The sequence below is a fragment of the Papio anubis genome, chromosome 17 (assembly GCF_008728515.1).
Source record: "Papio anubis isolate 15944 chromosome 17, Panubis1.0, whole genome shotgun sequence".
NCBI lineage: Eukaryota > Metazoa > Chordata > Mammalia > Primates > Cercopithecidae > Papio > Papio anubis.
In genome coordinates this window covers 34,546,609-34,617,589 of record NC_044992.1, presented here as the reverse complement: position 1 = coordinate 34,617,589, position 70,981 = coordinate 34,546,609, and the positions used below count along the sequence as shown (strand labels likewise).

Here is a 70,981-nt window from a genome sequence, read left to right as displayed (position 1 = left end):
CAAGCCTGTAATCCCAGCACTTTGGGAGGCCGAGACGGGCGGATCACGAGGTTAGGAGATCGAGACCATCCTGGCTAACACGGTGAAACCCCGTCTCTATTAAGAAATACAAAAAAAAAACTAGCCGGGCGAGGTGGCGGGCGCCTGTAGTCCCAGCTACTCGGGAGGCTGAGGCCGGAGAATGGCGTGAACCCGGGAGGCGGAGCTTGCAGTGAGCTGAGATCCGGCCACTGCACTCCAGCCTGGGCGACAGAGCAAGACTCCGTCTCAAAAAAAAAAAAAAAAAAAAACTAAAAACAAAAACAAACAAACAAAAAAACCAGAAATGAAGAGGGGAAAGTAACTTTAGAGTAAAGAAAACTGATAAACTCCATTAAGCCAGGCAATCAAGGTTAACATTAACAATGATAAGTCATATTGATAACATGTAACCTTGGTATGGCATGATTAAAATGGCACTTTACTTCTGTGATCTTCCTCTTCAAAAATGTTACCCCTTTCTAGTTACAAGAACATCAGACAAATCCTGATTGAGAGTCTTTCTATAAAATACCTGACCAGTAATCCTCAAATCCTTCAACGTTATAAAAACAAAGAGAGTCTGGGAAACTATTATAACCAAGAGGAGTCTACAGAGACATGACAACTAAATGTAACAAAGTATCATGCTTGGGATCTTGGAATAGAAAAAGGACATTAGGGAAACACTGAGGAAATCTGAATGAAGTATTAACTTTAGTTAATAACAATGTATCATTAGTGTTTCTTAATTGTGACAGAGATACCCATTAAGGTAATATGAGAAACTGGGTGTGGGGTATATGGGATCTCTCTGTTTTATCTTCTCAACAACTCTGTGAACTAAAACTATTCTCAAATTTTGAAAGTTTATTTTTAACAATGAGGCAATGTTGATTCTAAGAGAACCAAATAGGTTTACAAAAAATGAAGAAAAATCGTAGTAAAATATTGGCTCAACCTTGAGCAATATTTATATAATCATCATAATTAAAATGTAAAACATGGACTGGGCACAGTAGCTCATACCTGTATCCCAGCACTTTGGAAAGCTGAGGCAGGTGGATCATGAGGTCAAGAGATCAAGACCATCTGGCCAACATGGTGAAACCCCGTCTCTACTGAAAATACAACAATTAGCCAGGTGTGGTGGCGCGTGCCTGTAGTACCTACAGCTACTCGGGAGGCTGAGCTCCTCAGCTACTCAGAAGGCTGAGGCAGGAGAATTGCTTGAACTTGGGAGGTGGAGGTTGCAGTGAGCCAAGATCACGCCACTGCACTCCAGCCTGGCGACAGAACGAGACTCCATTAAAAAAAAAAAAAAAAAAAAGTAAAACATGAATCCAAGCAAAATTGTGATATAAGTATATTTGGAAATTGGATGGGGGCTATAAGAGAGTTAAACATTCTCATCTACCATAATAGGAAGTCATAGATGTTGTTTGCAATTGATGAAATGAAAGAGAGCAATATGCTATAGAAATATAGAAGTAGTTACTAGAGGAACTAAAAGGTTGGAAATGCATGCTACTGGGAACTGATGGGGAACTATGGTTTTTGTTGTTGTTGTTGTTAAGGCTTAAATTATTATTTCATTTTAAATTTTTTATTTTTGAGACAGTCTCACTCTGTTGCACAGGCTAGAGTGCAGTGGTGTCATCTCAACTCACTACAACCTCCCTGCCTCAAGCCATTCTCCCACCTAAGCCTCCCAAGTAGCTGGGACTACAGACACGTGCCACCACACCCGGCTTATTTTGTTGTTGATGTTGTTTGTTTTGTTTTGTACAGATGGGGTTTCACCATGTTGCGCAGGCTGGTCTTGAACTCTGAGTCTGCACGCCTCAGCCTCTCAAAGTGTTGGGATTACAGGCATGAGCCACTACACCCAGCTCATTTCACTATTTTTTTTTTCTTGAGAGGGAGTCTTGCTCAGTCCCCCAGGCTAGAGTGCGGTGGTACGATCTCGGCTCACTGCAAGCTCTGCCATTCTCCTGCCTCAGCCTCCCGAGTAGCTGGGACTACAGGCATTTCGCCACCATGCTTAGCTAGTTTTTGTATTTTTAGTAGAGGCGGGGTTTCCCGCGTGTTAGCCAGGATGATCTCGATCCTCCTGACCTCGTGATCCGCCTGTCTCGGCCTCCCCAAAGTGCTGGGATTACAGGCGTGAGCCACTCGTGACCTCATTCCACTTTTTTTTTTTTTTTTTTTTTTTTTTTTTTTTTTTTGAGTTGGGGGAGTCACCGGCTCTGCCGCCCAGGCTGGAGTGCAGTGGCCAGATCTCCAGCTCACTGCAACCTCGCGCACTCCCGGGTTCCGCGTATTCTCCTGCCTCCAGCCTCATTGCTTCTGGGACTACAGAAGCCTGCCACCTGCGCCCGGCTAGTTTTTTGTATTTTTAGTAGAGCCGGGGTTTCACCGTGTTAGCCAGGATGGTCTCGATCTCGACCTCCTGATCCGCCTGCGTTGGCCTCCCAAAGTGCTGGGATTACAGGCTTGAGCCACTGCGCCCGGCCCCCTCATTTCACTTTTTAAGTTATCTTTAAAAACATATTTACAGCCAGGCACAGTGGCTCATGCCTGTAATCCCAGCACTTTGGGAGGCCAACGCGGGCGGATCACGGGGTCAGGAGATCGAGACCATCCTGGCTAACATGGTGAAACTCTATCTCTACTAAAAATACTAAAAATTAGCCAACAGTGGTGGCACGTGCCTATAGTCCCAGCTACTCAGGAGGCTGAGGCAGGAGAATCGTTTGAACCTGGGAGGCAGAAGTTGCAGTGAGCTGAGAGCGTGGCACTGCACTCCAGCCTGGGTGACAGAGTGAGACTCCATCTCAAACGAACAAACAAAAATATTTACATCCCTAAGCATAGAGAACTTTGATTAAGGTTTTTAAAATGTCAGCCACCTGTGGTAGCTCACACCTGTAATCCTAGAATTTTGGGAGGCCAAGGCAAGCAGATCACTTGAGGCCAGGAGTTCAAGACCAGCCTGGGCAACATGGCAAAACCCTGTCTCCATAAAAAGTGCAAAAAAGTTAGATGGGTGTGCTGGCATGTCCCTGTTGTCCCAGCTACTCGGGAGCCTGAGGTGGGAGGATCACTTGAGCCCAGGAGGTGTCAAGGCTACAGTGAGCCGTGATTGTGCCACTGCACTCCAGCCTGAGTGATAGAGTGAGACCCTGTCTCAAAAAAAAAAAAAAAAAAAATTAAAAATATCATGCCTAAAGACATTAAACATTTCAAATTGAAATAACAAATTTTATATAATAAATTATCTAACATTTTAGAGAATTTAAATTTTCTAAGACATTTCAAACATCTACCTCTCTACCTTCATGAGATAAAGTCCCTTATCCAAGAGAAGCCAACCAACTAGGCTTATTTAGTCGAAGGCTGGGTACCACAATATAGTTATAGATTTGAGTTACAGTAAGATATTCTGTACTAAAATATTGGTTCTTAGCTCTGTTTCCAAGATGATTCTACCTAAACCCCAGGTTTTCATGCCAATTCCTTCTAACAGTCTTGGAAATACCACCTTTAGATGCAGGCAAGAGCGACCCCTGCACTGGGTTCAATGCTTTATAGGTCTTTGTATCACAAGCACACATTTATTTTAAAAAACAACATATGCCTTTGTCATTCTGAATTCTATGCTCGGCATGGAACCAACATGACCTATCATCCTAAACATCCATTCTCATGATGAATGCTCTTCAGGCCCCAGGGCAATGCTTTTTCACTGCCTGTGCCCAGTATCCATGAAACAAAATGGTTTATGGCTGCTGCCTGTGCTGGTGACAGAACGCTTTGGATTTGAGCATCAGGGGGATTAGGTAAGAGAAAAGACAAATTAACTTGTCAAATCCTTTCTCTTAGATAACATGAATGCAATAGATTCTTGCATAATGAAGCACTGTTTCCCAGGAGTACCACACATCTATTTTCTTGCTTCTCTTTTTGTTCCATTTGTGGCTCATGCTAATTAATGTGGTATTTGCAAAAGTTTCACATTGTGACTGAGGAATATTTTGCAATATTGAACAATTCATATTAGTCTTAAATGTGCCTAAAGTGTAGGTAACATGATTTGTGATGCATGAGACAGGTTCTTTATTTTGGTCACTAGATGAACATTGTATACTAGAATTGTGCAATGGTCTGAATGTTTGTGTCTCCAGCCTTGGTCTGTTTTGTTTTGCTATAAAGGAATACCTGTGGCTGGGTAATGTGTAAAGAAAAGCGGCTTACTTAGCTTATGATTATGCAGACTCTACAAGAAGCATTGCACTGGCATCTGCTTGGCTTCTGGTAAGGACCTTGGTTGCTTACACTCTTGGTGGAAGGGGAAGGGAATTCAGCATGCGTAGAGATTGCGTGGCAAGAGAGGAAGCAAGAGAGATGGGAGGTGCCAGTCTCTTTGTACCAACCCCTTCTCCAGGGACCTAATAGAATGAGAACTCACCCTCAAGGAAGGGCGTTAATCTATTCATGAGGCATCTGCCCCCATCATCCAAACACCTTCCATTAGGACTTACTTTCAACACTGGGGATCAAATTTCAACATGAGGTTTGGAGGGGACAAACATCCAAACTACAGCACCACCTAAAATTCATATGTTGAAACCAAACCCCCAAGAGCATAATAGTATTAAGTATAATAGTACTAAGTAATAGTATTAAGAGGTAGGGCTTTTAGGAAGTAACTGGGTCATGAGGGTAGAGCTCTCATGAATGGGATTAGTTCCCTTCTAAAAGAGGCCCAAGGGAACTCACTCACTCCTTCCACCTACCATGTGAGAACACAGCTAGAAGGTGCCATCTACAAGGAAGTGGGTCTTCATCAGACATAAAATGTGCCGACATCTTGATATTGGACCTCTGAGCCTCCAGAACAGTAGGCAAGAAATTTCTGTTGTTTCTAAGGTACTCAGTCTAAGATGTTTTGTTATAGCAGTCTTAAGGGACTAAGACAAATGGAGATTAGTTTTATTTTAATAAAAATATTAAGATTTAATTAAAATGTCCAAAAATAAATTAAAGAGTCAATTTTGTTTAATTAATTAATTATTTATTTGAAACAGTCTTGCTCTGTCACCCAGGCTGGAGTGCAGTGGCACCATCTTGGCTCACTGCAACCTCTGTCTCCTGGGTTCAAGCGATTCTCCTGCCTCAGCCTCCCAAGTATCTGGGACTACAGACACACACCACCATGCCCAGTTCATTTTTGTATTTTTAGTAGAGACAGGGTTTCACCATGTTGGCCAGGGTAGTCTAGAATTTCTGACCTCAAATGATTTGCTGGCCTTGGCATCCCAAAGTGTTGGGATTACAGGTGTGAGCCACCATACACAGCCTTAAATTATTTTGATTTAAAATGCTGATATTTATTTGTTGATAGCTTGAATTTTGTCTTATTTATTTATTTATTTATTTATTTTGAGATGAAGTCTCACTCTGTCACCAAGGCTGGAGTGCAATGGTGTGATCTCAGTTCACGCCAACCTCCACCTCCCGGGTTCAAGTGATTCTCCTGCCTCAGCTTCCTAAGTAGCTTGGATTATGGGTGCACACCACCATGCCCAGCTAATTTATGTATTTTTATTAGAGATGGAGTTTTACCACGTTGGCCAGGCAGGTCTCAAACTCCTAACCTCAGGTGATCCACCAACCTTGGCCTCACAAAGTGCTGGGATTACAGGCGTAAGCCACCATGCCTGGTCTGAATTTTGTCTTAATTTTAATAGGCAATTTAAGATTTAATAACAGAAATATAATTTCAATTTTTCAATATTTGACACTGACCTTAATGTACTTTTTTTCTTTTTGAGACAGTATCACTCTGTTACCCAGACCAGAGTGCAGTGAGGCGATCTTGGCTCACTGCAGCCTCTGCCTCCCAGGTTCAAGTGATTCTCCTGTCTCAGCCTCCTAAGTAGCTGGGATTACAGGTGCGTGCCACCACATTTAGCTAACTTTTGTATTACTATTATTATTTTTTTATTGAGATGGAGTCTTGCTCTGTCGCCCAGGCTGGAGTGCAGTGGCGCGATCTTGGCTCACTGCAAGCTCCGCCTCCCGGGTTCAAGCCATTCTCTGCCTCAGCCTCCCGAGTAGCTGGGACTACAGGTGCCCACCACCACGCCGGGCTAATTTTTTGTATTTTTAGTAGAGACGGGGTTTCACCGTGTTAGCCAGGATGGTCTCGATCTTCTGACCTTGTGATCTGCCCGCCTTGGCCTCCCAAAGTGCTGGGATTACAGGCGTGAGCCACTGCACCCAGTCTGTATTTTTAGTAGAAACAGGGTTTCACCATGTCAGCCAGTCTGGTCTCAAACCCCTGACCTAAAGTGATCCACCCATCTCAGCCTTCCAAAGTGCTGGGATTACAGGCATGAGCCAGTGCGCCCAGCCCTTTAATGTACATTTTTGATGAAATATATTTAAATTGTATACCTTTTGAACAAAATTACATTTTATTTTTTAATCCTTTAGATCAGGGCTTGGTGAACCTTTTCTGTAAAGAGCTTGATAGTAATAATAAGTAATAAGAGCCAGATAATAAGTATTTTAGGCTTACCATGCCTAATAAGTATTTTAGGCATGTGATCTCTGTCACAGCTATTCAGTTCTGTGGTTATAGGTGATTACTGCAATAAATAAATGAATGAGTGTAACTATGTGCCAATAAATCTTTACAAAAACATGTGGTGGGCTGAATTTATCCAGTGGGTCATAGTTTGCTGACCCCTTAGATCAATAGAATGTAAATTATGTGAAGAATCTAGATTATAGCAACATAGTTGGTGATATTGCTGAAATAAAGACAAGAAAATAAATCTTATGGAATAAAATATAATTTCTTAATTAAACATCGTTATTTTATAATTCACCCAAAATTGCTGCACACTAACAAAATGCCTGGAGAGGCAAATAATGATATGCATTACTTTGGATCAGGCAATGGTGTTTCAGATATGACACTGAAAGCAGAAGTGACGAAAGAAAAAATAGACAAAGTGCACTTCATCAAAAGTAAAACCATCACAGGCTTCAAAGGACACCATCAAGAGAGTGAAAATACAACCCAGAATAGGAGAAAAGATTTGCAAACCATCTCTCTGATGGCAGTCTAGTATCCAGATTATATAAAGAACACTTACAACTCAATGATAAAAGGACAGGGCCGGGTGTGGTGGCTCATGCCTGTAATCCCAGCACTTTGGGAGGCCAAGCTGGGAGGACTGCTTGAGCCTGGGAGTTTGAGGCCATCCTGGGTGAGATGGTGAGGACCCATCTCTGTAAAAAATTTAAAAATTAGCGGGGCATGATGGTGAACACTTGTCATCCCAGCTACTCAGGAAGCTAGGGTGAGAGGATCGCTTGAGCCCAGGAACTGGAGGCAGCAGTCAGCTGAGACTGCACAATTGCACGCCAGCCTGGGCAACAGAACAAGACCCTTCTCTAAATATGTGTGTGTATATATATGTGTGTGTGTGTGTGTGTATGTATATATATAAAATAAAAGGACAAACAACTCAATTTTAAAATGGGCAAAGAGGCCGGGCGCGGTGGCTCAAGCCTGTAATCCCTGCACTTTGGGAGGCCGAGACGGGTGGTCACGAGGTCAGGAGATCGAGACCATCCTGGCTAACACGGTGAAACGCCGTCTCTACTAAAAAATACAAAAAACTAGCCGGGCGAGGTGGCGGGCGCCTGTAGTCCCAGCTACTCGGGAGGCTGAGGCAGGAGAATGGCGTGAACCCGGGAGGTGGAGCTTGCAGTGAGCCGAGATAGCGCCGCTGCACTCCAGCCTGGGCGACAAAGCGAGACTCCGTCAAAAAAAAAAAAAAAAAAAAGGCAAAAGATCTGAATAGATATTTCTCCAAAGGAGATATACAAATGGCCAATAAGCACTTGAAAAGATGCTAGACATTATTAGCCATCAGGGAAACCTAACGAAAACCACAATGAGATACCACTTCACAGCCACTAGGATGGGTATAATAGAAGTTAGATAGTAGCAAGTTGGTGAGGATGTGAAGAAATGGGAACCCTCGTACCCTGCTGGTAGGAGTATAAAAGGTGCAGCCACTTTGGAAAATAATCTGGCTGCTCGTCACATGAACAGAGTTACCACATAATCTGACATTTCCACTCAAATAAATGAAAATGCATGGCCACACAAAAACTTGTATGTGAATGTTTATAGAGGCATTATTTACAGCAGTCAAAAGGTGGAAACAGCCTGTTTCTATCAACTGATGAGTAGATAAGCACAATGTGTATACCCACGCAACCAAATATTCTCTCACAATGAAAAGAAACAAAGTACTGACACATGCTACAACATGAATGAACTTTGAAGACATTATGCTAAGGGAAATAAGCTAATTAGACAAATCCATAGAGACAAAGTAGATTAGTGGTTGCCTAGAGTGTGAATTGGGAGAAAATCGGGGGTGACTGCCAGTGGGTATAGAGTTTTTGGGGTGTTAATGAAAATGGTTTAGATTTATTAGGCAATAAATCTAAATGGCAATTATAATGGCAATTAATGGCAAAAACTAATACCAGTTTCTTCACAGCTTCCTAAAACTTGACTTAGCGCTACTTCCCTGGGTCTGCCATTTACCAAGATCTCCCTGAATTAGTCTTACCATTGATTCACTATTACTCTATGGATTTTCCTTTGCTTACTATAAAGAGAGAATTCAAGGGTGAATGGAGTCCAGGCCCTGCCCTAGTTCTTACATTTTACCTTCACCTTCTCTTAAGCTTTTTTTAAATTCTCATTTTTGAGATGGAGTCTCACTCTGTCATCCGGTTGGAGTGCAGTGGGACAATCTCAACTCACTGCAACCTCCGCCTCCCGGGTTCAAGCGATTCTCCTGCCTCAGCCTCCCAAATAGCTGGGATTACAGGCACCCGCCACCACACCTGGCTAATTTTTTCTATTTTTAGTAGAGATAGAGTTTCACCATGTTGGCCAGGCTGGTCTCGAACTCCCGGGCACAAGTGATCTGCCTGCCTTGGCCTCCCAAAGTGCTGGGATTACAGGCGTGAGCCACCATGGCTGGCCCTCTTAAGCCTTTTTTTTTTTTTCATTTATTTTTATTTTTATTTATTTTTATTATTATTATACTTTAAGTTCTAGGGTACATGTGCACAACGTGCAGGTTTGTTACATATATATACATGTGCCATGTTGGTGTGCTGCACCCATTAACTTGTCATTTACATTAGGTATATCTCCTAATGCTATCCCTCCCCGCCTCCCCCTCCCCACAACAGGCCCCAGTGTGTGATGTTCCCCTTCCTGTGTCCAAATGATCTCATTGTTCAATTCCCACCTATGAGTGAGAACATGCGGTGTTTGGTTTTCTGTTCTTGCGATAGTTTGCTGAGAATGATGGTTTCCAGCTGCATCCATGTCCCTACAAAGGACACAAACTCATCCTTTTTTATGGCTGCATAGTATTCCATGGTGTATATGTGCCACATTTTCTTAATCCAGTCTGTCACTGATAGACATCTGGGTTGATTCCAAGTCTTTGCTATTGTGAATAGTGCTGCAATAAACATACGTGTGCATGTGTCTTTACAGCAGCGTGATTTATAATCCTTTGGGTATATACCCAGTAATGGGATGGCTGGGTCAAATGGTATTTCTAGTTCTAGGTCCTTGAGGAATTGCCACACTGTTTTCCACAATGGTTGAACTAGTTTACAGTCCCACCACCAACATTGTAAAAGTGTTCCTATTTCTCCACATCCTCTCCAGCACCTGTTGTTTCCTGATTTTTTGATGATTGCCATTCTAACTGGTGTGAGATGGTATCTCATTGTGGTTTTGATTTGCATTTCTCTGATGGTGAGTGATGTGAGCATTTTTTTGTGTGTCTGTCGGCTGTATGAATGTCTTCTTTTGAGAAGTGTCTGTTCATATCCTTTGCCCACTTTTTGATGGGGTTTTTTGTTTTTACTTTCTTGTAAATTTGTTTGTGTTCTTTGTAGGTTCTGGATATTAGCCCTTTGTCAGATGAGTAGATTGCAAAAATTTTCTCCCATTCTGTAGGTTGCCTGTTCACTATGATGGTAGTTTCTTTTGCTGTGCAGAAGCTCTTTAGTTTAATTAGATCCCATTTGTCAATTTGGGCTTTTATTGCAATTGCTTTTGGTGTTTTAGACATGAAGTCCTTGCCCATGCCTATGTCCTGCTAAGGGTCACTCATCATACTGCTTGCCGCCTGCATGTTACTTCCTATTTTTGTAGCATGGTGCTGAAGGGTAGGTAGGTGGAGGGATACTTTGGAACTCATGTCAAAGGCAAGGAGATGAGGAGAACAAGGATTAGACCCTGGACCCTTGCATTCTCTGTGTTCTCTCATTATCAAACCTCACTCTCAGGAGCACAAAGCTGAGTGACTGTGAGCACTTAGTGTGGTTATATATACCTTATTATACTATGAATCACCTTTGCCAAGCATTGTGCTAAGGGCTTCACATGCATTATTTTATTTAATCCTCATGATAATCCTATTGTTATTTTTCATTTTATAGGTAATAAACTGAGGCACAGAGAGGTTTAGACTCTAGCCCATGGTCATCCAACTAATAGAACAGTTGTCTAGGATTGGTATCCAGGGATCCCAGTCCTTAATGCAAATGTTTTGCATTTTTGATGCTCCTATGTCCATCTAAATGGGTTTCTCAAATGGACTTAGGATTGAAAAGGAGGGTAGGCACTGTGATCCTTGATCCCCAGAGTGGAAGCAGAGCAGTTGCCAAGAGCAGATAAGCAGGCAAAATCTCAACGTCTTTGGCAAGGTTCTTATTATGTGGTAGTCTCTAGCCTTTCCTGAGTGATGAAAATTTAGTCAGAAAATACTGCACCTAAACCTCTGTCCTTTCTCTCTTTTAGAATCCTATTATTGTGTTAGTGAGGCATGGTGGCACACACCTGTAGTCCCAGGTACTTGGGAGGCTGAGGCAGGAGAATCACCTGAGCCCCGGAGGCTGAGGCTGCAGTGAGTCAAGACTGTGCCATTGCATTCCAGCCTGGGCTACAGAGTAAGACCTTGTCTCTCTTAAAAAAAAAAAAAAAAAAAAAAAAAAACAACTATTTTTGTGGCCCCAAATGAACCCAGAAACTTTTGTGTCTAATTAAAGCTTGGACAGCAGAATCTTTAAAATCCTTCAACCATTTGAAGCAGGGCCTCAAGTCAAGCTGTTGCCATTAAAAAACACAAATTTGGAGACCCAGAATATGCTAAGAAAAAAAAGACAAAGTTTCCTTTGCTGGTGGAGATGCTCAAAAGCAAGCAAATTTGAGATGCTCAAAAGCAAAGCAAATTTAAACTTGGTGGGGCTGGCACGTCACCTGCACCTGGATAAAAATTCAAGCAGATTCCATAACTTTCTAGATCTTTCTTAGTCACCTTATGTATGAATACAGTCTCAACTTGGTAATTAAAATGTTTATATAATCATTATATGTCTCTCCCTCGTCTTTGCTGAAAACCCAAGGAGAGAAATCATATTTAGAGGGTGACACAAAAGATAAAATGATCTGTCATGGGATTTAGATTCACTTGGGTCTGGAATTATCTAAAATTTAGGTTCACTTGGGTCTGAAATAGCCTTTTAGGTCATGAGATTTAGGTCATGGAATTGGTAATTCCAGACCCAAGTGAACCTAAATCCCATGACAGATCATTTTATCTTTTGTGCTACCCTCTAAATATGATTTACTCCTTGGGTTTTCAGCAGAGATGAAGGAGAGACAATAATTATTATATAAACATTTTAGTTACTGAGTTGAGACTGTATTCAGACATAAGCTGACTGAGGCAGTAATAAAATTTTTGAGCTACAAAAGAAAACTTCAAAATTATCCAGTCTAATAATTTTGTGATAGAAGAAAGGAGACCTAGAGATGGAAGCTGCTTCCTGTAGGTCACAGGTCTGAAGAGTGGAGTGTCAGAGTCAGAAGAGGTGACTACGTCTCACAGTGTCAGTCCACTGCCAGCTTCTCCGGCCCATGTGCCTGAGGCTTGTGGGATTCTGTGCACTGGGGGAAGCGTGTGAACAGGTCAGAGGGAAACGTGAAGCCTGTCCAGGGCCAGTAAAGAGAGAGGTGCAGCCACAGAAGAAGGAGGGCTGTATGGGAGAAAAGCCCCAGAGAAGGTCAAGAAGGTAGATGACCTTCCTCCCGGGGCAGGAAGATCCATACTTGAGAAACGGGAAAGGTTAAAACAGGGATTCGGGGATATTAATCTGGTGGTGGTGTGCAGGCCGCATTTGAGGAGGAAAATTTTGAGGCAAGGAGGCCGCTGGGGACACTATTGCAGTGGGCAGGAGTGTGCCAGAAGTCCTGGGTTTCACTCTTGGTGTTTTCATATTTTACTTCCTAATGTTGCATGTATGAGTGTGTATGTATGTGATGGGGCAGGGAGAAGGGCCCTGGGGGTTAGGTCTCAGCTTGAATTCAAACTTGCTAGGACATGTCTGATGAGCACATTGGGGTGCCTTCCAGATGCATGACATCTGAGCCATCCTGAGTAATTTCCACATTCTCTGTTTCCATCCTCCCTTGCCCACTAGCATGCTTCAGCTGAAGTGAGTGTGCTTACACCAGGCAGTCAGATGTACAAAGAGGCTATTGATGGCACACTGCGAACCAAGAAGCAAGTGGCACCAACAGCTCCACACCCCCTTCAACCCAGCTCAGGGTAGAATTTCTCCCATCTGGACAAATGGAGCAGATTCTGTGCTCGTGGATCTTCTTGTACTGAGGCTCAGCCGCATAATTCTCTCTGTCTCTCCTGTCCAAGGCAAGCTGGCAGAGTCTCGAGTCTCAGGGCATCCTCAGAACAGGCTGGTGGTGTTCCACCAGCTGCAGACCATGATGAAGTCCTGACCTTGGGTAACAATTTCCCCAGGCCCGTAGAAGCAGGTCTGCTCCTGCCTGGACGCTTCCCTCAAGGCAGTGACGTCGAGAGTGGAGGTCTGTCTCTCATTGGCCTGTCTCCTCCCAAAAGCTGAACATCATCCCAGGAGCGGGGTCTATTTATAAATGGCATAACTGTTTCTAGCTTTCGTAGCAAAGCAATTTAACAAATCAGTACATTCTTTGAACAACTGTTACATTAAACAAGCATAACTCATGGGATGTATTTCTAAAGAAACTCAAGTTTCCTCTTTCATTAACCCTTTAAATTTGGTGGAGCTGGCACGTCGCCTGTACCTGGATAAAAATTGAGCCAGATCTCATGACTTTCTAGGTCTGTTCTTAGTCACCTTATGTCTGTTCTCAACTCAGTGATTAAAATGTTTATACAATCGTTAAGACTCCAAATATGACATAAAATTGAGGCTTATCCCCTCTCCTTCAGTTCAGGGTGGGCACTTAGAGGAGGGGGCACTTTTGTCCCCTCTCTCTCTTCTTCTAAACCGTGATTTCTGATCCCTGCAGTGGGAAGAAGCAGGAAAGCTTCCATGTGATTGGCCCTGGTGTGAGGATCTGGCAGGGAGGTTTCCTATACTTGGCAAGTATTTAATGCTGACACTTTTGTGGGTGCTTTCGGCTCCCCCATTGCTGGGGACCTCTCAATTCAAGTGATATGCTTTCCTCAGGCTCTTTGCTTACTCCATCCACATCCCTAGGAATCTGGCCACACCTCCCAGCTTCTCTTGGCTAAGATCTCTTTGTCCCTCCAGGTTACTCTCTAGAGTAGCGTTCTCTGAACACACCAGGCCAATCCCCTCTCTTGGTCATGGCTCACACCTTTGCCCCAACAACGCTGTGAATACAGTCACTTCCCATGTGTAACCCTCATGTGTACCTTCCATGTGTACTCTGCTGTACTTCTTGCCATTTTGGTTTCTCAGGCTTGACACCTATATTTGAGGTAGGGATGGGGTAGGACTCGCAGCACAGCTCTCTCCAAAGAAATTCTCATCTAAATCCTCCCCTCAACTCTTTTGTACCATATTTATTCTTGGCCACTTACTTTGTAAATCCTGGTCTAGCACTTCACTCTGGAATTTGGTATCTATTTGTGATTCAGCTGAAATTCCTATTTTAACATCTGATTACATTTGATTTATGACACATTTTGAACTCAAATGCTTCTATTTTCTGAATGCTGAGCATTAACATGACATTTACTTCTTTTTTTTTTTCAAGCACAAGATACTGTCTACCATTTGGATGTATTTCCTAGGCTAGGGCTCAGTGCATCCAAGTCTGGGTTTTAGCGAGAGAGAGGGAACTCTAATTAAAAAGAGAGAGCACCACTGTTTCGGCCAAACTCTATAAGGCCTTGGGGCATCTCTGTATGATATTCTGACCCTGGAGGGGAGAGAGCTGTTTCTTCCTGTTTTATAGCATCTCCAGGAGTGTGAGTGTGCAAGGACAGACTTCTTCAAGAGCAGAATGAGACATTGCTGGGAAGAGGCAAGAGTCAAAATAATTCAGAAATTTGGGCTGTATAGGACCTCAAGCAAGTCACTTAATCCCTGTGAGCCTCAGTTTCCATGTAGAATGTGAATAGTCCCTATTTTCCTCACAGATGAGATCCTGTGAGGTCCTGTGAAGTGCTTCCTAAATTGAGAAGGGGGTCACAAGTGTCAGCAATAGGTACTAACAGTTAAATTTGATTTCATCTCCCATCTTGGACTGTGAGGATCCTGAAGTCAGGGACCATGACTTGTTTTCCTTCCATCCCAATGTCAGCACAACTTTTTTTTTTTTTTTTACACAGAGTCTTGCTCTGTTGCCCAGGCTGGAGTGCAATGGTGCAATCTCGGCTCACAGCAACCTCCGCTTCCCAGGTCAAGTGATTCTTCTGCCTCAGCCTCCCGAGTAGGTGGGACTACAGGTGCCCACCACCATGCCCGGCTAATTTTGGTATTTTCAGTAGAGATGGGGTTTCTCCATGTTGGTCAGGCTGGTCTTGAACTCCTGACCTTAAGAGATCCGCCCGCCTTGGCCTCCCAAAGTGCTGGGATTACAAGAGTGAGCCACCATGCTCGGCTGAGCACAATTTTTTGGACGGGCTTGTGATGCTGTTGCCACGTGTCTAAAATGGTTTGGGGTATGGATTTGCCATGCAGAGCTACATATTTATGTTACACATACCTCCATCAGGTCAAATCTGAAAAAAGTGAGTTAAGGACCAGCCTCATTGCATCCTGGAAAACCCAAGTCAAAGCTCCTTTAATAATTTATGGGATTACTTAGTTTCATTTTCCAAGATATTTTTGAAACACTGAACCCAATACAATTCGCTTCTACTTTTGCGGTGATTCAAATTCTTACTCCTGAAAGGGCTTTCTTGCTTTCCCTCTTATTATTTCAATCATGTCATTTGCATCTTCACTTGCCTCTGGGTTTTCAGTTTGCCCTGTGAACTGCATTCCTTTGCTCAGACAGGGGTGTGGAGGAAGCGTGGGCCAGGAAACCCCAGCAACCCCCAGCTAATGCACAGGAGCCTTCAGCTTGGTGATTACTACAATTGTTGCCTAGTGAAACAGTAAGCCATTAGCTGGGTTCTCACCCCTCTATTAGTATTACCCTGTAATTTAATCACAATTAGTCTCCTAGGAACATAGACATAGGAAACAGGTGGGCAAAGGAGGCAGATGGCAGAAAGCAACAGCAACTGGGGGGGTTCTCATTCAAGGCACTGTTTTCAGAAAGTGCAGGGCTGAGGAAGAGTGGAGTTGGAGCTTGGAACAAGGCAAATGGGTAAATGATTAATGAGACTTTGAGTTTTATTTTCTGGCATTGAGGCTAGGGACTGGCAAATGTTGATCTCATGTGTGGAGTTGGGCTTGTTTGATACCAATAGAGATTGAAAGAGGTCTTGGAAGGTGACTCCATTTCCCCTTCGCTTCTTCTCCTTGGAACCTGTGGGGAGGAAATTCTCAGAGAGGGTTCTTAGAGGAGGTTCTCCATTGTCTCATCTGGCTTTGCACCCTGGGGTCCAAATCAGGCTCTTTTTACATACGTGTGTGCGTGTATATATATATATGTGTGTGTGTGTGTGTGTGTGTGTAGAGAGAGAGAGAGAGACTGAAAATTGTTATATGCAAATCAGGCTCTTGAGTGTATGCTGCAATCAACATCCCTTCCGTGGTCCTGCTCTGACCATTCTGAGGGGCTCACAGAAGACTCAGGCTTGGAGATGACCATTCTCTGTGGCTATGTACATGTATATTACTGGGAAATATAGATGAGGGTAGTATATGTAGCTAGGGCTGAAAGTAGAAGAAATTGTGAGGTAGGGAAGATTGGATGAGGGTGTCCTTAGACCCTCCCACAGGTCTGTTTTCCCACTCAAGCTTCAAAACCTGGGTCCTAGTGTAGAAGGGAGGAACACAAGCATTTAAGCGTCTCTGATTACATCACTCTCCTACTGTGGAACTGATCCATGAAGAAAACAGTCAATTGTGAAAGTTCAGCCCAGCCCAGCCCCTCTTTGACCGCAGTCAAGTTGTTAATGGCAGAGACAACTAAGGGCACTCTGGGGATGTGGTGGAGAGTTGAGGGGAGGTTGGAACAGGGCAGGGGAAGCAAGAAGTTGGGAGCTCAGGCAGCTGTAAGTGAAATTAGGAAAAACTTTGGAGGCCTCCCATTTCCCTTTACTCTCTCTACTTCTCCTCTTACCAGTCACAATCCAGTCATCCTATAAATCCACTAAAGTATTTAATAACTGAACATGCTTGATATGGTTTGGCTGTGTCCTCACCCAAATCTTGAATTGTAGCTCCCATAATTCCCATGTGTCATGGGAGGGACCCAGTGGGAGGTAATTGAATCATGGGGGTGGGTCTTTACCATACTGTTCTTATGATTGTGAATAAGTCTCGCAAGATCTGCTGGTTTTATAAAGGGGAGTTGCCCTGCACATGCTCTCTCTCTTGTGTGCTGCCATGTAAGACATGACTTTGCTCCTCCTTTGCCTTCTGCCATGATTGTGAGTCCATTAAACCTCTTTTTCTTTATAAATTACCCAGTCTCTGGGATGTCTCTATTAGCAGCATGAGAATAGACTAATACAATGCTCAAGGGTATTAGGAGAGAGTTCTGGTATTCCAGAAGGTTCTGGAAACCCAAGGCTCCTTCCCCCAAACCAGAAGGCAAGACCTGGTGCATAGGAGAGAGGATTTCTCCCTCCTTCTGACTCTCTTGGCATCAGATTCTCCACTTCTCATGGTAACTGTGCAGTCCCAAGTTGGAGACTTTCCAGGACAATTCCGGTTTTAAATATTTTATCCTATTGTCCTCATAGGTACTTGTGAGGCCACATGCCCTGATTTTGTTATGGAAAAAACCCTTAAGTACAATCCTAGCTCAGAGTATTTCCTGTCCGGCTGAGTCTACATAAATCTTGCCCTTCCCTGGCACCTAGGCATAGTGGCATTTGGAAGATTTTCTGGAATCCCAGCTAAGGAAAAGTTAACTTGTAAATTAGTATAGGAGCAAAGGATGGGTGACCTCCATGTTTCTTGGGAAATAGCTTAATTCTGAAGCCCCCCTAAAAAGAACTTATGCAAAAACCCATTCTCATGGCTCTGTGGCTTTAGAGAAAAGCTTCCAGCTTTTCAGAATTCTCTCTCTCTCTCTCTCAATAGCTCCCTGATTGAAAAAAAAAATCCCTTTAACAGGAACAAAGGCCTGGCACAGTGGCTTACGCCTGTAATCCCAGCATTTTGAGAGGTCAAGGCAGGTGGATCACCTGAGCTGAGGAGTTCGAGGCCAGCCTGGGCAATATGGTGAAACCCCATCTCTACCAAAAATACAAAAAATTAGCTGGGTGTTGTGGTGTGTGCCTGTGGTCCCAACCAGTTGGGAGGCTGAGGTGGGAAGATCACTTGAGTCTGGGAGGGGGAGGTTGCAGTGAGCTGAGATTGTGCCACTGCACTCCAAACTGGGTGACAGAGTGAGACTCCATCTCAAAAAAAAAAAAGAATGGAGAACACAGGCTTTGAATTCATAGTAAGAGATGAAAGCTAACTCACCTCTTCCTGGGGCATTGTGTTTCACACTGAAGGTTTCTGGATCCTGACCTTTGGCAAAATTTTAAAACTGTTTTATATAAATATATATACACATATATATTTATATACACATATTTATATACATATAATGCACAGTGTATATATATACACTGAACTGGCACTGCTATGTACGTATGTATATACACATATATACATACATATAAGTATATATACTAGAAGAATATATAAAATATAAATTATATAATATAAACATATATAATATAAATTAAAATATATAATATAAATTGGAGACTATGTATAAATAGAATGTGATAGAAGAGAGAAGGGAAGAGAACAGAACGCATCAGAATGCATTGCACTTGGTTTGTGTAAGTGTGGTTTCATGAAACTTACGTTTCTGTTTTATTTACTGATAGGTATGTGTGCCCTTGGTCACTGTGTAAAATGTATTTTGTCCTGTGGATCACAGTTTAAAAAATTTGAGGCCACTCCCCTAAGAGAAGTCACGCAGTTCCCTCTGTTTACACTGAACTGACACTGCTAAGGCAGACCCTTCCCTGAGAGCTGGTTCCATAGGTGTGGAGAAAGAAGTTGCAGGCTGCTGAGCACCTGTGCAGGGGTGAGATAAACATTGCAGAGAGGGGAGAGGAAAGGGCCAGAGTAGAAGCCACTTCTGTCACTTTTGCAATAGCAGCTGCAAGACACTGAGTGCCAACAGCACACAGGGCCTTCTGCCAAGTGCCTTAGATGAGTTGTCCGTTTCAAGTCTCACCACACACCATAAGAAAGAGGAGTACTAGTATTTTTATTACTGACCCATTTTATAGATGGGGAAACTGAGACTCACGTGCCTGTGGACACATTGTTTGTACATTGCAAACAAAACTTGGTCTTAACCCCAGGTGAGCCCAATTTTTCAGCCCATGCTCTCATGCTCTCATGCTCTCACAGTAAACAGTTCCTCTTTGGGGTCTGGTGTTGGCCCAGCATCACCGATCGAGGTCTGCCAGCCCACGCCCAGACTGGATCCAGGGCAGGCAGGGGCAGGAAGTGAAGGAGCTCAAATTCTGCAGCCCAGGCCCCCGGACCGATGGCTGCGAGGGTGGCAGCCTGTTCCCAGCCCTGCTCCTGCTCGCTGCCTGCTTTGCCATCGCAGAATATGCTGCTAATTATAACCAAACACAATGAGCAATTGCAGCCTGCTGGCGGTGGAGCACTCGTTAGAGGTCTGGCAGGCTTTTCATTCGACTTTCCCCGCAGCCTGAAGGCGGTGACGGCAGGAGCCCTGGGCTCCAGCTCCCTCCTCCCTTTCCTGCTCCCTCTGCTCTGGGCCGGCTCAACTCAATTTCATCAGTATTTACTTAGCTCCTACTGTGTACAAGCTCTGGGTTCAGTGCTTGAGGGTGGTGGGGAGCGGGTGGAATTACAGCCGGGCCTCTGTTCTTGCCTTCAGTGAGTTCGCCGTCTTCGTTTTCTCTTAATTAGAATTTTAAAAGCCAGGCACGATTGTGGCGGTGAGAAGAGAGGTTTTGCTCAGCTTTGTGTACTTGACAGTTTCTTTGAGGCCCTTTCTTGGGCTTTGTGAAATTTTTTTTTCTGCCGTTCGATAATGTGGAGGCACAAAAGTGCTTGCTCTGCATAAATGATCTCTGATGGTGCTCATTTGTCCCAGGGAGAGAAACTCTTTCCAAATCGTGGAGAATGTATACCTGGGCCAATATAAGAAATGCATAAGACATTACAGGCCTTGGAACCCAGAGAAGGAGATTCTGAAATGCCTATATTGAGGGCTCAGGAATCTGGGAAGGGTGTGAGGGGAAAGACAGCCTCAGATGGTGGGACATCTGCCTCTGGTTCTGGGGAAATACACACAGCTATTTCTGGGTTGATCTTCAGCCAAACTTCAAAGTAAGTCAGATTTATCTTTTGGTCCCTTCATCTCTCTCTCACGCTTCCTGGCATCTAAATTCCTTCTGGTGTACCCAAGGGACATTCTTCCTGCCCCCTATTAGGGCTTCCTTATCTGCCATCAGCCAATTACATTAAGGTTTTTGTTGCAAATTCATCAAGATATTATTCCTCCAGGGAGCCATCATGGATGGTTAGGGATAGTTGGGTCCTGTTTACTGAGGAGTCCTTGATGTCTCCCTAGCAGAATGACTGCCCAGAGCAGTACAGCATGATAGCATGGTGTGTATTTGTGGAGAGAATGAATGAAGAGCTGGGAGTAACACCGGAGAACATCTGGTCCTCATTTTGCTGTGGGGGAAAAGCAATCTAAGGCCCAGCAGTAGGGTGACCAACTGTTCCAGTGTGCCAGGGACTGAGAGCGTTTCCAGCATGTGGGACTTTCAGGTTTAAGACCAAGCAAACTGGTCATTTTATGATGGATTGTGATGAGTAAACTAGTATGAGCTGTATGAGAAAGCAGGGAAGAGGTAGGATTTTTGTGCACAAGAAAGATGGGAAGCACTAGACAGGGGAGAGAGCAAAGGACTGGAGAAGGCAATTTTTAAAAGAAGAAAAATAGATACAGCCAATAGATTTATGAAAAAAAAAGTTCAGACTCACCAGTAATAACAAAATACAAACTAAAGGAATTTTCACCTATTTCTCAAGGATTTAACACCATAGGAACACCCTGAGAAACCAAGCACTTTCATTCACTGCTGACAGAAATCTAAACTGTTTCAGTCTTTCTGGTGGGGAAGTTTGGTTCCAGGTTTTAAATTGTTTGGTCACAGGGCATAGATACCTTATGCCCTGTTTTCTTAGAATTTGGCCTTAAGGAAATAATTGGAAATATCATCAAAGTTTTGGCAATTAGGGAGGCTGAGGCAGGAGGATTGCTTGAGCTCAGGAGTTCGAGGCCAGCCTGGGCCACATGGTGAGACCCCTTTTCTTTTTTTTTTTTTTGAGACCGAGTCTTGCTCTGTCACCCAGGCTGGAGTGCAGTGGCACGATCTCAGCTCACTGCAACCTCTGCCTCCCGGTTCAAGTGATTCTCCTGTCTCAGCCCCACAAGCAGCTGGGCTTACAGGTGCATGCCCCACACCCCACTGATTTTTATATTTTTAGTAGAGATTTCACCATGTTGGCCAGGCTGATCTTGAACTCCTGACCTCAGGTGATCTGCCCGCCTTGGCCTCCCATAGTGCTAGGATTACAGGCAGGAGCCACTGTGCCTGGCGAGACCCCCTTTCTACAAAAATAAAAAAATTGGCTGGGCATAGTAGTGTGCTCCTGTAGTCTCAGCTACTTGGAAGCCTGAGGTGGGAGGATCACTTGAGCCCAGCAGACAGAGGCTGCAGTGAGACATGATCAAGCCACTGCATCCTGGGTGAAGACAGAGTGAGACCCTGTCTCAAAAAAAAAAAAAAAAAAAAAAAAAGTTTGGGGTACAAGGATGCTTGCTTGCTTATTACAGCTTCATAATAAAATCAAATTGGAGAATGAGTGCAGTGGCTCATGCCTGTAATTTCAGCACATTGAGAGGCCAAGGTGGGAGGATCGTTGAGCCCAGGAGTTCAAGACCAGCCTGGGCAATATAGTGAGACCTCATCTCTACAAAGAATTTAAAAATTAGCTGAGCATGGTGGTACGTGCCTGTAGTCTCAGCTACTCAGGAGACTGAGGTGAGAGGAGGCCTTGAGCCCAGAAGGTCGAGGTTGCAGTGAGCCAAGATTGCATCACCATACTCCAACCTGGGCAACAGAAGGTAACCCTGTCTCAAAATAAAATAAATAAAGTCAAATTGGTGTCAACCCAAAATTTTCTCTTAGGAGGCTGAATGAACAAAACAAATTTCTTGCTGGTCTTTCTGGTGGTCAGCCCCCACCCAGTTTTTAAGCCAAGCAATTCAACTCTCCTTTTGTCCCCTCTTCCACTTCAGGTTTATGCCCTAAGCCTATATTTTAGATTCCAACAATTCTGTCCCACAGAGGAATTTTGCCATTGGCTCTTAAGCTATCTTTTCCAGTCATTCTCAGCTTGCATCACTCACACGGTGCGTAGGTTGTTCTGACCCTTGGTGTAGTTACTCTGGTCAGAGCATTTTTGGTTGTAAATAACAAAATCAACTCAGGCTATCTCAAGAAGAATAATTTTTTTTAAATGGTAGCAGATATTGTTGGATGTGGGGAATTAAGCCTCAAAGGAGGCCCGCCTAAAATACCTCTGGACTAGCTGCTCCTCAGTAGACTGGCTTCTTTCTCATTTGACCCAATACTGAGTTTTAGTCTCTAACTCTGGTCCTTACAGTGTGCCCATAGGCAAGTGACCTAAGTGTGGCTTCATCTGTAACAAGGGGATATTACTAGCTTTTATCACATAGAACTTACTAGGTGGCAGGCAGTATAATAAAAAATATAACCGGCCGGATTCGATGGCTCACGCCTATAATCCCAGCACTTTGGGAGGCCGAGGCGGGTGGATCACCTGAGGTCAGGAGTTCCAGACCAGCCTGGCCAATGTGACGAAACCCCATCTCTACTAAAAATACAAAAATTAGCCAGGCGTGGTGGTGCACACCTGTAGTCTCAGCTACTTGGGAGGCTGAGGCAGGAGAATCCCTTGAACCCTGGAGGTGGAGGTTGTAGTGAGCTGAGATCACACTGCTGCACTCCAGCCTGGGTGACAGGGTGAGATTCCGTCTCAAAAAAACAAAACAAAACAAAACAAAATTTGGTTTTCATGTCCAGTTCCTGATACAGAGCTCCTAGAACTCTTGGAATTTCCAGAGTGATTTTTTGTTATTGATAAGGAGCCTCTTTTAACCACACCTGAGTTTATGCTCATGAGATGGCCAGGATGGGGTCCCTGGAGAGCTTCAAGATGGGGGCTGACCACCAGAAAGACCTCGATTAGAGGGAGAGGGTAGGAACTTTCAGCCTCACTCTCCCCACCACCCCCAACTCCTGGAGGTGGAGGAGGGCTAGAGATTGGGTCAGAAAATCTTTTGAACAAAGAAATTCAAAGAGATCCAAGGTTGGTGAATGCAGAAGACAGAGGCTTCTACACTCGGCACCCATTCAGATCTTGCCCTGTGTAGCTCTTTATCTGGCTGTTCATTTGTATCCTTTATAATAAAGCAATAAATGTATGTTGTCCTAACAAATTACTGAACCTCTTCGGGGGTGGTGTGGAGATGCCTACATTTGTAGTCATCTGGGCAGAAGTGTGGTTAGCTTGTTATTTGCAGCTGCCACCGGAAGTGGGGGGAGGCAGTCTTGAGGGATTGATCCCTTTAACTTGTGGGAACTGAGGCTAACTCCCGGTAGTGTCAGAACTGAATTGAGTTGAATTGCTGGACACCCAGTTGGTGTTGGAGAGTTGGTTGGTGTCAGAAAACACCCCACACAGGCACTGTCTCAGCACTAAGTATTAGCTCAGTTGGTCCTTTTAACAGCCCTATTAGATACATGCTATTACCGTCTGCCATGCATGTGCATTTGTGTGTGTGTGTGTGTGTGCACACACATGCGCTCAGATCCTCTGCTTCTCCTCTTAACTTGGTTGTGCATGTGGCTCCTTAATAGCCAACCCAGTAGTAACTCCCACCCCCCAAATTAGAACCTGGACTGTCCCTTTGTGTCCCACTGGCTGTCAGGCTCTGTCCTGCTACTGCTCCCTGTGACAATCATCTACTCTGTCCCCATCACTCCCCCATTCATGAAAGACCTGAGAACCTGGCTCACTATCGCTCTGTTCATCACTATACTCAGCATCATTCCTGGTCTGTGTCTATTAGATGACCCCTCCAATATTCTGCTTCCAGTTAACCTTCTCACCACCAGTGACCTGTCCCTCCCTGCCTGCCTCAGCTGCCCACTCCCATGATCTAATGTTAGATCTTATCACCAGCAGTAACTGTGCCATGTCCAAAATCTCCATTTCAAGTAGCTTTCTTGGACCACTACCTCATATCTGTTCAACTTGCTTCCCTTGTACACCCACTCCTACACTCTTCCCCCCAGAAACCTTCCTTCCACACACTGGTCCCCCAGTCCTTTCACTCATTCATTCCTCCATTCTATCACCTCCCTCACTGCTCAGCTTATAATCCATGGTCCAGCACAATAAATATACTTACATAAACCCTGGGGCCTTGTAGTGACATTAAAATATGTCTGCAAGTTCTTTGATGCTTGTACTCATCAGCTTGGCTGCCATAATGAAATGCTCTAGAGTGGGTGGCTTGAGCATGGATTTTTTTTTTTTTTTTTCTCACGGCTCTGGAGGCTAGTAGTCTAAGACTAAGATTCTGGCCAATTTGGTTTCTGGTGAGGATGCTTCCTGAATTGTAGATGGCTACTTTCTTGCTGTGTCCTCATGTGGCTTTTCCTTGATGTGTGGGCACAGACAGAGAGATAGTAAGCTATTTGGTGTCTCTTCTTAAAAGGAAATGAATTCTATTGGATCAGAGACCCACCTTTATGATCTTATTTAACATTAATTTGTTTCTTGGAAGCCCCATCTCCAAATACAGCCATACTATGGGTTAGGGCTTCAACACAGGAATCTGTGGTGGGGGCAGACATAAACATTCAGTCTGTAACAACACTACTCCCTCTAAAAGGTGGGGTCTAATTCTCCTCCCCTTGGATGGGGACTTGACTTAGTGACTTGTGTTTGACAAATAGAATGCAGCAAAAGTAATGCAATGTCACTTCTGAGCATAGGTCAAGGAAGGATAGCTTCTGCTTAGGTCTCCCTCTTGGACTGGTAGCTCTGGGAGAAGCTGGTTGTCATGCTATGAGTACACTCTGGCAGTCTATAGAGGGTTCCTGTAGAGGAACTGAGTTGTCCACCAACCACCACTACTGACTTGCCAGCCATGTGAGTGCGCCACCCTGGAAGCAGATCCTCCAGCCCTAGACAAGCTTTTAGATGACTGTAACCTGAGGTAACATCTTGACTGCAGCCTTGTGAAAGACCCCAAGCCAGAACTGCCCAGCCTGAGCTACTTCCAAATTCCAAATTGTGACCCACAGAAACCAGGAGGTAATAAATGTTTGTTGTTTGGGGGTAATTGTGTTGGAGTCATGTGTTTCACAGTAATAGATAACAATTACAACCATTCTGATCTTCTCTCTCTCAACCTATAGGCCTAGCAAAATCAACACTTGTCAAATCTGACTTTTAGCTATTTCACGCCTGCACTCCAGGTGTTAAAGGTGGCTGGATAAAAACACAGAGCTGTACTGAAAGGTTTCCCTTTAAATTCATCACCACTGACCTCGGAGGACACATTGCTGCCATATTGCTGCCCAGCAATCCTACACTGTTTTCCCCAGGCAAATCGCCTCTCCTACTCCCTCTGGCAGATGACTGCATCACGCCTCCTTTCTTTTCAGGCCTGCACGCAGCTCTCCTTGCTTCTCACTTTCAGCTGATGACATCATTTTTCCCCCACTGAGAAAAAAAAAAAAAAGAAATCAGAAAAGAAAAAAAATCACATCCTCCCACCACCAAAAATACCAACCTCCAGAAGTTGTGCCCACGTGCCCCACCTTTCCTCCTCTCATGATGAATGAATCGTCCATGTGTCTGTCTGAGGCCAGCCCCTCCCCTTGCACACTGGATCCCTTCTTCTCTTGCTTATTAAAAAGCATCACTCCAGCAATTATCCACTCTCTCATCTGCGGCATCAAATTTTCCATCTCAACTGGATCATTCCCATCAGCATACTGATGGGATGTAACAACTCTCAGCTTTAAAAAATATCCTTGACCCCACATTCCCTCCAGTTACTTCACCATTTGCTAACCATTCAGAGCAAAACTACTGTTTCTATTTCCTCACCTCCTAGTCTCCGTCACAGGCTCCAATCAGCCTTTCATCCTTATCATGGCAGTGAAACTACATTTATCAAGGCCACTGATGACTTCTGTGTTGACAGATTCCATGGTCAATTCTCTGTTCTTATTTGACCCACTGGTGGCATTTGAAGTCATGTGATCACTCCTTTCTTCTGGAAACACTTTCTTCAGTTGCTTCCAGGACACCAGGGTCTTTCAATCCTCCTCTGACTTCACTAGCTGTTCCTTCTCCATTTGTCTTTTTTAGATTTGCTTTTTCACTTTTCACAACCTGTAAAATTGGAATGGCCTAGACCTTAGCTCTTGAATAGCCTCTGCTCTCTTCTCTTTCCTTTCCTTATGCTCCCTTTTCCTTTCCTCTGTACCCTTCCTTCTGGGTGGCCTTATGTGGTCCCTTAAACACCATCCACATGCCATAGACCTCCTATTTATGTCCCTAATCTACAGCGTCTCACTTGAGCCCAGGATGAATAAAGGCAAAATTTGTGTTCATTTTCCTCCCTTTTTGGCACATCTTTCCTCACCTCTCAGTGGTTTTCCTTTCTTCTGATACCCAGTTTATTCATACTCAAGGGTAATAGATAGGATTAAAACATTACCTCCTGCTTAGCACACTGCCTTGCACATAATGGAAATATTAATCAAATGTAACTAAATTACTCCTTTCAGGGAACAATATTCATATCTGGCCTAAAGGCAAAGTTATGCCTCTCTACTTGTGAAATTTCAGATCTGTGCATAGATGGTTTAATCCTAATCAGGCCTGGGATGGAAATGGGGGGATGGGGTGTGGATTTTTGAGGGCGAGAGACTTTTCTAGAATTGCTTAAATCAAGCTGATCACAGACTCAGCCTTTCTGTAGGGTGTTCTTGGTGTTTTCTCTGTCTTTTTTGGTGTTGTTATGGCCAAGATGAAATAGAATGCCTGGGTCGCTCGGCAAAGCCCCACCCTGAGTTTTAGTGCTGGCTGCCTGGTAGTGTTAGTCCAGTGGTTAGACCAGGGCAGTGACAGGCTGCGGATTCATTTTCCACTTAGCTTTTCACAGAGAGACCCTATTCTTCAGTCACTGATTGATCCCTTAACTTGGTCAAAAATTGGCGCATCGTCTAGCCTAAAGATTCAAAGTTAGACCTTGACATTTGACTAAATCATTTAAAAAAGTTTCAAAAGTCAGAACTTCCATAAATAAGAGTACAATCTTTCCCCCATGCCCTCTCTAGTTTACCGTGATAAAGTGACAGTCAATGAGGTGACAAAGCTGTGGAAGTCCTGGGGCACTGGATCAGTCAAGGTCCTGGCACTCAAGGAAGTGAGGCGAGTTGGACAAGGGCAATTTACAGGGCCGAGGGAAGCAACACTGGGCAGGGAAGCACCCAGGGCCAGCAACGACAGGAAGTCACTACTGCCTCTAGGCTGAAAGTGTAGGAGGGGAGCACTGACCAGATTCCAGGGACAGCCACAGCTGTTGGAGAGCTACCTGTGACGGGAGCCTTGGCCACCCATCAGCCCGGCAGAGTGGGAGATGAGAGAATGAACATCCTGACCTTCTCTTTGTCCTTTCCATCTCTTGTAAATGCTTCCTATTGGCCAAACCCAACCAGGAACTGGATGGCAAGGGAGCCTATTGGTATAGACAACATAAGGCAACCTCTTGGATCTCAGAGAAGAGTAGAGAAGCCTGGAGAGTACAGCTGAAGGAGCCAACAGAGAATATCCCACAGACTTGTTCAGAATTACAACTCCAGGGTCCAAAGCTATTAGAAGGCAATGTTCTTAAGGTAGCTGGTTCATGGACCCCTGTCTCCACCAGCAAAAACAACTAAAGCTGATGTTCTATGCTTCCATATGGGGTACTAGAATAACCTTCATGTGTATGAGACTGGAAGTCTGTTCCCTGATGATTCTGACGTGACAAGGATAAGATTTATTGAAGTGTGAGTATTCTAAGGAACATTTTAGCTTAATAATCTAATATCTGGATCTTCTGGGTACAGATTTATTTTTATTATTATTATTTTTTGAGATGGAGTCTTGCTCTGGCGCCCCGGCTGGAGTGTAGTGGCACAATCTTGGCTCACTGCAACCTCCACCTCCTGGGTTCAAGCGATTCTCCTGCCTCAGCTTCCCGAATAGCTGGGATTACAGGCATGCACCACCATGTCTGGCTAATTTTTTTTTTTTGAGACGGATTCTTGTTCCATTGCCAGGCTGAATCTCGGCTCATTGCAACCTCTGACTCCTGGGTCCAAGCAATTATCCTGCCTCAGCCTCCTGAGTAGCTGGGATTACAGGCACGCACCACCATACCCAGCTAATTTTTTGTATTTTTAGTAGAGACGGGGTTTTACCATGTTGCCCAAGATGGTCTTGATCTCCTGGCCTCGTGATTTGCCTGCCTTGGCCTCCCAAAGTGCTGGAATTACCCATGTGAGCCACCATGCCCAGCCTAATTTTTGTATTTTTAGTAGAGATGGGGTTTCACCATGTTGCCCAGGCTGGTCTCGAGCTCCTGACCTCAAGCGATCCTCCCGCCTTGAGGCCTCCCAAAGTGCTGGGATTACAGGCCACTGCACCTGGCCTGGGGTACAGAATTGGGAGAATGATGGGAAGAGAGACTGGGAGAAGAGGGAAGGACCTGACACAAGAGGTGATATCACCCTATATAATAAAGAGCTCAGAAGGAAGGGGATATTTGGGTGCTGGACAGAGTATAGGAGCTTCGAGCATGTCAAAAGCCCTTAAGTAGCTGGCTGTGAGAGAATTAAGGAAAAAGTGGCTTTAGAAAAACATTGCCAAGTGTTTCTATCTCTTCAAAAGACACAATAAATACTTGGAATTTCTTTTAAGATTTCTTGGCCGGGCGCGGTGGCTCAAGCCTGTAATCCCAGCACTTTGGGAGGCCGAGACGGGCGGATCACAAGGTCAGGAGATCGAGACCATCCTGGCTAACACGGTGAAACCCCGTCTCTATTAAGAAATACAAAAAACTAGCCGGGCGAGGTGGCAGGCGCCTGTAGTCCCAGCTACTCGGGAGGCTGAGGCCGGAGAATGGCGTGAACCCGGGAGGCAGAGCTTGCAGTGAGCTGAGATCCGGCCACTGCACTCCAGCCTGGGCGACAGAGCGAGACTCCGTCTCAAAAAAAAAAAAAAAAAAAAAAAAAAAGATTTCTTTCAGTTGCTGAACTATGTTCCTTTCTATGAGCCTCCAAGCAGAGTCTGGGCCATATGGGGCCTCCAGTCTTATTGGAGTCACAATACAAGACCTTCTGGATGGTTCTGGCAACCAAGGACTGGCCAGAAAGCACTCCACACACCTCATCCTCTATCCTCTGCACTTTAGCACACAAGCCTGGAAACTTCTGAGGACTTAGTTTCCTTCCAAGGGGTTGTAACCTTACCCGATGATTGCTGCAAAATGGAAGGGATGATTATTTTACCTTTGGCACAGAAGCCAGAGCAGGTAAACAAGTTGTTAGTCACTCAGTAAGTCAGCTATAGAAGCAAGGAGACATAACCCAGGTCTCTGGACTCCATGTGGCCTGTGTTCTGCTCAGCTGGCTGGCTGCAAATTCTGTTTCTTTCCCTTTCTAGGAAATGAAAATTCTCCCCTCTCTTTCCTGAGAAGGCTCAGGCCTGCTTGGTTTAGGTTTTCACCAAGGGACTGTGGGATAAGACCAGATTCTGAGCCTTTACAAAATTGTTCCTTTAGTTCTTAATTCCTTTCTTGAAAGCAGTTTAAAGTGTGCAGGGGCAGGAGACTAAGCCCTAGTACTAGGACTTGGGGGTTGTGAGCATGGGGGCATGACTATACCATGATCTGAACTTCCCAGCCATGCAGCATACTGTGTCAGATGTGGGCTCTGATCCGGATGAGATATTGCTCAATGTGGGCTAATAAGATGTGGAGAGACATTGACTGAGGGGTTCTGGAAAGAAGTTTCTACTTTCTTCCATGATGACTATTTTAAAAGCAGCTTGCTGTCTCTCCTGAGAGTGAACAAAGGTGCAGACAGCTTTGGTTGCTGCTGGCAACCACGTTGCAACCTAGAGGATTGAGAGTTTTAAGATGAAGTTGACATCATGGAAGACAGAGTGGAAAGACAAAAAGAAACAGCATAGAGCAGATGGATCAGACCTTGCATAAAGCCCACCCCACCTCAAACTTCTTTTTAATTGTCAAGGACCAATAGGTTGATTGTTTAAGCCAGTTTGAGTTGTGCTTTATGCTACTGCAATAAAAACTATCCATTATCCTGATACCTTATGGCAGCTCAGATTCTCCATGCTGCAGGCTCAGTAACAGGAAGGCACAGTTTGGTCTGAGAAGATTCTGTCCTGATGCAGGTAATGTGTTGCTCTTTCTTCAGTGGGTGGCAGGGAGGTCAGGCAAGTTCATCTCGCAGCCTGGGGAGAAGGAGTGGTGAGTTAGGTCATCTGGCAAAGGCATGGCTGAAAGGATGCCTCATGTGCTTGAACATGATGCTCTGGGGGCTTAGAGGGCTTGGGCTGCTAGATCCATGTGGGCAGGTGTTCTTTACCTGAGGTTCCTGGACTCCTAGGGTTTCTATGGAAGAGTGTCAGGAAGTCCAAGAAACCCTGAAACTGTATGAAGAATTTTGTATGTGTGCATTTTCACCAGGTTTTCAAAATGAGAGAATTACTGCCCTATGTTTAAATGGTATATGGCCCTCTAAACCCATCTGCCTCCGTTTCTCCTTCTCATCAGACAGGAGTGACTAGTCCTTTTTCTTCTTACTCTCCAGAAGGGATGAACATCTGGAAGATCATAGAGGGTGGATAAACCTATTAGATGGAAAACATCCTTTTTAAATTATCAGACAGTGCCAAGTTATGGGGAGAGGACTTCAGGCGTGTCCTGAAGTGAGAGAGTCCATCTGAAACTGAAGACAGCCAGGAGCATAGATGAAGAAGGATGACAAAAGTCAGACATGTCCTTTCTGTAGGAAATCCAGGTACATGGATACACATGAACATGTATGCTGCATGTCATGTATGTATATGGAATAACAATTAACATTTGCATTGTCTGATGGTTTCCAAGAAGTATTTCATAACATTGCCTCATTTGGTCTTCATACAGGCCACGGGAGCTGGGTATCACACTTTTCCCCCAGGTTCAGGGAGTGAAGTGCCCAGGGTCTCTCCATGAATGGTGATGCTGTAAATGAAATTCAGGTATTCTGTCTCCTTACCTGGCGCACTAAGCCCTATGTTAGTCTAAACCTGGCTGATCATCAGTATCACCTGGCTGCTGCTTTAAAATGCTGAGTCTTGGGCTCCATACCAGTTCTAGAAATTCTGATTCAGGATGTCTAGGACAGGGCCTGGGTATTTGCATTTCTGGAAGCATCCCAAGTGAGCCTGAAGACTATCTAGATTTTTAGAATTTGGCCCTTGCAGGGGTTGGTGCACTGATACAGTGGACTCTTAAAAGATGGGCAGCCGGGTGTGGTGTCTCATACCTGTAACTTCAGCATTTTGGGAGGCCAAGGTGGGAGGATAGCTTGAGCCCAGGAGTTCAAGAATGGCCTGGGCAACATAACAAGACCTCGTCTCTACAGAAAATTAAAAAAAAAAAAAATTAGCCAGGGTGGCACACACCTGTGGCCTAGCTACCCGGGAGGCTGAGGTGGGAGGATTGCTTGGGCCTGGGAGATTGAGGTTGCAGTAAGCAGAGACTGTGCCACTGCACTCCAGCCTGGGTGACAGAGCAAGACCCTGTCTCAAAAAAAAAAAAAAAGGCAATCGTTCAAGTTCAAAAGTAGCAAGTCTCTGATGGTGGAATTTCAGGCTTTGAGGCAGACAAATGGATGCAGAATGTATTTTGGGGAAGGAAGACATCTTGTTACGATGTGTGGTAGCTGTGTATTTGCCACGATGGCTCTCCACCACAGAACTTACCACATGTATATTACCTGCTTGATGTATACTATACACATATAATGTCAACAAAACTCTCAGAATGAAGAGCAAACACATCTAATAAACATGTGGAGTTTTAGAGCATGCAAGCTTTTTTAGGGAAAAAAATATGGAAGCATTTTCGGTGTCAAGTCTCACCACGAGGCAGGCTCTTCAAGCTGGAAGAAAGGCATCCGGAAATACGAGTTTGTCATGGAAACGCTGACGGGGCTTCAGCTGAGTGATGCTCACAGGTGCAACCCAGAATGGCACAGCCTCTTGTGGCTTATTTACATCCCAGCTTGCTGAATGAGCTCGCTTTTCTTGTTGCCTGGCCCCTGGGGCTTCTTATCAGGAAGAACTGTGGCTGTGTTTCTTGGAGGGGGTTTCCAGCAGGAAATTACAGGGGGTCTTAGGATCAGTTTCACATCTGGGAGAAAGGCTCCTGGAGAGAGTGGAGAGATGAATGAGGTAAAGAATGAAGAAAAGGAGGGAAGGAAGGAAAACATACTGATTCTAAGTGCCAGGAGTGACCCAAGGAGCACACAGGCATCACCTTCATGTCTTCATCACCATAGGCTGTAACCCAGTGAGGTACCCAAGGTTATCCCTGTGTTACAGAGAAGGAAACAGGCTGGCAGCACCCAGAGGGGAGCTAACAACCACATCCTTGGGTAGACTAGATGGCCAGTGGTGCAAGGATTGGGAAGCTTCCCCTGAACCCACCACTTTGGCTGACACCAAAAGCCCTAGAGCAGGGAACAAAGGCCTTCTCTTGACAAGCAGGGAGAAACCTAAAGAGGCCATTCCTCCTGGGAGACGCTGCACGCTGACTCCCCTGAGTCCTGTCAGGGTGGATGACTGACCACGACCCTGTGCTGCAGGCAGGCTATGCTCCAGGAGGGACACTGGGTCCTTGAAGATACAGGTTCTCTATTCTTCCCAGCCAGGCTCCAGGAGCCACGGCAGGAGCCAGACAAGGGCATCAGTTGCTTTATGGAGCCAATAGGTGGGGCCTAAGGGGCTGGGGGAGGGAGTTGGGAATAGGAAAAGGTTGTCTATGGGACGTTTCCATTTGGCAGAGAAAGCGTGGTCCCTTAGGGGCTCTCAATCCAATACGATAGGAGAGACAAGAGCTCTGCACACAGGGAGTCCAAGAAAGATGGAGGAAAGAAGGCACAGGCCAGAGATTCTAGGAGCTCACAGACTGGACAGGGAAAGACCTGTTTTTCCCAATCCTGGCCACAGACCTCTGACTAACCACCTTGGGAACTGCCCTGGACTGTGGCAAGAGTTGGGGTGAGACTCAGACCCCCCAAGTCCTCTCCTACACATTTACAAGGTCCCCAAAGTATCCTTCTGCAGCGCTTTCTATCAGAGCCATCTGCTCCTGGGGGCTTGCAGCTTTGGCCAGGACTAGCGAGTGGCTCTGCTGGGAGTCTGCTCTAATTAGGCCCAGGGCCACTCCCCAGCCCCATCTGTCCTGAGCAACATGAGTCCCACCTTTTCCTCCTCACCAGGAGCCTTGGGAGCTTGGGAGACATTCCAAGGCTGGCTCTGACATGAATTTGCTGTTCAGTGCGCCAGGCGATCAGAGCTGACTCCTCTCCCTTTTTCCTTGGAGGTGTTGATAGTAACAGCAGCGATGAGCTGCCAAGTTGGCAGGAGAACAGAGCGACTGTGCACTGCGGATGGAGGGGGGGTGGGAAGCAGCAAGCCGGCAGAGGGCTGGGCCAGAATGACAGTTTGTTTATCCTGAAATTGAAAGGGTCCCTCCAGTCTCAGCCACCAGCATCTTGCAGGAAGGAGGGAGACTTCCTAGAAGGTGGAGGCTCTGTGGGGAGACCCAGGGTTGGTGATGTGGGTATTGCTAGAGTTGAGTGGGTGGAAAGGATCTTCTGGTTGGGCCTGAAGTCATCAGCCAGCCTGGCCCCAGAGGCAGGACAGAGACCCACCTTTGCTTCTGCTGTTGAGGTGGCTGTGGAGTTTCTAAACTGGAATGGACCTGGAGTGGGGAACTAGAGTTCTGAAGCTGCTTCCTCCTAAACACAGAGACCTCGAGGGGCACTTAGGAGGGTACTCATGCTCTGTCAATCAAACGAACCTGGGACCTTGGGCAAGTATTTGAATCCCTTGAACCTTAGAGATTAATAATATTTACTTTAAAGCTTTGTGTGAGGATTCAATAAAGTAGTGATGGCAAAAATTTGTCTCCTGTTTATTCCAGGGCAGACACTGTGCTAAGAGTTTTCTGTATGTGCATGCATTTAATCTTCAAACTTTATCAGATGGGTACTATTCGTATTCCTATCTTATGAATGAAGTAACTGAGGCACAGGGGGGTAAGTAGCTTACTCAGTGTCACAGAGCTAATGAGTAGCCACGTTGGGGATTTGAACCTAGTAGTGTGTCGCTGAGGCCTATGTTCTCAGCCCCTGTACAAATTGTCTTCACAGTGCAGCTGAGCTCTGAGCAGGGTGCCTGGCACAGAGCAAACATTTAATGAATGTTAGCTACCATCATGACTCCCTGAGAGCCAGTTCCAGACAGGGGACCTAGGCTCCTGATATCTATACCAGGGACTCCCTGGGGTCCTAGGTTGTCGTCTTTCCATCTTTTGTTTATACTGTCTTGCTCATCCTAGGAGCTGGAGGAACTTCTCTTTTAGAGAGATTGCTGCTGGCCTTCCCTGCTTCTCTCATCCCCTCCTCCCGAAGGCAGAGCAGAGGAATTCTCGGCTTCTTCCAGTTACCCTCAGCCTGCAAAGAAAACATAGTCTGCTGTGTCTGCTGCCAGTTCCTCTCTGGCGACAGCCACAACCCATTTGCTCAGCACCAGCCCCAGCCTGTGCTGTGGGTAGAGCCTGGAGCCTGGGGCAGGACCCCAGTGCCCTATGTGAGAGCCTGGGTCAGTTACTGCAAGGCTGGGCCTTGGGGGCCACTTGAAGGGATAGGCATGGCCCACATAATTTCTGGAAGACTCTGGCTGTAAGAGTGATGACTGAAGGTTGGTGTGCTGTATGCATAGACTCTATTTTTGGCCTTTTTTTTTTTTTTTTTTTTTTTTGAGACGGAGTCTCACTCTGTCACCAGGCTGGAGTGCAGTGGCATGATCTCGACTTACTGCAACCTCAGCCTCCTAGGTTCAAGCAATTCTCCTGCCTCAGCCTCCCGAGTAGCTGAGACTACAGGCGTGCATCACCATGCACAGCTAATTTTTGTATTTTCACCATGGTGGTCAGGAGGGTCTTGATCTCCTGACCTCGTGATCCACCTTCCTTGGCCTCCCAAAGTGCTGGGATTACAGGCGTGAGCCACTGCACCCGGCCGCATAGACTCTTTCTAGGGTAGGAAATCCATTGTATCAACATGTTCTCAATTTTGGGAGGTTCATTAATACAGCCATGCAAATTGGTAACCAGCTTTACAAGCTCACTAAACTGTGCTACTGGCCACCCTTACCTCTTGTCAGGTGCCAGACAAAGAATCCTGTGCCACTTTCTGGGTGGCCAGAGCTACTTCCTGTTAGTTGGGAGATAGCAAAACCACAGCCAGGAGCCCGGATTACTGACTGCTTCCTCGGCCTGAATTCTTCTCTGGGACAATGAAACATCAGGCGTTTGTGTGGGGGAAAGGAACTGCAGTGTGGACACCTCAGAACAACACTGTTTTGTTTATGTAAGCTGTGAAACTCTGTGGGTATGTTGGCTACAGAGTCACCCCCCCATTTCCATCACATAAGAACTGATGACAGGAGATCAGGTAGGGTTGGGAAGCTGGGCCTAAAACTCTGCTATGAACTCAGAAGGAAATGGAATATTCTAAATATTATAGAACAGACACAGCAAGGATATAGTATCTTCTAGTTAGAAACTTTTAATTAAAAGAATGTTCACTCCATAGGGATCAGCTAGAACATGATGGTCAATAATTATAAACAGCTGAGCATGGTGGTGTGCACCTGTAATCTCAACTACTAGGGAGGCTGAGGCAGGAGGATCACTTGAGGCCAGGAGTTTGAGGCTGCAGTATGCCACGATTGTGCCTGTGAATAGCCACTGCATGCCACCCTGGGCAACATAGCAAGACCCCATCTCTAATTTTTTTTTTAAAATTATGAACAAAATGGACAGTCACAACCCAACAATTCCTTTACCATGCTCACTACACAAGCAGCACTTAAGACTCCTTAGGCATAGGAGTACTCTGCCTCGGCCAGGGAGGTGGAAAGGAAACTGAGGCGCCAAAGTAGAAGAGAGGTCCTGAGATGTTTCAAGGCACACATAGAAGGCAGTTGCCTATCACCACACAGGCTGACCACCATCTTAGTCTCTGGGATCTAAAATATTCAACTTGGGTAGTAGTTCATGCCTGTAAACCCAGCACTCTGGGAGGCCAAGGTGGGAGAATCGCTTGAGCCCAGGAGTTCAAGACTGGCCTGGGCAGCATGGCAAGACCTCATCTCTACTAAAAATAAAAAATAAAGTTAGCTAGGCATGGCGGCACATACCTGTAATCCCAGCCACTCAGAAAGCTGAAGCAGGAAGATCCCTTGAGCTCAGGAGTTTGAGGCTACAGTAAGCTATGATCATGCTGTGGACCCCAATTTGGGCAACAGAATGAGATCCTGTCTCAAAAAAAAAAAAAAAAAAAAAAAAAAATCCCCTCGGTTTGTTGGAGATTTGCTTTTTCCAGTGTTGTGACAGAAGCCAGAAAGAGAAAAGAATGCCTTATAGTCAACTCACTGGCACATGCTTGTTCTGTAAAGTAAATTACAAGGGTCTTAGTTTATTGTGCCCAGAAATGCATTTATTCTATTGGACCTTGAGGGGCTCATTCACAATACATGACAAATCCTCTGAGGGGTGGGTGTAGCGGGAGACTCTCTCGAGGAGTGAAGAACGACTGTCTGCTTCCCGCTGCTGGTTCAATGTGGTGCCAAGCAGCAGTCAGAAGAAAGGCATGAAACCAGGTGAGGTGAGGAGCAGAGAGCCGGAGCTGAAAGCAGAGGGCGGAGTTGACCATGAATGAGAAAATTAAGGTCAAGGCAAGAGCTATCGGGTGTGGACACCTGCCTGCCTGTGAGAGAACCCCATGGGACTGGGTGGCGGGAAGACGGCACGCTCCCCAGTGCTTGACCTCCTGGGATGGGGCACATGGCAGGCCAGTGCAGAGGCAGGAGGATGCCCCAGATGACCTGTGAGAGAGTTCTTTCCCTCTGGAGGCCTTGGGAGGAAGCCAAAATGGGCCTGCAGAAGTGGGTCAAGGTTCAATTTTCCTGAAGAAGCCCTGAGCTGGAGACAGGATGCATTGACTATTTATTTATTTACGAGGCTATCGATTATAATGCAGCTTTTCCACAGGATCCTGAGGCAGCTCGAGTTGGGAGAAGAAACCTCCTACCAGCTCATTTTCTCTGTCCTGGAGATGTCAGGTGTTCAGATAGGCTGCCTCCCTCCCTCCCTGGTGGTTTTCTCTCCTCTCCCCACCCCTCTGCAGCCCTCACCTCTGCACACCCTGAAGGATGGAGGCTCCAGAGAGTTCCTCTGGTCTCTCGGGTCTGGCTGTTCTGGGTTCTTTCCAATATTTAGGGCATATTCCAATATTCCAAATCCTGAGAGCACAGGTTGTGTGCTCCACATGAATAGATGAAAGATTCCTCAGTTATGAAAGGCCTCTGAGATCTTCCAAGCAAAACTCTTTTTTACTGAGGAGGAACAGAGGCCAAGGAGAAGTGATTTCTCCCAAGTCACACAAGGTGAGAGGCACAACCTGGACAAGCATGAGGCCTCCTGATTCCCCCAGGTGACGATCTTTTTCACTCTACCATGCTACCTCCCAATAGGGCCCCTTTGACTTGAAGTGAACCCCCAGACAGAACCTTAATGCCCACTCTTTCCCCTCAGTCCAGGGTTGGGGTGCCCCTGAGCTGGGAATCACTCTCGGGGGCCCTTGCAATCATTGGCATTCTCCCAGCAGGCCTCTCCTTGGTTTGTTTTGCACTTGGTGACATCTGTGCTCTCAGTCTGCACCACTCCCAAGGAGAATAGAGGAGGTTCTGCTAACCCTAGAGCAAAACAGAGGGTGCTGATAATGACCACAGGCCTGATCAGCCTCGCCTGGCCTCTCCCTCTGCCTTCTCCATGGGCCACCTTTCCTGAGGCCGCTTCCAGGCTTTGTGCCCCAACACTAGCCTTCTGGTGGGTGGAGATGCCATGTCCACTAGTTCCTGTGAACAGAAATGGCTCTTCTCTCTTGGCCCTGATTGCAGAGCTCAGGCTCCTGGCAGAGGCAGGAAGAGGCCTGCCCAGATGGACAGAATCTAGGATACTGGCCAACACTGCACCATGCCCCAAGGGCTGTCTCCCCAACTTTGGAGACCCTGAATCTTGGCCTAATTGGATGTGGCTCTAAAGATGAGGGTCATTACTTAGGGCTGGGTGGGCACTTGGCCCTATCAAGATTGTCTATGTCAGATGCAGGGGCAATGCAGCTGTAGTCCCAGCTACTCAGGAGGCTGAGGTGCAAAGATCACTTGAGCCTAAGAGTTTAAGGCCAGCCCAGGAAACATAACAAGACCACATCTCTTTAAAAAATAGACTAACACAAAAACAAAAGTTTGTCTATGTCCCTCTACCTCTCCTTAAGTTCATTTTGCCATTCATTGTTCCAGGGTTTAACCCCAGCCCAACTTACTGCCTTTATTTGATATTTCTTCCCTTCCTACAGGCTATGCTATCGCCAAAAGGAATTTCATACAAGCACTGCATTTTCTTCCTTTATCCCTATTGTTCTATAATGCCCTACCTTCTTGCTCCACACAAGTCGAAAACTCATGTTATAAGCTACCTTCCCTGATTATAGCAGCTGATGTTTATTGAGCATCTACTATATGCTGGGCACTGCACCTTTTCCTCACAGTGACCTCAAAATTCTCCCAATTTCTCCTAGGGTTATACAGTGAGTAGCAAAGTCAAGATTTGAACCCTGGCCTGTGTTCTCCAGAGTCCATATTCGCAGCCGCTACACCATATTGCCTCTTAGGAAACAGGTGTCCTTCCCAACATTACCTTTCTCTGACTTAGGATTTGATCGGCACATCCCTTACCACACACCACTTTTTGATTTTTACTGTAACTACTTAAATCATATCCCTTAGTTTCCTTATTAGACCACGAGCTCTTCAAAAGTAAGGGCTAGGTGACATTTGGTGTCCCCACCACCAGGCCCAGCGCTAGCGCAGACAGGTTTAATTAACTGCATTTCAAATGAAGGAATGAACACATGAATGAACACACATGACTGAGTGAATCTGAATTGTAGTGAGGGTTGAAGTCTGTCCACGGTGGAATAGGGAGTTGGAACTTGCTTTTCTGAAGGCCTCAGCCTCACATTGCCTTTTTAAAGGCACCATGGGAAAGGAGGAGAATGGAAGAGTTTCATAGATGAGTGAAAGCAGGAGCACAAACCCCTGCATGTCTGTAATTACAGAGCCTCTTGATGCTGGCTGCTGTTGGCAGCATGCTGGGGAACGTGTTTTCAATCCTCCAGGTTGGGAACTGCTGGTACTACTGATTGCTTTGTGTGATCTGACGTGGCTGTGAAAGGAAAAGAGAGAAGGGGATAATAAAACCTCCGAGCAGTGGCCTTGCCAGCTGTAGGACCTGCTCCGGGAGCAAGGGCCTCCCGTGTGCACCCCACCACTGAGACCCGCTTTTGGTAGGGCAGAGGGGAATCTAGCCACCTCGTCTGTGCTCGACCCTTTTGGGAGCAGGGTCTCCACATGGAGCAGCCCAGGGCAGGGTGGTCTCTGGCTGGGTTAAGGCAGTGTCAATTCACAGGGAAACCTTCCAAGTTGGGAAGAGGTTGCAGGAGGTGGTGAGGTGTAAAGTTCTGGGGAGAGGACCTGAAGTGTCAGCCTCATCTGCAAAGGAGGTGTGTGTGTGTGTATGTGTGTGTGTGTGTGTGTCTGTGTGTCTGTGTTCACGCTTGCTTGAGTTAAGGGAGGGTGCCCAAAATGGGACTGTGCTCTGTCCTTTCAGGGCCCTGAGGTTCCCTGGTGAGTCTATTTTCTCCAAGGTTCTGTTCAATATTTAGCTTTTCTGGTGCAGGTTTAGAACAGGCAAATCTGGCTCCTGAGCCATGGCTAGGAGAACAGGACTCTGCCTTGATATGAATCCACCTTTGTTGAGAGGAGGTGCACTCCCACCCACCATTCCCAGCCTCCTTTCCACAACTGCCTGTTCACCTCCTGCCCAAACCAAACCACAGTCTCAAAACACTTGCCTTCACATGACTTCACTTGACTTTTACTCTGATACTTGTATTTTCAGAGCCCATTTACACCCATTTGCCTGCTTCCATTCTTATAACAGCCCCTCCAGGGGTACAGAAAGCAAAGATTCTTTTTATTATAGGTGAGGAACTGAAGCCCAGTTTCAGGTCACGCAGCAAATTAGCAATGGAGCCCCAGGGTTCCCTGCTCTGGCTTCCTGACACCAAGTTCTTTTCCTTCTTCAGTTCTAGGTCCCTACCCACCTGTCTCCTGAAAGGAAATCTTCACAGAGAAGCTCACGCTTCATTAGTAACATGCACATCAATTCTCCTGGTCCTGGGTTAAAAGCAACTCAAAACTGGCACCCTCCTTACTCTCTCCTCCTTACCTCCTTCCTCCATTTCTACCCACCCCCACCCCCACTTAAGAAGATGCTCATCTCCAGCAACAATCCTCAATATGGCTCTTGCTGAAAATGTGTGGTAAATGCCAGGGAGGTTTCCTGGGAGGAGAGCCAGTGCTGTTTGTCCTTCCTAGGAAGGAGGAAAAGGCAGTGGTGGCCTGGGTCCCAATAAATGGCCTGTCCAGGCCTAGAGAGGGGCTGAAGACAGGGTGACATGTAAGGAAACTCAGGGATATGATTTAAGTAGTTACAGGGTGATATCTTTCAAGTTTCCCTTTGCCTCACCTCCCAGACTGGGTAACCTAATGGTCACTGGATGGCCACCTCTTTAAGACTAAGACGTCATCTAGCCTGGCTCTACCCTCCATCTGAAACTTCGTCTACGTGACTTTGGGATGTTATGCATTGATTCATTCATTTGTTCAGCAAATACTTATTGATGGCTGACTATGCACCAATGTTTGCTGGAGGTGCTGGCGACACCACAGTGAACATGACAGGCAAGATTCCAAACAGTCTGAGAAAAGAACACAGTTCTTTGGCACACTGTTTTTGGGGGTGAGGTGGGTGGGCAGGATAGAGAAGTAATGAGAGCTCAGAGAAGCAGGATAGCTAAGAAGGCCTCTCAGGGAAGACATGTGTCTACGCTGCGACTAGAAAGACGAGCAGACCATTAAGCAGGCCAAGAGGGGGAAGAGTGTTCCAGGCACAGTGAACAGCATGTGTGCAGGCCCAGAGGCTACAGACCCATAGTACACTGAAGGAACTGAAAGAAGCACACAGGACCTGAGTGTAGCATGCAAGGGGCAGATGGAGAGAAGAGGGGGTAAGAGATGAGGCTGGAGGGTGGGCAGGGACTGGGTCAAGGAGGGCTTGAAAACCATGTTGAGTAGAATGAACTTTATCCTACAGACAATAAGCCACTGAAAGCTTTTAAGATGTGTGACATGTTCAGATGCATGTTTTAGAAAGAGATTGTTTTGCTTTTGTGTGGATTGACACTTTTCAATAGAAATATAATGAGAACCACGAATGGGAGCCACATATATAATTAAAATGTTTCTAGTAGCCACATAAACAATGTACAAAGAAACAAGTGAAACTAATTTTAAATAAATTCATCCAACATATAAATATATTATTATTTTAACACATAATCAACATAGAAATACTAAGATATTTTACTTTCTTCATATTAAGTCTGTGAAATCTGGTGTGTATTTTACACTTATAGCACTTTTTTTTTTTTTTTTTGAGACAGAGTCTCACTCTGTCGCCCTGGCTGGAGTGCAGTGGCGCAATGTTGGCTCACTGCAAGCTCTGCCTCCTGGGTTCACACCATTCTCCTGCCTCAGCCTCCCGAGTAGCTGGGACTATAGGCGCCTGCCACCACGCCTGGCTAATTTTTTTGTATTTTTAGTAGAGACGGGGTTTCACCGTGTTAGCCTGGATGGTCTCTATCTCCTGACCTCATGATCTGCCCGTCTCAGCCTCCCAAAGTGCTGGGATTACAGGCATGAGCCACCGCCCCCAGCCACTTACAGCACATTTTGAATTGGCCTAGCTACCTTTTGAGTGCTCCAGGCCACATGCAGTTAGAGGCTATCATATTGGACAATGCAGATGTAGAGAATGCATTTGACGAAGCAAGAATGGGTATTAGGAGACAAGGGATGAAACTGTTGCTGTTGACATGGAAGATCATGATGACTTGAGGATAGAGACAGGTTTCAGAGTTACAACTCCCGGGTTTCTGCCTTGGGCAGCTGGTTGGATGCTAGGGCCATGATGAGATGGAGAAGTCAGGAAGAGTTCTGGGGGTGAGTGGATGTGGAAGGGTTGAAAGTGGTTGAAAGTGAGGAGTTCTGTTTTGGACATGTTGCATTCGAGGTGCTTGTGGGGCATCTGCAGAACTTCTGTTCGATAGTTTTTCTTCACTCCAGTTTTTTGACTGGGCACATGGTCACTCAGAATAAAAACCATGTGTGAACCTCTAAGTTCTGGCCAGTGGGATATAGGCACAAGTATTATGAATTCTGGGATGTGTCTTGGAAGAGAAAGAGCATGCTCTGTCACTGCTTTCTCCTTCCTGCTAGAGCCTGAGCGGCCATCCTCGATTAGTTGAGGGTTGAGGGTGACAGAATTATAGGTAGAAGAATCCTGAGACCCTGACACTGTGGATCCGTCACACCAGGCCTGGACTTAATACCTCTGCACTCCTATCTTGTTTGAGCCATTTTATTTGGAATTTCCTTTTATTCACAGGAAAGGGATTCTAATGAATATAGCACTTACATGGAGATGTTCACAGGGCAGTTAGATCTTATGGGTCTAAAGCTAAGGAGAGGGGCCTGAACAGGCTATATATAGATTTGGGAATTACCAGTCTATAGTTGGTCATTGAAGCCATAGCAACATATAAGATCTCCAAGGAAGAATGGTCTAGTGAGAAGAGAAAAGGATCTAGAACAAAACTCTGAGGAACACCAACATTTAAAGAATGAGCAGAGGAAGAGGAGCCTGCTAAGGAGACAGAAGGAGTAGCCAGAGTGGTAGGAAGAAAACCAGGGAAGTGCTACGCTATGGAAGGCTAGGGAGGAGAGAGTCCCAAGGAGGGACTTGTCAACAGAAAGCAGCCATCTCTGCTTGCTTCTATGAGTGTGACAGGGTCTGAATAACACAACTTAGGGTTCTGTTGCTGTCCCAAATCCCAACAGACTAGTCATGTCATCCTTCTGCTCATAGCCCTTCAGTGGATTCTTAGTTTTTTCAGGATGAAGTTCTAGCTCCTTTGCAGATCCTTTGGGTCCCTCCAAAGTCTAGCCCTAACTCTTCTGTCCAGCCTGTTCCTTTCCCCAGCACACTGCGTCCCTGCCAGACTTGACTTCCCACCATTCCCTGCCTTGGCTCATGATTTTTTCCAAAATTCTACCCACTCTTCAAGACTTACCTCAAATGCTAACCCCTCTGTTCCCTAATTCTTCCATACAGATTAATTACCCCTAACCCATGTTCCCAGAGCATTTTGCTCACTCTTGGTCACAGCCATCACTATACTCTGACCTGTGCTAATAAAGTTGGTCGTACATATATGTGTCTCCCCAGTGATACTGTGGGTCTGAGCAGTCATAACTTCTTCTAGCTACTCATCTCCATCTCCCTCGGTGCCTCCCGCAGAGCTTGTTAGAGATGTTTCAGAAATGTCTATGGATTTAATGGAACTATTGTCCTCCCACAGACCCCAAGTAATAGTGTGATCTCTGTTTTCTTTGTCATAGTATTCCAGGGGTAGAGGTGATAGGGGAGACACTAATATAGAGAACCCTGGTATGGAGGAAAATAGACATGTTGAGTTTGAATCCTGCTGCTCAAAGAAATTGTCCTAGTCTATGTTTCCCTGACTCAAGTAGCTTGTATCAAGAACCACCTTAATAATAGAAAAGCAATAGAAAAAAATAATGAAACGAAAAATTGGTTCTTTGAAGAGATGAACAAAATTGACAAATCTTTAGCTAGACTGACCAAAGCGAGAAAGAGAGAGACAGAAAGAGAGAGAAGAAGGTGAGAGAGACTCAAGTTACTAAAACACTAAAATTAGGAATGAAAGGAGGAACATTATTATCAACCTTAAAGAAATAAACAAGATAGAGCCGTAAAAAAGAACAAGATCACGTATTTTGCAGGAACATGGACGGAGGCTACCATCCTTAGCAAACTAACGCAGGAACAGAAAACCAAATACCATGTGTTCTCACTTATAAGTGGGAGCTAAATGATGTGAACTTATGAACACAAAAAAGGAAACGACAAACACTGGGGTCTACTTGACAGAGGAGGATGGGAGGAGGGAGAGAAGCAGAAAAGAGAACTACTGATTACCGAGCTTAATACCTGGGTGATGTAATAATATGTACAACAAACTCCTGTGACACGTGTTTCTCTACGTAACAAACCTTCACATGTATCCCTGAACCTAAAATAAAAATTTTAAAAAAGAAGTAAAAGAGATTTTAAGGAGATACTATGAACAAAGTGGATAGCCTAGATAAAACACACACAGTTTTAGAAAGACACAGACTACTAAAACTATCTCAAGAAACAGGTAATCTGAATAGGACAAGAAAAGAGATTGCATTATACTACCTCAAAAACTTCCCACAAAGAAAATTCCAGGCCCTGATGGCTTCACTGGTGAATTCTACTAAATGTTTAAAGAATGAAAATCAGTCCTTTATACTCTTTCAAAAATGGAATAGGAACACTTTCCAACTTACTTCATGAGTTCAGTATTACCCAGATACCAAAACCAGATGAAGACATCATAAGAAAACTATCAGCTGGGCATGGTGGCTCATGCCAATAATCCCAGCACTTTGGGAAGCCAAGGTGGGTGGTCAGGAGTTCGAGACCAGCCCGGCCAACATGGTGAAACCCTGTCTCTACTAAAAATACAAAACTTAGCTGGGCCTTGTGGCGGGCGACTGTAATCTCACCTACTCTGAGGCAGAGGCAGGAGAGTCGCTTGAACCTGGGAGGTGGAGGTTGCAGTGAGCCGAGATTGTGCCATTGCACTCCAGCCTGGGTGACAACAGTGAAACTCCATCTCAAGAAAAAAAAAGAAAAAGAAAAAAGAAAACTCAATATCACTTATGAATATAGATGCAAAAATCTTCAACAAAATACTAACAAAATGAACATGGCAACATATAAAAAAGATTATACATCATGACCAAGTGGGATTTATCCCAGGAATGCAAAATTGGCTTAACACTTGAAAATCAATCAATAGGCCAGGTGCAGTGGCTCACACCTGTAATTCCAGCACTTTGGGAGACCAAGGTGGGAGAACAGCTTGAGTCCAGGAGTTCAAGACCAGCCTAAGCAACATAGTGAGACCCTGACTTTACCAAAAAAAAAAAAAAAAAAAAAAAATTAAATTAGCCAGGTGTCGTTGTATGTGCCTATGATCTCAGGTGCTTGGGAAGCTGAGGTGAGAGGATCACTTAATCTTGGGAGGTCAAGTCTGCAGTGAGCCATGATCACACCACTGGGTGACACAATAAGACCCTTTCAAAAAAAGTAAAAAATAAGTAGAAAGAAAAAAGAAAATCTATCAATGTAATACACCATACTAACAATAAAGGACAAAAGCCACATGATCATGTCAGTAGATGCAGAAAAAGCATTTGACAATTTGATTTCATGATAAAAACACTCAACAAACTAGGGATGGGAGTGAACTTCCTTAACTTGATAAAAGCACCTACAAACCTCCCACATCCAACACTAATGGTGAAAGACTGAAAGCTTTTCCCCTAAGATTGGGAAGAAGACAAGGGTGACTGCTCTCACTAACCCAACTGAATAATATACTGAAGGTTCTATCTAGGACAATTAGGAAAGAAAAAGGAATAAAAGGCACCCAGATTTTAAAGGAAGAAGTAAAACTACCGTAGATGACATGATTTTGTATATAGAAAATTCTAAGAAATACACACATACACATTGTTATGAATTAATGAATGAGTTCAGAAAGGTTGTAGGTTACAAATCATAATGCATATATAAAAATCAATTGTATTTTATGTACTAGCAATGATTACAATCTGGACATGAAATTATGAAAACAATTCAATTAAAAATGGCATCAAAAATAATTACTTAGGGAATATATATAGTGAAAGATGTGCAAAACATGTACACTGAAAATTAGAACACATTATTAAAAGAAATTAAAGAAGACTTAACTAAATGGAAAGACATCCATGTTCATGGACTGGAAAACTTCATATTGTTAAGATGGTAATACTTCCCAAATTGATCTACAATTCAACACAATCCCTATCAAAAATCCCAGCTAGATTTTTAACAGAAATTGGTAAGCTGGTCCTACCAGTCACATAGAAATGCAAGGGAGTCAGAATAGACAACAAATCTTGAAAAATAAGAGCAAAGTTGGAGGACTCACACTTCCAGATTTCACAATTTACTACTTAGCAACAGTCATGAGGACAGTACGGTACTGGCATAAAGATAAATATGTAGATCATTGAAATAGAATTGGCAGTTCAGAAACTCTTACATTTATAGGCAACTGATTTTTTATAATGGTGTCAAGACAATTTAGTGGTGAAAGGATAGCATTTCCAACCATTGATGAAGGACACCTGGGTATCCACATGTAAAACAAATGATGTTGGACTCTACCTCACACCATACACAAAAGTTAACTCAAAATAGATCACTGACCTAAATGCAAAAGCTAAAATTCTTAGAATGTGGGAGTAAATCTTTGTGATCTTGGGTTAGGCAACAGTTTCTTGGACATGACGTCAAAAGCACAAGTGACAAGAGAAAAAAACAGACAAATTAGACTTCACCAAAAGTAAAACTTTTGTGCTTCAAAGGACACTAGCAAGAAAGTGAAAATATAGACCCATGGAACAGGAGAAAACATTTGCAAAATGAAATCTTTGATGAAAGTCTAGTATCCAGAATACAAAAAGAACACTATCAACTCAATAATAATAATAGTAATAAATCCAATGAAAAATGGGCAAAGAATCTGAATAGACATCTCTCCCCAAAAGATATACAAATGGTCCATAAGCATATGAGAAAAGATGACCAACATCATTAGTTATTAGAGTAACATCATTAGTTATTAAGGAAATGCAAATAAAAACCACAATGAGACACCACTTCACAGTCACTAGGATGGCTATAATAAAAAAGGCAAATAATAATGTGTTGGTGAGGATGAGGAGACATTGAAACTCTCCAACACTGCTTGTAGCAATATAAAATGCAGACACTTTTGAAAACAGTCTGGCCATTCCTCAAAAGGATAGCATAGAGTTAACATAAAACCCAGAAATTCCACACCTAGGTATATTCCCCCCCCCGCCCCACAAAATGAAAGAATATATTCACACAAAATCTTGCACATGAATGTTCCTAGCAATATTATGCATAATAGCTAAAAAGTGGAAACAACCCAAATGTCCATCAACTGGTGGATAAGCAAAATGTGGTATACCCATACAATGGAATATTAATTGGCCATAAAAAGAATAAAGTACCAATTCATATTATAGCGTGGATGAACCTTGAAAATATACTAAGGTAAAATGAGTCAGTCACAATCACAAAAGACCATATATTGTATGATTCTGTTTATATGAAATGTCCAGAATAGGCAAATCCATGGAGACAGAAAGTAGACTAGTAGGAATTGGAGGAAATAAGGGAGAGACTGCCAAGGATTTGGGACTGGGCACCAGTCTCATTTGGTAGGGCTCCCCGCCCCCATTCCCCACCTCACTGTCAGGGACCAATGGTGAAAGACCATAGTGTACATTTTTATGACGGTGGGGACAAGGATTTCCCTCATATGTGACTCTGCTTCCCTCTCTTGAGGTTCTCAAGAGAGTGGACATCGGTGGCTTCTTACTTCTTATAACCACTGGTGGACCTTCCCTCTGTCAGCTCCTCCTTCCTCGATCTCAGAAGGTCTGTCAATCAGGCTTTCTGCCCTCCTCTTTTGTGACCAAAAGGTGGACATGTGACTTCACTGGGAATTTGAGTGGAGAGTGGGGAGACTCCAGGAGAACAGCAGATTTGCCTTACTGGGATGCTCTGAGGCAACTGTTCCCCACTTGCTGCTCCCTGGAGTCAGGGTGGCTATTCTAGGCCTGTTTGTTTTCCTTCAGGTATTTCTTGCACCTAAGAACACTAACTTGGTCTTTTCAGATATTCAAGGGCTAGTCATTTCCATATCATTGTCTTGATTCTCTCTTGATGGCAAAGACAGGGTTTCTCAGGGTTGTCCAGACAATGAGGGAGGAAAACTTTTAAATTATGAGGAGTCATGACCCGAACACCACGCTTCCACTGGGCATCTTCTCTTTAGTTTCTACTTGGTGATCATTTGCTTTAATATTTTAATTGAAGCTCTAAACAATTCATTGAATCTAAACTAGATCAAAGCATGTTGTTTCTTAGAGGAATACAAAGATGAGCAAAATGATATCCCAACTCTCAAGGAACTCATTTGGTGTGAATTCTGACTGAGTGGATCAGAGAAGGTATCCTTTGTGATGGGGCTATTGAAATAGAGAACCGCAGACTTTGGGGCTGCTGGGGACCTTACAGATCAACCAGTCCTACATCTTTCAGATGAAGAAATCCAGAGTCTGAGGGGTGAAATGACTTGACTAGCAGCTGAATATGGCTTGGGACTTCCTCCTTGACTCTTAGTCCAGTGCTTATCTCACTAGTTCAAGTGGTTGAACTTGGCTGGTTCCTCAGGGAGTTTGGAGAGGGGAGGGACAATTTTTTTTTTTTTGAGACAGAGTCTCACTCTGTTGCCCAGGCTGGAGTGCAGTGGTGCAATCTTGGCTCACTGCAACCTCTGCCTCCTGGGTTCAAGTGATTCTCCTGCCTCAGCCTCCCGAGCAGCTGGCATTATAGGTGCCCAGCACCATGCCCAGCTAATTTTTGTATTTTTAGTAGAGACAGGGTTTCACCATGTTGGCCAGGCTAGTCTCGATCTCTTGACCTTGTGATCCACCTGCCTCGGCCTCCCAAAGAGCTGGGATTACAGGAGTGAACCACTGCTCCCGGCCAAGGACGGACAATATTTGGGGCTTGGTAAATAGTTGCCCAGGGAAATATGTTTTGCAAGGTCACCCAAGAAATCAGCAAAGAATTGAGGTGAATTTCAGCAGTTCTAGTCACGTGGGACTTGACGGGGGGACTGGCACCAGAGTCTGCCTTGCAATAGGCATGTCAATGTGTGTCTTTCCCAACCTTCTATAATTTCCTGGAGATCTTGAAGCAGGTCAATACTAAATGGTTAGGCAAAACGACTTCTGTCACCTCCACCGTCTCTTTCCTCTAGATGATCCAGTCAGCTGGAGTTGGATTGTCTTTACCTGTAAGGACATTAGTCAAATACCCAGCAGAGAGTGTGAGGAGGAAGTCAATTGAGAAACCAGGTTTGGACTTTCCCTAGGGCTAACAATGAATTATTTTAGCTGGCAACTTGTTTTGGGCAGGAAGGGCCCAGTGTAAATAGTATGCATTGCTGGTTCTTGGCAGAGAGAGCCTGGACACTGTTCTTTCGGGGTGGAGAAACAGTGTCCTTCCAAGCTGTACTTTTCAGTCATTAATAGGCACAATCAGTTTATACAATGCTTACAGAGAACTTCCCGTGTTTCAGGAACTATGCTAGGTCCTGCAACCACACATAAGTAAGACGTGATTCTCACCTGAAAGGAAGTACAGACAAACATAAGACTGACATATTTAATGGTAAGTGGTCAGTGAAAACCCCTGGATGTTAGAGAGCACAGAAGAGGGGTGTGCATTCCCTCTAGGGTTCAGGGGCTTGGTAGATGACATCCAAACAAAGGAGTTAGCCAGGAAAAAAGCTCCAAGTCTCATAGGCAAGAGCTCAGGTATGGAATCTGCATGTACTCAGGTGTGGAATCTGCATGTAGGGAAACAACAGGCAGTGGATGGTGTTACCAGAGCAGGAAGAATGAGATGGAAAGTGTGGTGACATAAGGCAGAGAAGCAGGCGTGCACGTGTGGAGGGTAAGTTACGGGAAAGGAGTTAGTCTTTATTCTGAGCAGGAAAGGGGGGCATGCCTGAGGAGATCTGCATTTTAGATAGATCACTGCAGTGTAGATCTAAGGTGGAGGAGCCAAGAACGGAGACAGAGAACCAACTGGAAGAGATGATGAGTATCTGATGCAGGGGATTCATAAGGCATGGATTGGAAAAATATCCAAGAGATGAGCAGTGATGGAGACATGCTGGGTGAGGGAGAGACACAAATCTAGGGTTTCTGGCTTGTGCCTGGGTGGATTATGGGGCCAAACGGAGATAGGAAATACAGGGAAAGGGAACAAGTCTGGACGGAGATGTTGGCGATGGCTAACATTTATTAATCACGTATATTAACCAGGCACTGTGCCAGGACTTCTCCATGCATTTTCTCTTAACTCCATGAAGTGGATATGATTCTCAATTTATAGATAAGGAAAATGAAATTTGGAAATGTTGAATAGCTTAGCCAAATCTGCACAGCTGCTAGAGTGGTGGAAAAAGTTCAGAATCCATGCACTCTGGCCCACTGCTTTATATGTGTGTGTGCGAAGAGTCTGAAGAGCCTGTGGGGCATCCACAGTAGAGAGGTCCAGGCATTAGGGGGATCATTGGGGCCCAGATCATGGTAAAAACCATGAATGTGGGTGAAATTTCTAAGTTGAGCAGTGAGGGAAGCAAAGTGCCCTGGGGAACCCTGAAGTTAAAGAAGTAGCCAGATGGAAAGGGGTCCGCCAAAGAGCCAAAAACAACAGTCTGATTTTGATTTTTAAGTCAGAAGACATGACCGTGTTATCTGGGCAACAGGAAACTGGGCAATCACAAATACTGTAGCTGTATCAAATAAAAACATTCACCAAGTTAAGCTGACATATTAATTATAACAGTGACTATGTTGCATAGTAATTATCCTGAACAGTAAGCATTTTACATAAATAGCAGTAATTATTATATCACAAGTTTCCCAAACTGTGTCCTGTGGAGTAGTAGTTCCCAGAGATGTTAATAAATATTTGGATTAAAAAAGGGCTTTGGAGTCAGGTAAGTTTAGGAAATGCTGGTATAATTTAGATAGACGGCCAAACCCTGTTTTACACTTCCTCTCCTCTTTTCTCTGTTAGGAGGCAGTACAGTATAATGGCTAAGATTGTAGGCAGTGGAAACAATCTGGAGTTGAATCCTGCTACTGACAAATTGGACAATGTTGAGTAAGTTACTGAACTTCTCTAAACTCTAGTTTGCTCATCTGTACAGGGTGATAGTAATATATTCACTTCAAAAGGCAGCTCCTAGGATTAAATGGAATGCATTGCATTTAAAACGCTTAGAATAGAGCCTGACATACAGCAAGGGATTCATGAGGATTAGTTATTATTATCTATACACCATACTATTAACACATCTCCCTGATATTCTACAGTTTAGTCCTTGACACACACACACACACACACACACACACGCGTGCGCGCGAGCGCACTGATATTCGCATTTCCTAAAAGTGAAAACCCTTGGCTCTGACTTCTGTTAGTTGAAGTTCTTTGTGCCCTTGTGTCCACCACACCACAGCCTGGAAATGAGCAAGCTTTTATCCCTACTGTACTTCAGGGAAGGGGAGCAGAGAGAGGGAGGATTTATGCCCTGGCAGCATGGCCTTTGAAGGGCCACTGCTAGCTCATAGTAACCCTTGGGAACACTTGAAAGAAGTCATCTTCTGGTTGGACACTGGCTTGCACCGTGACACACAGCTTAGCAAGCAGTGTGCCCCCTGTATTTTAGCACCCACTTGCTCCCTTGGTTGGATACTCTTGTGCAGTGAATGACCTGTGCAACCATACGTGCAAATCTGACCTTCAGGCCCTGGAAACTAATGACTATTGGAGAAAGGGGGTACTAGCTTCTTTCTCCAAGCAGTACAGGAGATTAGCCCGGCACAAGCCCTAAGTGTATAAATTATCCTTCGTCATCCCCCGCCCTTCCTCCCATAGAGGCCACGCCTCCCATTCATGAACACGAAGACTGACATCAGAATACCCTTAGTGTGAGGGGATACCCCAGGCCTTAACTGCTCTCTGAAATCCCCCAACTGAGGTTGTTAGAGGACAGAACTGTGGAAAGCAGAAACCAGAGGGAATGATTTTTCCAGGTTTCCCCTGACACATAACGAACACTAACTTTTGATGCTTCAAACCAGAGCAGGCCAGGGCCAGGGCAAGTCTCACTTCCTGACATGGTTTGGAGAGGCGAAGGGAAAAAGATAGGAGGGGGAGCTATCCCTGGCAGCTTCTTAAACCCGACGGTATGGCCAAAATGCTTGGTTCCCAATAAAGGCTCATCAGCCCTTGAGGTAGACACTTTTGTATAAAACAGACCAGAAAGAAAACCGTAGGCCTGAGGATCTTTCCTGGAAGTGGGGTGGAGTGACGGCAGGCAGGCTCCCAACGCCCACGTTCACACCCATCCTCCCAGGAGTCTCTTGAGCCTCCAGAGGGGCTGCTGCCTGGGTGCACCGCTTTTCAGCTAGAAGCGAGTCAAGCCTGACCTGCGGGATCCGGCAGGGCTCTCCCCTCTCTGTACTTGGATTCTCTCCTTTATAAAGTGAGGGGTGTGGATGGGTGGTTTTTGAAGGCTCCTCACAGTTCTGACAGGCACCACCTCTAGGGGCTTCTATTCACTCTCCTCCAGTCCTGTCTACCTGGACAGGCAGGGACAGACGACAAGAAATGGCTCACTCTCACCCCCATCCCAGGACCCCAAGGCCATAAATGTGCAAGGACAGCAGAGGCCTGCGTACCAAAGACACTCCCCCATCAGTTTTGCTTCGGCTCTGTCTCCATTGCTCTTGTAGATAAATACTGGCTGGGGGCCCAGCTGGGAGTTTAGGTCCTTCAGCCTCAAAGAACAAAGGCTGAGCTGGAGGAAGAAGGGACCGTCCCGGAAGGTGAGGTGAGGGGGTCCTGGGGCTCCTATGCCTCTCCCTCTCCATAGGGCTGGCTGTCCCTCTCTTTCCCACAGATACGGGAGGAGAGAGTGTCCTGTCTTTTCCTCTGAGGCTGATGACTTCATCTCCTCCCCTTCCTCTCTCTAAGGTTGGGGTTTCTACCTCAGCCCCAACTGTTCCCTGGGTCTGAAGTCTCCATCCCCTTCTCCCCTTTTCCTCCTTGGGACTGGGGTCTCCACACCCCTCGCTCTCCTCCTCTCTCAGGACCATGTCTCTCTATTCCTTTTCAGGCCTGGCCTCTCCAGCCCCGGGCGTAGGGGTCCGCATTCCTCTCCTTTCTTAAGGCCACGGCTCCTTCCCCCACCCGCTCCAGCTCCTCCTCCCCACCCGCTCCCTCCGCCCCGAGGCATTGTGGGAGGAAACAAGATGTGGGGCGAGAGCGGCGCGGGGAGAAGCCCGCAGTGCGGGGCCGGGCGGGCGCAGCCAATGGGGAGCGCGGACGGCGGCGCGCGCGGCGGGGGGGGCGGGGGCGGGGCGCTATTTCAGCGGGGGCCGCGCGTCGGCCGCGCTCAGCGGCAGAGCGGAGCGGAGCTGTGAGGCGCCAACGCTGAGCGGGCGGGCGGGCCGGCGGCGCGAGGCGGAGCGCGGGCGGCCGGCGAAACTCCCAAGGGCGGACCGCGGCAGGGAGCGATCGGCCCCGGGCTGCGGGAGCCGGAGACCGCGGCGGCGGCGGCTGCAGGAGGAGCCCAGGGGACACCGCCCCTGCCTGTGCTCTGCCTCGGGCCATCGCTGCTCCCCAGGGCCCCGTGCGGACTCGCCTCCGTGAAGGTGAGCGGTGGGTGGGGGCGTCCCCCGGTGGCGGGCCTGTGCCCGTCGCGTGCGGCTCCACACGCCCCGGCCCTCGCCGAGGTGGCCCTGCGGCCTCCTCAACTGGCCCCAAGGCCTGGAACAGGGCCGGCCCCGCAGTCCTTGGCGTTGACGGTCCGGGCAGCGCCGCGCGCCCCCGCTGCCCCTCCCTCTGGGCGCAGCCCCGGCTGCGCCACCCTCTGCCCCGTCCACCCTCGTGGCGCTGCTGGAGGCCTGGGCTGCGGAGCTGCCGCTGCCCCCGCCCCCCCGGGGAGTCTCCCTGCGCTGCGTGGAGGCCCCTGATACCAGGGACCGGGGAAGAGGGGGTGGAGAGGGCTTGGGCGTGACGCGGCTCCTCCTGCCGCCACCGCCACCCTCTGGGGCGTCCTTCCTGCAGCGAGGACGCCCAGTCACTCCGGCGCTGTTCCAGGCCGGGCGGGGGAGGGCGGCGGACCGGCCAGAGCCTGCGGACCTGGCCGGCGGCGCGGGCGGGAGGTGGCGGGGGGAGAGGAGGATGCTTCCTCGTTCCCCAGGTGCTGCCCTTTGGGACCTCAGCGCTCTGGAGGATGGGATAGTGGAGGGATACGGCCCCCTTGGAGAGCCCGAAGAGGGAAGTAGAAGTGTGTGTCTATTGGCGGGTGGGGATGGTGGTCCTTGTCATTCGGAGATTTAGCCTTTTTTTTGGGTTGCAAAACCAAGAATAGAAGATGGGAGCTGTCCTGGAGTGCCCTTTGCGCTTTTCACAGGAGCCCTGGCTCGTGACTGAGGCGGCTGGCCTGGGGCCCTCTGGCCATCCTCCTTTTATCTGGAGGCCCAGGTCCCTTGCTTTTTCCCCAGGAGGGAGGGGCTAGACTGGACACCTTCCTCTGCTTTGCTCACCGGCACCTTGGACAGGGGTGGTAGGGTTGGGCTTCAACTCTCTCAGATGCCTGGGGGGCAGGGGTGAAGAATCGTGCCATTGTAGTCACAAGACCAATATTATGTAACCGGAGGCTGTCTCCTGGAGAGTAAAGTGGCTTTTAATTACTGTAACAAAGTTGCCCCTTTGGACTTTGGGAATGAGGCAGTGGAGCAGGTGAGCTTGCAGGCAAAATGGTGCCAATTTCATACTTTCACTTTGCTGTCTAACCAGGCCCCACCCCCACGCCTGGGTTTGTAAACAGTGCCCCCTTCTGAGTGGTAACCCGGAATAGGCCACCAGGTGACACTAGTTTTTCTTCACTTGTACGGAGCCTTATAAGAACCTTTCTCCCTGTGCTGCTGTTGTACCTTTGCTCAGACCCATTGAGGTTGCCCCATTTATCTCATTTCAACCTTTGGTATTTAAAATGAAGATGTTGATTTGCCCAAGGTCATGTAACTAGTCATTCCTTGAACAGTGTTGTCCGAATCTTTCCTCAGCACCATGTGGTGCTCACAGACTCCAGTTGAGGCTCTGACTTTTCCTCTCCATAATGTGGGGACAGAGGGTGCTGGTCTACTACCTCTTTGCTCTGCTAGTTTCTGCCGAAGTGGAACCAGCCCTGCTTAGTTTGACAGTGCTATCTAGATGAAGGGGCCTTGGATGTGGTCAAGGGCTGTCTGGCAGGCAGCTGGCATGTGTGCATTCTCTGCATGTGGTGCAGGCTCAGATGGTGGTGGTGAGTTCTGTTTTCCCTTTCAGCCATCTAGCCCACAGGCTAATGTGAACTCAGAGATCAAGGTGGCCTGGAATGATACCAAGGATCTGCCCTTGAGCAGACAGTCTCCTGTGCAGCCTTGTATCAGATAGAGCTGGAATGACAGCATCTCTTGTCCATTGGGCTGGGCCACAGAGTGGTGCTTTTAGGGGTGGGATGATGGGGGGGAGATTGTTACTGCTCCATGTGTTGGCTCTGTGGTCAAGGACAAAGGGCTCATCCCCTCTGTTCCTGCATAGTACCTCACAGGCCACTTGCCAGCCAGTTCCTGAGATTCCTCTTGTCCCAGGAAGGGTCCGTGCAGGGTCTGCCTGGGAACTCTGGTTGCTATGGGATGAATGGCATGGCCCTGACAGCAGGGATATGAAACAAGGCTATTAAAATAGTAATTCTTTACCTTTCTTAGGCACCTTTTAAAAATGCTTTATCTCCAGGTTTTTCCCATGCCTCTGGTTTTTTAAGAGAAGGAAGGCTTCAGCATTTCTTTGAGGAAAATAAGATATTGTCCCCTAACATAATACCTTTCACATCACCTAATAGGTCAGTACTTTTTGAATGAATATGTTTGGCATGAGGAAGCAACACACCAAAGGAATGACAAATCAGTGTTGAAGCTGGGTCCAAAATTAGGGCTTTCAAAAATTATATTGAGCTTTAAAAAATGAACATTGTACTGAGGAGAGTGGGGAAGCAGAGGGGAGGGTGGGACAGACATGTCCCATGTCTGTGTGACCGACTGGCCAAGTCTGAGGTTGCCTTCCCACCCTCTCTACCTCTACGGGGCATCTCACCCTGGAGTACTTGAGAGAAGTCATAATTATCATCTCTGCCCTACTGGGCATTGATAGCCTGGAATATACCCTACCCCTTTTTTTTATAGGGCAGGGGTTGGCGGCATTTTTCTGTGAAGGGCCAGATAGGAAATACTTTTGGCTTTGCAGGCCAAATAGTCTCTTGGAACTACTCAACTCTGCCATCGTAGCATGTTCCTGCAACACTTTATTTTACAAAAACAGGTAGTAAGCTGGATCTGACTGATGGACAGTCCCTTGTAGATTGTCCTTGTCTGCAGATGCTCTCATATAACTAGTTAATCCCTACAACAACTCGCGATAGAGAGCTATCCTCATCTGCTAAAAAGAAAATAATCAAATGCAGGAAGGCCAAGTGACTTGTCTTAAGACCACAAGACATAAACTCAGGACCAGGAGTCAGGCCTACTGAGTCCTAGTCCAGCTTCTTTCTTCATTGATGCCAGTGATGTAATGAATGGTCATTAAATCAGGGACTTATTCTGTTCAAATGTTAGGATACCTGGTTTATTCTCAGGACAACCCTGTAGTCCCCATTTTACAGATGATGACATAAAAACACAAAGATTAAGTAACTTGCCCAATGACACAGCTAGTAGATGATACACTGTAATACCATCTTGACTATTGGTGCTGTTCAGAATATCGGAAGTAGATTTTAGAGTTGGAAAACCTCATTTTGCCTATCGTAAAAACTGATGATTTATTATGTCCTATTGGCCCTATATTTCCCAGGGTGGGAACAATGTCTCTGCTAAAGCTTAGGAGCTCCCCCTCCTAATGCTTCACATCTGTGTTTTCTGTTGCCCTCACCTTCTATACTCCCCTCTCTCACTGAGACCCCACACCCAGCAGCTAATGTTCACTGCCCAGAGCATGGAGTTATCAGCCTTACCTCTCTGCTCCTTCTGTAGTGTCACCATGTCTGACCGGAAGGCAGTGATCAAGAACGCAGACATGTCTGAGGACATGCAACAGGATGCCGTTGACTGTGCCACGCAGGCCATGGAGAAGTACAATATAGAGAAGGACATTGCTGCCTATATCAAGAAGGTGTGCTGGGACAGCTGGGACTGATGGCCATGGGTGGGGATTGACAGCTGAGCTAACCTCCAGGGAGATCTGGAGCTGGGGACATAAGAAAGCCCGTATATCCTATGCAAACAAAACCCTAGGAACTTGCAAAGCAGACAAACTAGCGAGTGATTCCGAATTGCCCAAGCATTCACTTTAGGAGTTGTTAATAGCTCTGCTAGGTGTGTGTGTGTATGTTTACTTTTACAGATAATTTACAAGGCATTGGGGAGGGATAAGAGTATGCAGATACACTTCAGAATTAAATATTTCTGGCCCAGTTCAGAACTATTTAAAATTAAGATCGAGGATATTTGAAAGAATAAGATGTACAAATTTTGAGGGAACTACATCATTTAAAGTGGGTATGCCTATAATAATCCTCATCATGTAGGAGGTTTCCTTTTCTTTTCCTTGAAAAGGACTCAAGTACTACATCACCCCTTTCCACATTCTTAATGAAAGGGTGGGCTCAAATATATAATTTTTAAGAAATGGATAAGCAATAATGGGGCCATAGGTTTGGTCCCTGAAAAATTCCTGAGTGAATTCGTGACTGGATATGGTTAACATGGTGAAGCAGCTGTGCCAAAAGTAAGAAAAGGGGTACTGGGGCCCCCTGATTCCCAGTCAGGACCCATATCCATTGGAGGCATAATCCCAGTGTTTGATATTCTCAGCTCTGGCATCCCAAGAACGTGTGTAAGAATGGTAGCAGTCTAGTCCATTGAAGTGGTAGGGTCTCTTTGAGTTTTACAGAACTGTGTTTTCCTACCCAAATGGGTGGAATGAAAAGAAGAACTCCTAGTGTCCTGAGAGACTTTTTTGGGTGTGGAGCCAAGGGTTGCAGAGCCATTTGGGAGCCCACCTTCTTGCTGTCCTGTACTCTGAGAGCCAGAAGAATCCCCAGATTTTCTGGTCCAGTGCTCTTATTTTGCTGATGGAGAAATGAGAACCAGGGAAGTGACTGGCTCTCCTGTATTACACATAGTCTTGAGCCAATGTTGAAGCTGGGTTTGGTTTTTACTCTCCTAGTACTTGGAGAGTTGTATGGTAAGGGGGCTGTGAGGAGACCGGACAAGTTGTATGTTGAGCATGTTCCCCAGAGTTGGCAGCATTGGTGGGCCCATGGTGGAGGGCTGCTGCCCTTTCATGGCCACGGCAGAATGCTTCTAGAACTGAGTCTGCAGGCTGAGCCACAAGGTAGTAGGGAGCTGATTAGCTCTAAAGATTTCCTGTGGTTTTGATGGTGAACTTGTGCCCCTGAGGGAATTGCCTTGATCTCATGGTGGAGGTCCTTGTCCTGGTACATACAGCCCACACAGTGCATGGCACACGGGAGTGCCTTTAATGTTGTCTTATATAGTACTGCCTCCTGGTACTCCCGATGCTTGGTCTTGTTTTGCCTTAATGCCTTAGTGTTCAGCATCTGGAAATGCTGGTTTAGTAATGTGTGAGGCAGTGGGTGGTGGCTCCCTATTTGTGTCATGCTGTTTGACAAATGGTCCTTTATTCCACTGGCCTCTTGATTCCCTTGCTGAAGAATCCCAGGGTGGGCTAGGGGTGGCGTGAGGGGGTGGGGTAGCTAGAGGGAGGAGAGATGATCAGGGTGTAGAGTGCTGGAGGCTCAGGGGAGATGAATAATGGAGCCTTTGTGGTGTTCCATTATTAATGAGGGGAAGAGTGTCCTGGCCAGCTTTAAAACCTGAGCTTCTGAGGTTCGGGGAGGGAACCCCAGGCTGAGGGATGGGGTAGGGGTGATAACAAACATGTATCGGTGCTGGAGTTGCAGGGAGAGACTCCCATTCTGATTTCTCCTTCTCCAGCTACCCTAATTACTTTTTTCTCTGCCTTTATTCTTTTTTAGGAATTTGACAAGAAATATAACCCTACCTGGCATTGTATCGTGGGCCGAAATTTTGGCAGCTACGTCACACACGAGACAAAGCACTTCATCTATTTTTACTTGGGTCAAGTTGCAATCCTCCTCTTCAAGTCAGGCTAGGTGGCCGTGGTGAAGGTGTCAGTGGCGGCGGCAGCGATGGCAAGCAGGCGGCGTTGCTGGGACTGTTTTGCACTGGGGCCAGCATCAGGATGTCCTCTCCAATGGCTGTGCTACTGCATGGACTGTATACTCGATTTCATGTGTATGTCGCAGTAAACAAAACCAAACCTCTTTCTGTTTAGTTGCCTGGGGGAAGAAGGCTGCTTTATGTTTATTTTTCAAGACTTTAAAAATATTTTTCGGTTGTATTGCACTAGGAAATCTCTCCCACCCTCTCCCTTTTGTTTTTCTTTCCCTATACAAAATAAAAGGCCCTCCACAAAGACTAGGCAGCCGAAAGACTAGGAGGGCTGAGGAAAAGAAATAGGTCTCTGGAGGTGGAACTAAAACTGTGCAGCTGCCTCTTCCTGGCGGTGGATGCTGCTTTGGGAGGGCCAGGGAGGCTGCAGGGGGACAGTGTTGGGATTGTCAAGGAGAAAGGGATAGGAAGGAAGGTGGAGGGATTGATCTAGTACCAGGGAGAATATTCCACTGAACTGTGATTCTATGGCTTGGGGCAGAGGGTGGGGTGGGGATGCGTTCTTTAGGGGGCCCTGAGATGTGTTTGTCTGTGGTGTGTGGGAGTGGGGAGCAGACTTGTCTTGCTGTCTTTGTCAGAATTTCTAAGTAAGGGCTGTGTCTTTGTGGATTACCTTCTTTTGTTCTTCCTGCCAGAGATCATGACAGGAGGATGTTGGGGGTAGGATTAGCTTGAATTTTTTTTTTTCTTTACATTCTTCTCCTGTCTGCTCCCTGCTTAGCCCTCAGTTTTCTCATTCCTCTGGAGTTCTCTTAGAGCAGCCCCTGTTGTTAGTTGGCTGGCAAGGGAATTTCTGGTGACTGTAGTTCCTTAGTTAGGTCTTAGCAATCAAACCAAATCGATGTGTCTCTTGATTCTTCTGTGTATATGTGTGTATATGTGTGTGTATGTGTGTGTGGGGTTTGGGGTAGAGGGGAGGGAGGGGGCAGGACAGTGTGGAATCTCTAGGGTGTATGGGTAGATAGGGGGTACAGTTAGTTCTAAGTGGGCCTTTGTTAAAAGCCTCTGGGGATATCTGTTTTGGAAATAAAGATAGGTGTCCCCTCCTTGCTGTCATCTAGCCCAGACACTCTGCTTGCTCTCTGGCTGTCTGCTCCCTGGGAAGGCTTTAGGAGGACCACCCAGGACAGGATGACTGTGCTGCCATCTGCTCTGGAGCTGGGTCTCAGTGCAGAGGGACAGTGACTGTGGATCGTTGCAGTCTCTGGTGGGAGGTGAGGATAGAAATGATAAAGAGCTAAGAGGAGCTTCTGGGAGCCTTGGAGGAGGTCAGTCTTGCAGTGATGAAGCCAGATAGCAGGAGATGGAGCAGGGCCGTGAGAGGAGGAGATTCTGAGGAGGATGCAGGGGAAATCTTGTCTGTTAATGAAATAGGAGTGGGGTGGGGTTTGGGGTGGGGTGGTCATTGCCGTTTGAGCTGCTGATTCTCATGAGTCGCCTTCAAAACTCTCATGTAGGGTTGACAATGTGGGGGGTGGGGGATCTAGCTTATTCTTTTATTTTCAAGTCCATTCTTGGGGCTGGTGGGGAGGCAGGAGAATACCCCTCCCTCAGCCCTTAGTGTGTGCCGAGCTTGCTTTGTGATGTTGGCAGGGGAGGGGGGACCTGGGTGGTGATTGAGTTCCCTTTATCAAACCCTTCAGTGGGCACAAAATTGAGTGCTTGATTTTAGGTTTTATTTTTTTATGAATGTCCAAATCTGTGTTTCACCCTGCCCTCCCAGACTGTGTGGCCAGTTGAAAGTGTCTGGTTTGTGTTCATCTCTCCCTCATTTCTGGAGCAGGGCCCGAGACCCTGCCACATCTCCTATGCTCTGCATCCACGCCTCTTTTGGACATTAAAGGTTGATTGATGCACTTCTGCGCTCTTTGGGTCTCTTTGGGGATGAGGGGTTGGCCTGGTGGCAGTGGTGCCACACAGGGGGTAAGGGTGGAGGGTATCCAGGGTGGAGTAGAATGGGGACTGAAGAGAAGACCAGGCACTAGATACTGATTGGCCTGTAGCCGCACTTATTTGTGCCTAGGCTTATTCCCCTTAAGTAGAAGAAAACTAACCAGCAGCACTCACCCTTAAGGGCTCCTGGGTTTTGCCTTCCTTGGTGGTGATGGCCAGGTGAGTCATACTTTGTGTCTTTGGGATAGTAGCTGCTGCCTTCCCAGCTGCCATCATGGACCTGCCTGAGCTTTGCTGCTTCAACTTTTGCCCAAAGCTCTTATCTTTTCATACACCTCCCTTCTCGGCTTCCCTGGACCTGGAGACTATTTAGCAAAGGGTCTGGCCACTCCGAAATGGAAAGATGGGGATATTGAGAAAGATGGAGCCTCTTTTGGTGGAACCTAAGTGATTCTCTCAATCCTCTATCGCCCAGACACACAACTTAAGAAATCAGCAGTGCCAAGATTTCTGAGAGTGTCTTCCAACCCCTGACTCTACACCGTCGTGTGAATGCAATCCTCGTGGAGGTGTTAGGGAGCCAGAGGTGCTTTGCCCTCTTTGTATTACTATTTATTTACTCAAAAACATTGAAGAGTTCTTGTATGCTTGGGCCTAGGATGCTGTTCACATAGGAGAATGAAACAGGCAAGTTCTTCTAGGCTTCTATGACATACACATTCTTATGTGTAGAGCAGACATACACACACTGATCAACTTTTTCCAATAGTGATAAATGTGTTATCAAGGAAATGAACTGGGCAATGAGCTATTGAGTGTTGGAGGTAGGTAGATAGGGTTCCTCCAGTTAGGAAGGTGGTTGGCTGGTCTTAGGGAGAAACTCTACCTTTGGGGCAGTGAAGTCCTAAGGGATTAAGATGAGAGAAGATTAAGATGGGGCTCTAGAGAGCCCGAACTTCTGTTACTGCCTTAGCTGTCATGAGTAATTTGACAGAGCTGGAGCTTTGGGAGGGAGAGTGAGGCCATGGTTCACATTTCATCAGGGATGAGTGTCTCCAGAGCCAGAACTCATCTACTTTCTTCGCTGATGAAAGAGGCAGTCCAAGTGGATCTGTGAACAACACATTTCTGCACAGGTAGGTAGGTGCACGTCTGGAAGTGCTCATCTGGAAGGCTAATCCTACAGGGCTTCCTGGAGGAGATGAGCCTCCACTCTTTGGGGCCCAGGATGGGAAAGTATATGAGCATGTGTCACTGAAGGGACTGTGGAAAGCAGATGGAAATTGTGGAATTCTCTCAGAAGAATGCAGCCATTATTAGAACTGTGCCCATAGGAGCATCAATATCCCTGCTGCTTGTATCCTGTTCTTCAGTCTTCTGGGGACCCCCTTTGACTGAACCCAACCAGATGGCAGATGACAAGGCAGACCCAAGATGCAGTCTATAGGGTTCAGTCCCCTTTCCCACAGGGAACAGCAGGAAAGAGCAAGGTGGTGACAATCTAAGGGAGGCAAATGGATAATAACCAGCATGGTAGGGAATCTTCTTTGTTGCTGTGGCGCTGTCGATCTCTGTTCCCTGAACCCTAGTGTCCTCCAGACTAGGTTTATTAGTCTCCCCGCTAAATTATTCTCTCACCTCCTTTCAGTCTTTGCTCAAACATCCTCTTATCAGAGGGGCTTTCTGACATCCTGTGCAAGATAGTGCCTCTCCCCCATCACTATTAACTTTACCCAGTTTAATTCCACATAGCATCTGCCAACGCTTGACATATTTGTTTTTTGTTTACTTTCTGGCCTCCAGCAACTAGAATATAAACTCTGTGAGAAGATTTTTCTCTTAACTGCTTATCTTCAAGAACACAGAACAGTGCCTGTCCTGTAGGAAGTGCTTGATACATACAGACTGGTCAAATGAAAAAAGGAGGGTGCGAGCAAGCCTGGGCAGGCCTGGTGCCCCAGGGCAGCCTTCCCTTTTCTGAAGAGAATGGCTGCCTTTGGCATGGCTCTCCTTGCTGCCCAAGCCTTGCCACCTTGAAAGGCCTGAGAGGGTCACTCCCAAGTGTATTCAAGCCTCAGCCACCCTTGCTTGCCGGTATGGGAGGATGAAATAGTGTGTTCATAAAATGCATTTTATTTTTAAAGCATTTCAGTTTATGTTGCTGAAACCTGAGAGCACCCCCCTGAGCTAGACTCAGTAATCGTTAGCCACATTTTTGGATAAGCAAACTGAATCAGAGAAGGTGAATGGCAAAGCTCATGTAGCTGGTGGCATTACTAGAGCTTAGCACTGTGATGCGCAAGGGCTTAACTGGGTTTGACGGTAGGGGTCTCATGGATACTCTTTAAGATGTGGGCCCAGATCTCTTAGTAGTGAATCCCTGATGTTCCCTCTCTTGGGGCTCTGGTTTAGCAAGGACAGCGAGGATACTTTCCTCTCTCCCTCCTCCTTACTCCTCTCTACTAAGGATTGAGGAACCACCGCTTTCTCCTTAAGGCCTTTGGGAGAGATGGGTCTTCTGGTCTTAGAAGGGAGAGCAGACGCCTAGAGTTCTGACCTCTTAGGCCTCCCCTGAACAAAAAGCGTAGCCCCTTCACTACCCTAGTAACAAGTATGACCTGTCGCCTGTTGAGGTCAGGTGTACCTGTGTGTCTATCTTTGTGATGTATGTGGGCTTGGTGTCCACACCAATGTACATGAATCATACCCACAGACTGCTACTGTGCCAATATAGAGGTTCATAAGAAAGATAAAAGAGAACCAGCAGAACGCCAGGTTCTGCCTCTCCTTCCTCCCTTTGCCCAGATAAAGGTGTACAGTGTTTGTGGTGAGGCTGCTGGACACTGCTGTTTTGGGCTTTCTAGAGAGAATGCAAACATGCAAAAACAGTGTGGTAGTGTAGGCAGAACAAGATCTAGAATCAGAAGACCTGGAGTCGAATCCCAGCTCCAACACTTACCCACTGGATGAACGTGGACAAGCTGTTTGATCTCTCGGATCCTGGATTTCTTCATCTGTAAAATGGAAACAAGATGTGTCTTTTCTAAAGGGAAAGATCAAATGACATCATGTATGTGAAAATGCTTAAAAATGGGTGGTGATGATGATGATGATGATGAATACTGATTATTAGGTTATCTAATAAAGTTGGGGAAAGAACAAAATCCCCCCTCACACCCTATTCCACCACCAGCCTTCTCCCTCCCTGCTCAATCATACCCATGTTATAGGGAAGGAAATAGGGAAGAAACTTGTCTAAGGTCACATGGATGCTCGCAACAATTGAGATGCAGAACTTGATCTGACTCCCAGGCCAGGTTTGATTTTGATTTGCAGTGGCAGAGAGGACTAATTTTTCACTAGGTTCTGAGCCCTGTACTGAACTATGGATTGCCCTATACTTGGTGGTGGTGTACAGTTCAGCAGTTTTTAGCATATACACAAACTTGTGCAGCCATCATCACTATCTAATTCCAGAGCATTTTTATCACCCCCAAAAGAAATTGTGTACCTGTTTGCAGTCACTTGCCATTCCCTCTTCTCCCCAGCCCTGGAAAACCACTGACCTACCTTTTATCTCTATGAATTTGCCTATTCTGGACATTTCATATAAATGGAATTGTACATGTGGCATTTTGTTTCTGGCTTCTTTCACTTAGCAGGATGTTTTCAAGGTTCATTTGTGCTGTAGCATTTATCAGTACTTCATTCCTTTCTCTAGCTGAGTAATGTGTGGGTATATCACATTTTGTTTATTCATCTGCTGAGGGACGTTTGGGTTGTTTCTACTTTTTGAGTATTGTGATTAGTGCTGCTATGAACATTGATGTATGAATTTTTGTGTAGATACATGTTTTCAATTCTCTTGGGGCGTCTTTTTAATGTCAGTTTTCTATTTTTAAAAAATCTAGACAGGTTGGCAAATTTTTTTTCTGTAAAGGGTCAGATAGTAAATATTTTAGCTTTTGTAGTCCATATGACATATGTATATAGATTACAATTTCTGAATTCTGCCATTCCAGCATGAGAGCAGCCATAGAAAATACATAAACAAATGAGCATGGCTATGTTCCAATAAAACTTTTAAAAAGCAGGGGACAGATTGGGCCTGTGGACCATAGTATACCAGCCCTTAATCTAAATGACACATTCACATGATACGTTATTCTAAAGGCACAAAAAGCAAAAATTCTCCCTTCCACCTCTGTCTTCCAGCTACTGGGTTACCTTCCTTAGAAGCAGTTAATGTTATGAGATTTTGTGTTTCCTTTTAGATGCAGTTAATAATGAGCATTAAAGTGGCTATATACTATTCCAATGTGTTGCAGATAGTTTAATCAACACAAAAAAACTGACATACCTGAAGGTACACCCTAAAAGACAGAACACTATTTGAGGGGTGTTGCACTGACCTGCTTAATCTGACTCCTCCATCAGAATAATCTTTTGAACTCCTGAGATTTCCCCAGTCATTTTGGGGCCATGTCTGATGAAAACTTGGTGATCCCTTTTGGGTCAAAAACAAGCTCTGACTCTAAAGAGATGCAAGATTTTCTCAGATGATTTGTGTGTCAGTCAGAGTTCCACCAGAGAAATACAACCAGTAGGATATGTTCTGTCTTGTCTGTCTTCATATCCATGTATCTGTCACCTACCTAGATTTAATGCAAGGAATTGGTTTATGCAGTTGTAGGGGCTGGCTAGGCAAGTCCAAAATCCACAGGGCAGGCCATGTGGAAGGGAGGTCTGGAAACTCTCAGACAAGAGCTGACATTGCAGTCCACAGGTGGAACTTCTCCTTCTTCAGGGAAACCTCAGCTTTCAACTGAGTGGATCAGACCCAATCATATTATCCAGAATAATCTCCTTTACATAAAGTTAACTGATTGTAGATGTAAATTACATTTACAAGATACCTTCTTCACAGCAACACCTAGGTCAGTTTTTGAATAACTGGGTATTACAGCATAGCCAGGTCAACACGTACAATTGATCACCACAGTCCATGTCTTGTTAACTTGGCACCCGTACACATGTCCTTAAACCATTTAATCTCCCAATAAAGACAATAACAAAGTAAAACTTCTGCCTGTCATGACACAGCTAACCTGTGTACAACTGAAAATATGCTCTTTTCCTGGGAAAGAATTCACAGTCCTTGAACTGGTGTTCACTTTTATCCTTGATAATCCAGTAACTTTAATAACATGTAAATGTAGCTATTTTAATAAATTTTATGTTGGATGACAAGGGGATAAGAGAGGGAAGAAAAAAATATATACATAAACATGCAAACATTCATAACAAAATAATGAATACTCATAATAATTATAGTACTCACTTCAACTGTTCACATTGATGTGTTTTATAACTACTGGTATTATAAAATTACTGGTTATAGCTGGTGTGTATAACTACTTTCCTTCACTACTTACTCCATATTTTCTTTGCCTTCCTCACAAAACTCAGAGCTGGTTGTGGTTCTTTGCCTTGTGGGAGGGCCCCAAACTTTCATTCCTGAAGGGTCTGGGAAATTAGAAGTCTTACCTGCATTGGGTTATTATAGTTTTCCACTGGCTTTAATCACCATAGGGCATATCCTAAGGGATCTCTTGTATTCCAGTCATAACTTTTCTTACCTTCATTGTTTAGTAGCAGCCTAATTTCCCTTTGGTAGTCAGGAGGAATCACCCCAGCCAGTGGAGTAACTCTTCATTGCAAAATGACCCATGGCAGTCTTAACTTCCAATTCAATGAAATAATTGTGACTCCTGGTGAAAGCATTCCTCCTTTTGGAATGAAGACCTCCAGATCAGCAAAGCATAAAGCCACAGGAATGGGAAGCAAAGATTTGCCAGTGGACCACTAGGGGTAATAGTGAGTTGTGGGTGCCATTTCATTTCTACTACCGATCCCTGGAACCATGAATCCTAGCTATGCGACAAATAGCACCATATGTGGGATGCTGAGTTGGAGTATATGTGATCTCCTGAAGGACATTGCCTCAACCCTGCAAGGTGTTGTGACCAAGCTGGCACTGTAACTAGATCTTCAAAAGGCCATTTCGTCTTTCTATCAGGCCAGCTGCTTCGGGATGATGGAGAACATGGTAAGACATGAGCATGGGCCCATTGCTGCACTGCTGTGAAATGGTTTATTCATCAGAAGCACTGCTGTGTGGAAAAATGGTGGTGGATAAGGCATTCTGGAAGTCCATAGATGATAGTGTTGGCAGAACATGAAATGCAGGGAAAGTAAATCCAAATCTAGACTGTCTGTTCCAGCAAGAACAAAGTGTTGCCCTTTCATGATGGAAGGAGTCCAATCAACCTGCCACAAGGTGGCTGGCTGATCACCCCAGGGAATGTTGCTGGAGCTCAGTGTTGGTCTCTGCTGCTGGCAGATAGGCAGACTGGGCACTCAGCAGTGGCTGAACTCAGGCTGGCCTTACTGAGTGGAAGTCCATGTTGCCGAGCACCTGAATACCTTCCATCCCTGCCACCATGTCCACTTTTCCAGATTCCTATAGAAATGAAATTGTACAGTATGTACTTCTTTGGGGCTTTGGTTTTTTCACTCAGCATAATTATTTTGAGATTCATCCATGTTGTTTTTCTGTGTATCATAGTTTGTTCCTTTTTAAAATTGCTGAGTAGTATTCAATTGTATGGATATACTAAAGTATATTTATCTGTTCCTCAATTAAAGGACATTTGGGTTTCCATTTTGGCAATTATGAATAAAGCTGCTATAAACATTTACATACAGATTTTTGTAGGTTTTTATTTCACTTGGATAAATAACTAGGAGTGGGATTGCTAGATCTTATGGTAAGCATATGTTTAACTTTATAAGAAACTGCCAAACTATTTTCTAGAATAGCCACACCGTTTTGCATTTCCACCAGCAATGTATGGGACTCTCAGTTACTCCTCATTCTCATCAACACTTGCCACTGTCAGTTTATGTTTTTACAATTTTAGCTATTCGAATAGTATGTGATGGTATCTCACTGTGGGCTTTTTAAATACCACATTTTTTAATTTAAAAAATTTAAATTGGCTGGGTGCAATGGCTCACACCTGTAATCCCAGCACTTTAGGAGTCTGAGGAAGGTAGATCAATTGAGCTCAGGAAATTTGAGACCACCCTGGGCAACAAGGCGAAACCCCGTCTCTACAAAAAGTACAAAAATTAGCTGGACATGGTGGTGTGTGTCTGCGGTTCCAGCCACTCAGAAGACTGAGACGGGAGGATTGTTGGAGCACGGGAGGTTGAGGTATGCTGCGATGGTGCTAGTACACTCCAGCCTGGGTGAAAGAACAAGACACTGTCTCAACAAACTAAATTAAAATTTTATTTTTGAAATGACAAATAATAATTTTACATTTTCATGGGATATATAGTGATGCTTTGATATGTATAATGTGTAGTGATCAGATCAGGTTAGTTAGCATATCATCATCTCGAACATTTATCATCTCTTTGTATTGGGAACGTACAATATTCTCCTTCTAGCTATTTGAAACTATATATTATTATTAACTATAGTCATCCTACAGTGATATAGAACACTAGAACTTATTCCTCTTATCTAGTTGTAATTTTGTATCCTTTAACAAATCTCTGCCTCTCCTTCCCTTCCCCCACTCATTGTAGTTTTTATTTACATTTCCCAAGCGACTAATGATGTTGAGCATCTTTTCAAGTGATTATTTGCCACGTATATATCTTTGATTAAGATCTTTTGCTCATGTTTTTACTGGGTTGTTTGTTTTCTCCATGTTGAGTTTTAAGAATTCTCCATATTTTCTGGATACATGTCCATTATCAAATATATGATTTGCAAATATTTTCTCTCAATTGGTGGCCTGTCTTTTCTTTCATTTAACTATCTGTTGTGTAGCAAAAATGTATTAAATTTTTATGAAGTCTAATTTATTCTTAATTTTCTTTTGGTGTTATATTTAAGAACATCTTGCATAACCCAAGGTAGCAGGGATTCTCTCCCATGTTTTTTCTAGGAGTTTTAAAGTTTTACATCTTACATTTAGATCTATGATCCGTTTGGAGTTAATTTTTGTACATGATGTGAGGTATCAATCAAGGTTTCTTTCTTGTTTTTTTCTGCTTTTTTTTTTAAGATATTTCTTTCTTTTTTAATTTTTAGAGACAAGGTCTCAAGGTCTCACTCTGTTGCTCAGTCTGGAGTACAGTGGCACCATCATAGCTCACTGCAGCCTTCTAACTACTGGCTCAAGCAGTTCTCCTGCCTCAGCCTCCCAAGTAGTGGAGACTACAGGCGCATCCCACTGTGCCTAGCTCATCTCTAAATTTTTTGTAGAGATAGGAGTCTTGCTTTGTTGCCCAGGCTGGTCTTGAACTACTGGCCTCAAGAGATCCTCCTGCCTTATGAGGGATTGCAGGCATGAGGCACCATGCCTCTCTGTTTCAAGGATGTAAAATATCCTTGGCATGAGAAATGCTCATGACATAGGTTAATTAGGAAAATGGAACAAAATATACAAGGATATACATGTACACACCTTTCAATTTTAACTTTGAAAATAATAATGTATAGGTAAATACTTATTCATGATCATTCACATATCTATCTTGTAAACAAATTATAGATATATTCTGCTTTTTAAAAATCCAATCTGTACTTTTCAACTGCTGAATTGGGGATAACAATATGTGATCAGTTACATTTTCTATTTGTCTTACCTATTTTTCTCCTCTTCTTTGTGGCTTTCTTTTGTTGTTTTGGTTTTGGTTTGGAGTATTTTTTTTTTTTTTTTTTTTTTTTTGAGACAAGGTCTGTCTCCTTCACCCAGGCTGAAGTGCACTGGCATGATCACAGTACCCTGTAGCCTCAACCTCCTGGGTTCAAGCTATCCTCCCACCTCAGCCTCCCAAGTAGTCAGGACTACAGGGATGTGCCAAAATGCCTGGCTAATTTTTAAATTTTTTGTGGAGATGTGGTTTGAGACCCAGACTGGTCTCAAACTCCTGGGCTCAAGCAGTGTGCCCATCTCAGCTTTCCAGTGTGTGGGATTACAGGCGTGAGCCACTGCGCCTGAATTTTCTTTTGAATAGATCAATTTTTAAATCATTCTGTTGTTTTCCTCTGTCGTTTTGGAAACTATATTTTCTCATGTTTTTAGCAGTTACTCAAAGACAACATATGCATTACTATATCGATGTCTATAATTAATACCTATATGGACCTTAAAAACACTTTTAAACTCCACTTATCCCCTTCCAACTTGTATGTTTTATGGGATTGTATCATAATTTATATTATTATTGCATTCCACAATTATTTTAGCTCACTTTTTAATTCTTCATTCATTATTGATCTCAAAAGTATATAATTACTTTCATTGCTTTTCTTTTGTGAGGTTTATTTCTTTTTTCTTCTTTTCCCTTTCACCTTCTCTCCCCTTCTTCCTTCCTTCCTTTTGTCTTCATTCCTTTCTTCCTGTTTCTCTGCATATTGTCATCCCATCCAATTGTTTTAATATCATTTCTTGAAAGACTCTTTTTTCTCCATTATCTTTGCATC

General features: G+C 45.3%; 2 protein-coding genes and 1 long non-coding RNA gene across 11 annotated transcripts; 1 reads left to right on the top strand and 2 right to left on the bottom strand.

Moving 5' to 3' along the window:
• Positions 1 to 25,787: 25,787 nt before the first annotated feature.
• Positions 25,788 to 32,192, bottom strand: LOC110741616. Its single transcript, XR_004179415.1, has 3 exons — positions 31,957 to 32,192; positions 30,136 to 30,279; positions 25,788 to 26,145 (listed from the first exon to the last, which is right to left on the bottom strand). It is a non-coding gene; the product is annotated as an uncharacterized LOC110741616 (long non-coding RNA).
• A 4,391-nt stretch (positions 32,193 to 36,583) lies between these two features.
• On the bottom strand, positions 36,584 to 53,402 carry LOC116271048. Of its 8 annotated transcripts, none has more exons than XR_004179410.1 (3): positions 53,188 to 53,402; positions 52,627 to 52,997; positions 36,584 to 36,794 (listed from the first exon to the last, which is right to left on the bottom strand). XR_004179410.1 is itself a non-coding variant. In XM_031657524.1 (3 exons), the coding sequence occupies exons 1-3, from the start codon at positions 53,293 to 53,295 to the stop codon at positions 39,061 to 39,063; spliced, it is 561 nt and encodes a 186-aa protein (XP_031513384.1). In that variant the 5' UTR covers positions 53,296 to 53,402; the 3' UTR covers positions 37,762 to 39,060. The 8 variants fall into 8 exon arrangements, 2 of the variants coding, with proteins under 2 accessions (XP_031513384.1, XP_031513383.1); XR_004179409.1 differs by lacking the exon at positions 36,584 to 36,794 and adding an exon at positions 37,762 to 39,394; XM_031657524.1 differs by lacking the exon at positions 36,584 to 36,794 and adding an exon at positions 37,762 to 39,394 and having other exon boundaries at positions 52,879 to 52,997.
• DYNLL2 (dynein light chain LC8-type 2) lies at positions 53,004 to 61,383 on the top strand. Of its 2 annotated transcripts, none has more exons than XM_009190334.4 (3): positions 53,004 to 53,025; positions 57,277 to 57,415; positions 59,304 to 61,383. In XM_009190334.4, the coding sequence occupies exons 2-3, from the start codon at positions 57,284 to 57,286 to the stop codon at positions 59,439 to 59,441; spliced, it is 270 nt and encodes an 89-aa protein (XP_009188598.1). In that variant the 5' UTR covers positions 53,004 to 53,025; positions 57,277 to 57,283; the 3' UTR covers positions 59,442 to 61,383. The 2 variants fall into 2 exon arrangements, with proteins under 2 accessions (XP_009188598.1, XP_003912849.1); XM_003912800.4 differs by lacking the exon at positions 53,004 to 53,025 and adding an exon at positions 53,598 to 53,853.
• Positions 61,384 to 70,981: the final 9,598 nt, after the last annotated feature.

Bases quoted from the DNA above. Each gene is read 5' to 3' on its own strand.
- LOC116271048 (XM_031657523.1), bottom strand. From the start codon at position 53,150: ATGAAGTCATCAGCCTCAGAGGAAAAGACAGGACACTCTCTCCTCCCG. The intron at 39,395-52,878 runs GTACGCAGGCCT...TTCCTTTCACAG, and splicing joins CTGATGGGGGAGTGTCTTTG to CCACGTCAGATCACACAAAG.
- DYNLL2 (XM_009190334.4), top strand. From the start codon at position 57,284: ATGTCTGACCGGAAGGCAGTGATCAAGAACGCAGACATGTCTGAGGAC. The intron at 57,416-59,303 runs GTGTGCTGGGAC...ATTCTTTTTTAG, and splicing joins TTGCTGCCTATATCAAGAAG to GAATTTGACAAGAAATATAA.